This window comes from Notolepis coatsorum (assembly GCF_963971535.1).
Source record: "Notolepis coatsorum genome assembly, chromosome: 8".
Taxonomy (NCBI): domain Eukaryota; kingdom Metazoa; phylum Chordata; class Actinopteri; order Aulopiformes; family Paralepididae; genus Notolepis; species Notolepis coatsorum.
In genome coordinates, this window is record NC_140172.1 from 39,810,508 (window position 1) to 39,878,597 (window position 68,090).

General features: G+C 44.5%; 1 pseudogene across 1 annotated transcript; it reads right to left on the reverse strand.

Annotated features, from left to right (window-relative positions):
• Window positions 1–34,247: 34,247 nt before the first annotated feature.
• LOC311233415 lies at window positions 34,248–47,860 on the reverse strand (annotated as a pseudogene). Its single transcript has 5 exons — window positions 47,851–47,860; window positions 47,647–47,739; window positions 47,108–47,202; window positions 46,272–46,446; window positions 34,248–34,847 (listed from the first exon to the last, which is right to left on the reverse strand). The product of its transcript is annotated as an uncharacterized misc_RNA (transcript).
• Between the last annotated feature and the right edge of the window lie 20,230 nt (window positions 47,861–68,090).

The following is a 68,090-nucleotide window of genomic DNA, read 5'->3' on the forward strand; positions in this document are numbered from 1 at the left end:
GTGAGTGTGGCTCAAAAACAAAGTGAGAGGGCATGTCTCCAAAACATGCTAAACGCTCTATAAATAATATACAAATATCAGGTATATCATTTACTTGATATTGTGTTTGGCAGACCTGAGGTTAAGGGCTTAGTTAAAGTCACTAACTGCCTCTGTATAATCCTTTTTACATAGATACTATATATATCTGTACATACCCCTTACCTATCTTAGTTACGCTGCTAGCCAGTATGACTTACCATAGTGTCCTTCCTTATACCTGTATTACTGTACATAAATAATACTATAACACTTACATCTGATTAGCACTATTACTCAGTAGTACTCATTTATATATTTTATTACCAGTTTAATCACCTGTACATTCTACACTGTATATACTATTGCACTTTACTGTTATTGCACTCTGGTTGGATGCCAAACTTCTTTTCGTTGTACTGTACTTGTGCTGTATGATGACAATACATTTGAATATAATCTGACTTTGTTTCACAAAAGCACACTATATTATCGGTGTAAACAAACATATGTCACACAATTGTACTTAACTTCAAACTTTTAAGTGCTTGTTACTAGGGTACTTTTGGAAAAGCGTTTTCGATATTGTATGCAGTAAAAGACGTCGGTTCCAAAGAAGGTGAAAGTGAAAGTGTTCCTGAATCCTAAGCACGTGTATACGCTTCACTCTGAGTCCCACAGACGGACACAAAGAAACTGAGCTGTTGCTTGTGGGTGCAGATATCAAAATGGGTAAAATCTACCAGGTCACCGTGAACGGATTCAGGGGTGAGAAGATGGTAATTGATTTGTGCAACACAGAAGAGCAGATGAAAAGCATGACAGTACTGCAGCTGAAACAGAGGGTCCTTGAGAGATTGCCTGGGAATGCTGGTAAGCTGTTTATACGTACTTTATTGTAATTTGACGTTGATTGGTCGTGTATACATTTATTATTATTTGTTAATAATGTTTTAATATCAACATTATCTGGCAATCCTCGGCCAATTTTAGCAAATTCAAAGACCCAAGAGATCCCACACTGTTGGGAAACTTATCTCTCCGCGAAAATTAAACGTAACGTGGCCAGAGTATTTCTCTGCTGCGAGCCGGTTCCAGGGTTAGTTTAACTGTTTTGGGACCAGTTTATAAAGCCAGCAACTAACGTTCGTTTAGGTTTCACTTCACATGCATGTCGATGATGCAAAGGCTTTGCAAAGCATGCTAGACGCATCGGCCCTAGATATAATAGCTTCTAAAATGCAAGGTCCACGACCACGACCACGCTGCTCCGTGTCAGGGCCGGACTTGGGAAACAATTCAGGCCGGGAAATATAGTGCGAAAAAACACACAAATGTAAATATCTTCAATATATTAAATGCAAAGTGGATTTTTATGGGGGGGGGGGGGGGTATTAGTTATTACAGGCTAGCATAATGTCAATGATTAGCAACAACACTGATTTCGATGGGATTTTTTTGTTTTTTGTAATGTCAGATTTAACAACAACTCTTTTCAGAAAAGTGGGAGTATTTCATTTTTAATCTGACATTACAAAAAAATAAAAATGGTTATGATCAGGACTGAAGTTGAATAAAAGATGTATGACTGTCTAGACTGCGTTCTCTCTGTCTGTTTACTCTGTACTCTGTCTGTTTTTTATACTTTAGGAGCACTTTTTTTTTTGCTATACAACTTACTGTCACTTTGGTTGACAAGCAGGAGTGCGTTGGTGATTTCAAAGCTGGTTGCACTGTGTTTTAATGACGCCACGTGCATGCATGCTCCCAGGCGCATGTGCGCGCTCCCACGCATGCACATAAATGTTCCCTCGTGTGCGCACAGACTAAAGACAATGCCTAATTGCCTCTAGGAATGGAATGTAACAATTTTTTTTTAACTTACATTTTTATTGACATTTCCAATACTTAAAATGACATCAAACACATAATTCACTGACATGGGTCCCTTGAGTTTCTATGTTATGACTGTGTTCAGCAGCCCAGACCCCCATCCACCCCGAGAAATAGGACTCCCCCATATCCCAGGTCCGCTACTTGCGGAGCTGAGCACCCAGCGACACGGGTCCCTTGAATTAAATTGGGCCAGGCCCAGTACCTAGAGGAGAGGAGAGGGCACTTCCCCTCACCGAGCCAAGCCTTATACCTCCCATGTCGCAAAGAACCCCACCCCACGCACACCGACCCCACAACACACAAGACCCCACTGGGCAAAGCTCAGCCGCTCTGACCCCCATAAGAGAAACCCCTCCCTCCCGCCATCCTCCCCGAGAAACAGAACACCCCCATATCCCAGGTCCACCCCCATATCACAGAGCCGGTTGCTCGTCGTGCAACCCCGTCCCATGAGCAACGCACCCCTGTTGACAAGTGTCATGTCTAAATGTGCTATACAATTAAATTAGATTGATTGATTGATTGATTGATTGATTGTCACAGTGATCTCATGGTTGTTCCCCACATAGGTTATCTAACTATCGCGTCGCCGCAACTAGAAACACTGGCCTGGCCTGCTTCTAAGTTATGTGGCCTGACTGGGGAAAAAATGTATATAATTTCTTTTTCTTTAAAAATTTTTTTTGCACAGGCCAGGCCACAGGGCCTGCTTCGTGTGCATTCATAATTGGACAATTGGAGTAATTTCTGGACATTCAGGTTCCATATTGTAAGGGTGTTGAATTTATAGGCAAATGTGTTGGGGCCAATGCAGAGGGGCAACACTATAGTAAATCTTTTTTTTTTCAAGTAAGAATGAGACACAGGGTTAAAAATCTATTCATATGGGGCGGTCAGGTGGCGTAGCGGAGATTGCGTTCGTCACCAACATCGGAGACGCTGGATTCGCCTGTTTGAATCCAGCTCACAGCTCCGGCGTTGTCACCAGCTTGGCTGGCCGTTCACACTAATACAATTGGCTGTATTAGAGGGTGGGAAAGCTGGCGGGGTGGGTCCGGGTCGTTGTAAACAGCGACTCCTACAGTTCGGTCGGGGCGCCTGCTCAGCGCGGATAGGATCTAAGGGGGGGTAGTGTGATCCTTCCACACGTTACACCCTCTCAGTGAGAGTCCGCGCTGCCAGGTGAAAAGAAGCGGTTGATTGGCTAGACGTGTGTCGGAGGAAGCACGTGATAGCCTCCACTCTCCCAGACCGACTGTGGGGGGTAAGTGCGCAGCGACCAGGAAGGGGATTGGGAATTGGCATAACGACTAACATTGGGATGGGAGAAAAATCGGAGGAAAAAGGAGGGGGAAAAAGATTAAAAAATATATATATATAATAATAAATGAATATGTTCCCTTGACACAAGCTACGTCCATAAACAACAATGCTGAGGCAGATTTGCCCAAAAGGCAGTGTATCGATGCGATGCCTGAAACTAATTCATTGTGTGTGTGTGTGTATGTACATGCATGTATGCATGCACTTCCATGTGTATGTGTGTATGCATGTGTGTGTGTTTGTATGTATGTGTACTGTATGTGCAGGGGACGGTGTGGAGACCTTGAGGCTGATCTTTGCTGACAAGCAGCTGGAAGGAGACTCAACCTTGCTCTCTTCCTATGGAGTCCAGCACCAGTCCATCATCCAGCTGGTGATGAGAATGCCAGGAGGACTGAGCGTTTGAGACGCAGACATACAACCCTTTTGTACTGCCGATACGATTCTGTGTACTAAATTCTCAGTATATAGACAGATACCAAATACAGATCCAGTCCATCGCTTTTACTGAACAGACTTACACAATCAGTTTGGGGTCATTGGACAAGAATTACTGAGATATATATAATCAAGTTTTCTCCATCTAGAAGAATCTCTTACATGCTTCTACGTATTAAACACGCAGCAAATCAGTGCTTTGAGTTCTATAGCATGTTGCACATTTCTTGATATCTGATTTTAGTATTCTTTTTTTTATCTACTTTTTCTCCTATTTTTCTGTATTTTTCTCCCATCCCAATTTAGTCGTTATGCCAATTCCCCCCTCCCCTTCCTGGTTGTTGCGCGCATTTGCCCCCTACTTGCCGGTCTAGGGAGCCCTGAAGTCTATCACATGCTTCCTCCGACACATGTGGAGACAGCCAGCCGCTTCTTTTCACCTGACAGCGCGGACTCTCATTGGTGAAGTGTAACGCGTGGGAGGATCACACTACCTTCACCAGTTCCTTCCCTTGCTGTGCAGGCGCCCTGACCGACCTGTAGGAGTCGCTGTTTACAACGACCAGGATACCACCCACCGGCTTCCCACCCGCTGACACCGCCAATTGTGTCAGTATGACGACCGGCCAAGCCGGAGGCACCGTAGACAGCCGGATTCGATACCAGTGTCTCTCCAGTGGTAGACAGACGCTTAGTCCGCTGCACTACTCGGCCGCCTATCTGATTTTAGTATTGTGTAAATTCTCCGATACCCTACTTTATCCTGGTTTTGGACTTGGTTCCAGATCACACAGCCAATAAATAACTGTTGAAAAAAGGTTCTGTTAATGTTGCCTGTCTGCTTCAATTATTTATGGAGACAGCGTTTACATGTTTGTCCCGCTCTCACAGATGATTGTTCTGTTACTTTGTGCACTGTGTAGTGAAATGTGGCAATAAATCCTTTAATTTTATCCAAAGTGCTTTACAATTTGTTCCTCACATTTTACCCATTCACTCACACATTCACGGCGGAGGCAACCATGCAAGGTGCCAACCTGCTCATCAGGAGCAATTAAGAGTTAAGTGTTTTGCTCAAGGACACTTCGACATGTTGCCCGGGAGGAGCGGGAATCTAACCGGGAACCTCCGGATTACCAGACAACTGCTCTACCTCCCGAACCACTGTTTGTTTCATTGTATGACTGCACAGGATACATCGCTTCTGAGAAGCCACGTGATTTTCAGACTGCACACTATTATACAACTCTGCACACTATAGAACTATTTGCTGTGCACATACAAGAACATGCCGAGTTGAAAACAACCCAACTTGGGAAGTTTGAAAACAAACCGCTCGTAAAAAAAAATAATAATAATAAAGAAAAGGTTGGCTGAGCAGGCCTACATAATAACAAATTCAAAGACATTAACATAATAATTTCAAACTTGCATAGGTTACACCGACACGTCCTTTTGAGTGGATGTACCCTTTTTCTTGTCATAATCTCTCTCTCCCACCCATAGAAGTATTTAAAACCACTGGGGGGTTCTCAGGTGACCCATTTATCACAGTGCTATGATGAAATGTCAAGCTTAATCGAGACTAAAGTCAAACAGAAAGCATGTAAGAATAGAAGAAGAATAGTCTTTATTGTCATTGTAGTACTGTGTACAACAAGATTAAGAACTCAAGTACACAGTTATCAAAATAACAAACGTTATTTTGATAACAAACGTTATTTTCAATCCTTTCTTTCTCCCCAGAGAGCAGTCGCATTTTTTATCTCTCCTCCCTGCCCTCCAAGGCCTCCTCTACCCTCCTCCCTGCAGCCGCCTTTATCTCCGTACACCAGAGCTGTCTTTCTGCTTCTCTCGACGGTGTGGACTCTAACCTGCAATTAATAACGGTGTGGATCCCTATTTACAACTGCCTTACAACTGCCTCCTTGACGGTGTGGACATTCTACCCTTTCTTCAATATTCCTGACTTCCCACTCAGTCAATCAATGGATCAACTAATAAGCTGGAGTTTTGCAGCAGTGGATCGAATCTTCTCTTCAAGGAAACAAAGTGCGACCGAACCATTATGTCCGATAGGGACATTCCAGGCCGGGTTTGCAATTGACAGTTGGAATAATTGGCGATCAATATGCCTATATTCTATTGAGATTGAAGATGTTGAGGATCTATATCTCCTCGTCATCTTCCTGATCGGTTGGGGAGCGATCGCAATTTGGATTTGGATTTGCTGCCTTCAAGTAGTAGCAAGATTGGAAAATGCCCACATTGAATTGACCAAGCGGCTCGCTCAACATTCAGCCGATGAACAATGTAGGGGTCAAGTAATGTTGGGGGTCGCGCAGGACATTAGGACCGCGACAAAGAAGATACAAGATCTGGATTAAATTAAATTAAAGCATTACAGGAATCATTGTAACCTGTTTCAACCCACCCCCCCCCCCCCCGCCACGTACTCAAGTCTGTGGAAGAAAAGAAGGAATGTTTCGAGGTCAATGAAAGAGGCCGAGGAGAAGAAGTCAAGATAAGACCTGGTTTATGACGTCCGTACCCATCGCAACCAGGACGGGACAGTCTCTGACTGTCTGAAGATAAGATGGATGGCCTCCCTCCCCCCCCCCCCCCCCTCCCCATCCTCACGCAAACCTCCCCCCCACGAGCACGACTGGCGACGTGCACGAAAGGAGGGGCAGATCCCTCGACTGCCTCACACGCCCAAAACCCTAAGCCACTACCCTCTCCTTAACTCCCACCCCCCACTCTCCGCCCTCCCTCCCATCCCCCATGCTTCCTGAAGCTCACTGACTTTCGACATAAATGAACATTGCATCAACAAATGTGCTTTGTTTTGTATTAATTTAGGGTTGTGCCATTATTATTATGCAAAGATAATAATTGTGATTAATTCTGTAATGAGTTGTGTGTTTCTAGCATCCTTGACACCCAAGGACAACGATGGAAATAAGTCAAGAGGCTTTTACGTTTCAATCCTTGACAGCAATGTAAGCTGGAGTAATGATCTGTTTATGTTGTGGAGTCTAAATAAAAACCTGAAACCTGAAACCAGGTGCTACACAATATATCACACAAGTACACAGTTATAAGACTAATAACACAAAAGGTTCACTAACTCAGCTAAAAAAAAGTAGCTATCAGTCAGGATATCGATATGATGTATAGGTATGAATCTATTGCACTTTGTAAATAGAGGAATATAAATATATTACACTTAAATACTTATTACACAGTAGTGGGGGAAGAGTAGCAGGGGGTGATGTGTATCAGCGCATGTTAGAGTTCAGGGTGGTTATGGCTCTGGGGAAAGAATATTCTGGCTCTGATGCACCTGTAACGCCTGCTAGATGGCAACAGGTGGAAGCCAGGGTGTGAGCACACTTTGCAATTCAACTTTTATGCCTAAATGATCTGTCACTGTCAAGCCACGGATAGTTCTTCTGACTTTAAAAGACACAAAACGATGCCAGACACAAAGGGAGAGAGAGATGCCTCTCAATTCATGATTAAATCAGTTATGATTCCTGCATAAGGCAGCAATAGAGCTTCAGAGACAGGGAGAGATGATAGGATTCAACTGAGAGATGGATGAGCGCCTGCGCTCGACTAGATTTCTCCCCATGTTATCAAGATGCCTCATCTGTATGCAGCGGCCTAATACTGTTATTCTCACTCAAATAATACAGAACAACTGGTGCTTAATATTGACTCAAAAAGGAAACAACATGTTGCTTATTATACAGAACGGCTGGCAACCTTCCCTCTCCTCCAAATACAGGCAGCCTCCTCTGTACTTTGTGTACGAATGGAACGTCCATCACCTCCTTCGTGTTCAATATCTTTAATGGGTCGCTATCTCTTGGTGTTTCGCTCTATTATAGCCTAGCCATCCTTAATTATGGTTTCACAGTCTGGTCTTTTGCCTTTGTAAGAAGGTTAGAAACCTCAACTTTGTCCGTAAGTGGAAGAGGACGATTCCATTCTAGTGAGTGATGTTTTTCTCCAAAATGCTGTAGTATAAATTGTTGAGGGAAAAAAGAACAGCTGATACTAAATTCTCAGAGGAAAAAGAAACTATAAGCAAAGGTGTTGATAATATCTAAATAATCTGTGAAAATCATGCATTGTGAGTTTTTGTCAGCAATCAATTATTTTGTGAAAATAGGTGTCACTTTTTACCACTGTATAATTGACTATAACATATAACCTCAGATTCAGTGAGAGATTCCCCCAACAAGGATGGCTAGGCGTACAATAGGTGTTGAGGTGGGCAACAATTTGGTAGAGAAACAGTGAGGGAATAATAATAATATTAGATCAATGCTGTATACCATATATATATGTTCTCACCACATATATCTATCCACACCTGTCTGTATTTACCTGCACATAGTCAGCATGGACTGTGCTGAGAAAGGACTTGACCAATCAACACCATCATTGTTAATGGAGGACCCTGATGTAAACAAGACGAAAGTCTTTCTCTGGTCTGCATCCCCTTAACAATTGTAAGTATTGAGCTGTACTGTACCCATTCTGCAATCTGTTAATAAACTTTTCAATCAATCAAGTAGGAAATGAGGCTAGGGGCGCACAATTCTGAATTTACCCATCAAAGTGAGAATCTGAAATAGTTTACTTTTAAAACAGGATTTCAGATATTTTGTAAGTTACATCAATTTGTATGGGGAAACTAACTCCTTGTAGTTAGTTTACACATCTTGAGCTTATAAACATAGCTAAAGTACAACCACTTTATAAATCAAAAGGACAGTGAAAAAAACTGATCCATGCTTTTATTTTAAGACAAGAAAATCGGGGATGCAGCTTTTGCTAATTATGCACCAAAGCTATGGAACACTTTACATATAGACATTAGGGAGGTTAGATAAAGCTATTTCTGATTCTGTTGTATTGTTATTGTCTGTATTGCTTTTACCATTTTTCTTATTCACCGTATTGCTTTTATTCTGTATTTTATGCTAATTTTGTCACTGCGCTGTATTACAATTATGGGTTACAATTATTGTAGGGAAGGTGCTATAAAGTTGATTATATTGTTACTTTGCTGAATTCAAACATGCTGAATCTTAATCATTTTCAGCTATACAATCAGCATCCTGTTACGATTGGGGGGAGAACAGAACCCAGTAAGCAGAAGGATGGAGGAGCCCCAGAACTACCAAATGACAGAGAACGAGACGGTGGTTGCTCTTCACAAAAGGTGGTGTTCTATTTATTTAGAACTGAGAGAGAGCAAGACTAAACGTTAGGTTATGACTATAACCAAGTTCTGTTAGTATAGCGACGCTCGGCATCGCTCTCTGCACTATCTCGCATACGTGCACGCGCACTGAATAAAGACCACAATGTACCTTTAATCCCAATATTTGTCTGACCACACCCCTATCAGCTTACCCATATAAGCAGGGGTGGGGCCACCCACTCTCCTCCTTCCCAAGCTTTCGCCACAAGGCGAGGTCAAAGGCTGCAGCGGCGTCGGATGCCGAGCGTCGCTATACTAACAGAACTTGGTTATAGTCATAACCTAACGTTCTGTATCGTATCGCTCTCGCTCGGCATCGCTCTCTGCACAAGGGAGGCCGAGCGAGAGCCAACGGCCGACAAATACACCCCGCTGACAGCCCCCCACAAACCATCAGAACAGGGAGGGCCGAGCCCCCCCGACCCACCCTAATGGCGGGCACCCCCCCTATTAGGGGCTTCACGGGAGGGCGACGGACCCGACCGTGCGAAGAGGCACTCAAGCAACTCAACGCACAGGGTGAGCAGACCGTGGCTTGACCCCACGACTACACACACGCACAACCCGCATGCCACCCGGGAACGAACGGAGGAACAACCTCGTTACTGCCCCCAGAATCACGGGGTCAAGGGCAAACCCAACCCCGTGGCAAGGCCGTAGCAGCGGAGCACGAAGGAAGACCCAGACCCACCAAAAGGACTGGACTCCCTAGAATGGGGGCCCGGAGAAGTCCATGATGCCAGCATCAAGACCCCACCAGGTGGGCACGTAGTGCCCCGCCCCCCACATCGCCAGCGTATTCGGACAAAGGCCCCTCAGTTACTGCACCTGGTATTCCCAGGCGGAATCCCATCCAAGTACTAACCAGGCCAGAACCTGCTTAGCTTCCGAGATCGGACGAGATCGGGCGTGTTCAGGTTGGTATGGCCGTAAGCCGAGCGGGCCCCGTCCCCCCAATAGTACACCGCCTGGCACACTGACCCTGCAGAACAGGCAGTCAGCATGGCCGTAAGCACACAAAAAAGGTTAACCAACGGAAGCAGGCAGCGCACCGGGGAAAAACCAGGCAACAGGCTGTTAACCCTAGCCTGGAGACTGCGGACGAGACAGGCGCCAGAGGGGACAGCTGAACACAGCCGCCCCGGCGGAAGGAGCGTAAGCTGGCGGTGTTGCATGACCAAGCCTCCATTTAAAAACCCCCACCCAGAGGGGTCGAGGCAGAGAAGGCTGACACGATTGGCAGACGTCATGAACGTGCAGGGGCACCCTCAAACGGTGAACCCGGGAGTTGACACTGCTCCAACACACCAGGGAATCAACCACCTCGGTGTTACCCAATGCGGTGGTTGTTCCTATAACCCCTCAAGAAAAAACTCCAAAACACACCTGCGGGTATACACCGGCTATACCGCAGTACAAGTGTTTCAGTTTCCAAAAAGGGTTAACCCAGGCCTACGGGTCGCAAACATCACTTCGGACCGGGCCTGGCGGTACGGGAAGCACAGGGTCACCAGAGGAGGTAAAAAAACCACCCCCACAGGCCCCTCTTCGCCATGTGTGAGAGAGGAGCGAAAAATAATGGAGAACCAGCCCCTAAGCACACCGTACCTGGTATTCCCCGGCGGTCTCCCAACCAAGTACTAACCAGGACCAACCTGTGTAGCGGCCGAGATCCGACGAGATCGAGCGCGTACAGAATGGCATGGCTGTAAGCCATGACGACAGTGCTGAGTAAAAACATACCCAACCAGGGTCTCCATAGCGCTTAACCCTGTGACACCCAGACCGACCTGGCATTTTTCCCCCTGAAAAAAGCCCAAGTCCCTCAGGGTACCAGAACAGCAGATCTGCATCCCCGGCGGACAACGGGTTCAACTGATCTGGACCAGCGTGACCAGAACCAGTCCCGTGCCCTAACCACGCCGACATGCCTACTCCAGGAGAAGGGCAGATATGCGTGTTGATCTTAACATGAAAAGAAGGCGCCACCCAGACGTTCGGACGAACCGCGCCTGGTGGCCCACCCCAAGGGCGTGAGACCCCACCACATATGTTCAGATCCATCCCGTCATCATCCCCCAGACATGAACGAGAATCCGTCGACAACCCACCCAGGTCATGGGATGTGGTCGTCGGAAGAGGAAAAACCCCCATCTCAGTTGCTTTATAAAAACGCTGTTTCAACCACAAGCAACCAAGGCGTGCCAGTCAATCGCCTGTTTACAGCGAGCTAGCACTATACGTGCGTCGGGACACACCCCCATCAATGAACAGGCTAATTAGACCTGTCATTGAATCCCCAAGGCGCCCAGGGGAACGACAAGAGGGGTGTGACACTCCCTAACTCCAACACTTCTGGAATAGAAAGAAGGAAGCATCAACAGTATGTATCCCAGTCTACACAGCCGGGGTAAAAAAATTTCACATTTTTACATCCCACCACCCTCCCATAGGAAAGAGACGGGGATCCCCAGAGAGACTTCCCACGCGAGCTGTACAGATTGAAAAGAATATATTGCACCTTGAGCCATGTAAAAAACTGGTTTTAGGGCCTCCGGGGAAGAGGCACTGAACCCATACACACTCAATAAACTAATTGAATCGAATATACATACAATAGAAAAGGACCCTTCTAGAGGGTCCACTCACTTTGACAATCTGAGGAGGAAGGCTCTGTACTCTGATGGAGGCTTCCTCACATGGAAGAAGGAGTCCGAACTCACAGAAGGCCTGAATAGGCGCTTGGTGAGGAGGAGCCCTGACCACCCCCCCTGAAAACAGATCCATCACATGGACCTGAACAGCACACGGAAGTCCTACCAACAGAGACGCGCACGGTGACGTACTCTATGGCGGGGGAATTCCTGCGGTGCACACGCCCAATATACCAGGCCGTGGGACCAGGAACTCCCTCCCCCCCCCCCCCCCCCCCTGTAACGTGCCGAACCGCCACGTGATGGGAACCTTGAAGGACAGGGGGTGTACCCCTGACCGACAGAACAATGGGGAGAGGAAAGGTTACCAGTTCACCCCTTTACGACCCCACACCCATGATACGATGTAACGACAAAAAGAGAATATGACACAGTCATAGTCAGCTCTATGAAGCGTTTCACAGCTCCACACAGCGCATGAGCTAACCTGCTATCTGATTTTTACTAAGGAAAAACACAGAATAGAGAGGGCTCTAAGAACCCCGGTCCAACATACACATGTGCTTCTGTGGCCAGTACAACCCAGTTGTAGGTCACATGACACACACAACCCATCATCACCTACAAAAAATGGCAAAAACACTCAACAGAGGAACGCCGTTTTTTTCACAATGAGAGAATACATCATTCTTGATTAGTATCGACCACAGGCCTTGCTAAGCACACATGACAGCAACCAAACCAATTTCCCTTTAGGAAATAAGTTTCTCCAGCAGATTTAGCACAACCTCAGCAATCAAGCTAAGAGTTACATCGTATCCCTACCACACAAAAGACACAATTAATGCACAACATGTCTGACAGGAGGATGAAAAAGTCCCCAGGGAACCGGGGGGGAAACACAATCCTCCTATTTTACCCTCAATACGGCCAGTTAAAACAGGAAAACCTGTTAATGTGTGAACACACTGTTCATTGTCATTACAGTCTGAGAAAGAACATTCTTTTACTCACTTGTCACCAAGCATAGCTTCATAGGTTAGTTACCTTAGTTGTGAGCATATAAACACCATGATGTTTCTCACACAACAACCAGATCCGATTTGCACGGAGAAGCTAACTGCCAGTGACAAAAAACAGCTCACACATAACCCGCAACGTATCCTAAATGCATTGCAACAACACACGTTTTGGGAAAAAACACCGTTATTCACAATACACTTAGCAAAGTAAAACCAGAAGACGTGTTATGAGGTCTGGTCAACCCCGTACCTACCCGGAACGCAGATCAGCGAAGTGCAGTCACAGACACCGTAGGAAACACAGCCGCTCCTGTGTTGTCCGAACTGGGTAGCGTCACCGCCCCAACCCGTACTACAGTCCCCCGTTGATGCAACCTTGCCGTCCAGGCTCAGGGCAGGGTCGACGAAACATCCCCTGTCAAGGATGACGTCGCGGTCAAGAGTGTAAAACATGTTAAAATCAAAGCACGTTCAACAGAATAGCCTAACGACGCACGCGATCAGAAGCGAGCTCACGGCGGCGCGCGAGAAGCTAAGCTACCCCGCGCCAGCCATGGCCCATAGCAGCAAGCTAACGTTACCTAGCGACCACGACATGCTAGCCCCGCAGCTAACAGCTGACTGGCTAATAGTAGGCCCTAAGCAGGCCATGCAGCGATCCAGCAGGCTAACGCAGCAGTTAACAGCTGACTGGCTAACCGTAAGCTATGAACATGTAAACAATGACATAACACTCACCCAGACAGGCCGCCGTTCTGAACCTCTCCTCACTTTTTAAGAGAAAAGAGAAAACAAGATGTCAACACCGCTTCACAACGGTGACTTTACCACATCCGACGGAATCAGCACAGTACCAACTGGCCTGTGTAGCTGACTTTGAACATGAATCTGCCGCTATCGCACATTACATGCACATATCCCCTTGTGAAGGAATACTCTCATTTGGATATGAAAGATGGGGCCTTAACACGGTGACAGAGAGAATCCACTCGTCCAGAACACACAGGGATCACCAGTGTCAATGGTCGCGGCCCACTAGTTAAAACTATAATGGTCTCCAGACCAAGGCCTTCTGTCGCCTAGGTGGCTAAACAAAGGACCCTAGCCTGGGGCCGGTTTCCATAAACTTTGTCAAGTAGCCCCCATAGCACTAACAGACAAGTGGAGCCCGCCAGCAAACACTACTCACCCAACCTGGAACGCACCGCTTCTCACAACAGCGGCATGTCCGACAGTTCAGCTGTGGCCTGACAGGTTTCACCCCAACAAACACAGCAAGGAACTGCAGTTGAGAAGCATGCAGCGGCGTGCTCCCAATACGAAAACCGGTGGAGGGTTTTTAGAATGATCATCATCTTCCAGACACTCCAGTACGAAGACAATATCGCCGTATTTTCTCGAAAATAGTGAGAGAGAAAATAAAGATATGATGTCAACGTATCCTTGTTTCCCAAGCTGCTCCTAAACCTTTCTTCCATCATGGTGTCAAGTGTGGGGATCTACCGAGGCACTTCTTCCTTGTGGTGAAAGCGAGAAGGAGGAGAGTGGGTGGCCCCACCCCTGCTTATATGGGTAAGCTGATAGGGGTGTGGTCAGACAAATATTGGGATTAAAGGTACATTGTGGTCTTTATTCAGTGCGCGTGCACGTATGCGAGATAGTGCAGAGAGCGATGCCGAGCGAGAGCGATACGATACAGAACTACAAATAACAACAGAACATAAACGGTGCAGCAGTGCTGGTACTAGTCAAACAAAACTTGAGAATACAGAAAATAACAGTAAACAACAAAACACTACACTTACTCAGAATGACAACACAGTGAAACATGACGAGGGCAGGAACGGGGAGGAACAGGAAGTATGTCGCCACACAGAACAGAGGAAGACGACATACTTAAATACTATGCTAATTATAAGTGACAACACCTGGTGAAGCCAGTCCAAACATACAGAAACAATAAACCACAAACTAGACTAAACCAATACACAACAATAACAAAGGCAATATCACAAACCACAACCAGACAAGGGGAAGACCATTACACAAGGAAGGGAAAAGGCCAGGACAACAAACATGAAGCAATCAAATCAACAATAACAAAGAAACACAAAATGGTGGCTTGTCTCATCTGGCCCATCTGATGGTGACCACTAGGAGGTAGGAGACCAGGTAGGAGACCACTGTCAGGAGGTAGGAGACCAATGTTAGGAGGGAGGAAATGTTCACTGTTCCTTTCATAACCGGCCCAGCCAGGGCCGGCCCTAGGAACGTTACAGTACCTCCCCTCGAACGGGGGGCTTCCAGACCCCCAAGAATACCGTCCATCCACGGGCGAAGCAGGAGGCCGGAACCCCGGAAAAACCCCAGGGCGAGGACCCGGAGAACTGGGGCCGGAAGGTCGAGGAAAAAACCCAGGAGGGGCATAGCAGCCAGGAGGGGCGAAAACGGGCGCAGACGCCCGGAGAGGGGGGGGGGGGGGGGGGGGGGAGAAACAGGGAACTGGAGAGGGAAGCTAGACCTGGGAGCAGCGGCCCGACGAGGGGGGGTGGGGATGAGGAGCAGAGACCCGGCATTGCAGCCGGACCAGTCGCAGAGGCTGGGCTGGGCGTGGAGACCGGTCCGGTCTCGGCGGCGAGGCATGGCGTAGAGGCTGGGCTGGGCGTGGAAGCCGGAGGGGGAGTGATGACAGCCGGGGCTACACCGAGCGGAACCAGGCACTCTTTCGAAGTTGGTTAACACTATGATCGCCGCGGACGAGTTTTCACGTCATTCCGAGCCATGCTCATTCTGCCGAAGACGCCGTAACTCGTCTTTGATGTCAATATTTCAAAAATCTGTCATCGAAATCATATTTCCTTTCCGGAGCCCTGAGACACACTGCTGATCTCCTCTCAACTCTCTAGCGGTTCAAGAGCGCCATCTGGTGGCCGATCGGCAGATCGCTAACCGGATATTAACCTTTGAACCGGTAGTACTCATCCATATGTGGTCCGGCTACTCGCTATAGCTCCCGCGACTCCATCTTGAAACACTGGATAATAGATCGCTCGCCCTAACTCAATAAACAACGTTATTTGGACGTATATACTATTATACAACCTGGAAATGGATCGGGCATTTCTACATCCCATAATAGAAAAAAATCTGTTCCACGCTCATCTGCCAGCGGCGCGAGGAAGCCACGGTAAGATTCAGCGTTATTTTCGAACGTATTCTATACTAACTGATCTGATGAACATATGACCCACTCTGGATGAATCATCTAACGCTGCCCACGGAATTATAAACGATCCCCCGCCCATCCGGTCAACATCAGATGATGCGTAGAAACTTCTAGAAGTACGTCCAGTTGAAACTTTTTATCTCGCACAGATTCCTACCAAACTGTATTTGATCATCAATATAATGCATTTAGGGCTATAAATCACGTTCTGAAGAAAGCTGCAGAAAACGATAAAAACATACTTATACTTTAGACCATATTTTAGTATGAATATGTGAATGAAAAAGTTTAACGTTGCTACACCCTGAACAATACATATAGGACATTGAATGGGCCATAATAATGGCAATTTAGCAATAGAATTTAAAAAGTTATAGCCCTGCAAAGAAGGGGAACTTCTCCATAGACAAATAGAGCTGGCGAGGGATGGTAAATTATGAATTTAACCCATGGCGATTAAAGTGTTAAGGTTAGAGTTTGTCTTAGAGCAGGGCGATAGAACACCAGCCCTGATTCCAAACTCTAACCTTAACCAACTTCGAAAGATTCGCCTAAGCTTAACCAGTGATAAACTAGGCGTTAGGTAGTTTGCTGCTGTTCGACGCGGAAATGGGCAAAGACACACCTCGTCACGCGATTGGGCGCACATGTCAGTGGCCAATCAGAGAGAGTCAGTCAGTGGCCAATCAGAGAGCGTCTCCGCAAAATGCGGCTACGGAAAGAAATAACACGTCTGAGATCTCAAAAGTCCAATACCGCCGCCTAACACCTTGCGGCCGCTATTGCACTCCATTTTAAACTACACTCATATTCACGACGGTATAAAACGGAAATGTATGGATGGAAAAATTATCAGTTTCTTGCATCTTGACCGGAAGAAACTCAATGACAATCGACTATATTATTAGATCCATAGCTATAATATATAATATAGCTTTAGGCCTGCAAACACAGCCACGTATCCCCATGTTAACCCATTCTCCGCCATTGACGGATTAAGACGTCATTCCTCGCCATGCTTAATCTGCCAATGACGGATTACGCCGTCATCGAGATCAATATTTCAAATTTTCGTCATGGTATTCACATTTCACCCGGAGTCATGACTGGTGCTGTAGATCTCCACTCAACTCTCCAGCGCTTCAATACCGCCACCTGGTGGCCGATCGGCGAGTTGCCAAACCAGAAGTGGGGCCGGAAGTGCTTGGTGTCACCCGTATTCCGTCCGCCACTCGCTATCGCTCGTGGGACTCCATCTGGACACACTGGATAATCGATCCGTTGCCATAACTCGATAAACAACATTATTTGGACGTATATAGTATTATACAACCTGGAAATGGAGCGCATAGATCAACATCCCATAATAGCGATCTTTTTGCTCCAGTATCATTCCCCATCGCTACGAGGAAGCTGCGGTGAGTTTCAGCGTTTTTGATTATTATTATCCATACAAACTGCTATGATCTATATATCACCCATACGACATGAATCATTTAACGTTGACCACCAGCAGATGATGAGTCATGACGTTTAGGACCTTGTACAATTGAAATTTTTAATCTGACGTCAATCGCTATCAAACTGCATTTGATGATCTAATATATGCATAAATGGCTATAACTCACGTTCTATGAAATACTGCAGAAAACGATAAAAACATATTCATACTCTAGACCGTATTTTCGTATGAATGTGTGAATGAAAAAGTATAACGTTCCCACATCCTGAACGATAGATAATTGATGTTGAATGGGCCATAGTAATGTCAATTTAGCAATACAATTTAAAAAGTTATAGCCCTGCAAAGTAGGTGAACATCTCCATAGACAAATAGAGCTGGCAGAGGATGGTATAAGAAGGGTACAATGCCTGGCGAAGAATGGGTTAAAAGGCGCTGGCCTTTCAACAGTAACAGTAAACAGCGCCATCTGGCGCTGAAAGTGTTAATATGTGTCTTTGTTTACGGTTTGATTATCACTGATACAAAGTAAAATAGTGCAGTGCAATAAAATAGTTAGTAAAATAGAATAAAATAATGCAATAGTGCATTGCAATAAAATAGTTATCATCGTATTTTTTCGGGAGGCCGGTAGGGAGTGCATTACAGTAGTCGAGTCGGCTTGAGATAAAGGCATGGATCTGGTTTTCAGCGTCCTTTTGATTTATAAATGGCCGTACTTTAGCTATCTTTCTAAGGTGGAAGAATTATGTTTTTGTCAACTTGTTGATTGTGATTTAAAGCTTAGGTCTGAGTCTACCATAATACCAAGACTTAACTCACTCAAATACAGTTAGCAGCTGGATAGACTACAGATAGAAATTAGCTTCTGCTAAATCTGGTGCAAACATATTTTCATGTAACAATGATTAATTGTCTAAAAAAATATATATATAGATATATATTTATAAAAATCTTCAGGGCTTTTCAGAAAACATTCGGGGCTTGAGCCCAAGTAGCCACCCCATAGCCCCGCCCCCTTTGACCAATGGAAATAAGGGACACCTGTCATCGAGCGTGCGCGCAGCGGTTTTGGGGCGGTTTTTGGGCGAAAATGGGCGCCTTTTGTCACTATTTATTTTTTTTACTTTATTTCCGTTTTAGGGTTAGGGTTAGGGTTATGTTATTTAATTATTTTGGGGAGCCAGCCCCCCAAACTCCTGAAATGCATAGAAATCTATGAAATCTAAATAAAACAATCTATGACATTTATATTCAAAAGAGCTAGCCCCCCAAACCCCTAAAATACATAGAAATCTATGCATTTTGGAACAGTTACTATATATAGCCAAGAAAGCATTTAGTCATACTTAAAGTTTAAAGTGCTTTATTTGCATTTAACATTGTTTAAATAAATTGGCTGAACTATAGCCTCAACTTGAGCATAATACTGTATGCATATAAAGTGCTGTAAAAACAAAACCTGGGAACACTTACTGAAAGAGGACAATAATACAATGAAACACTTGTGTGACCCAAATTAAAAGATTAATAAAAAATAAAGTGCAAAGAAGAGTAGGCTCCTGGCTGCCAGGGCAGGTAAATAGAAATACTGACATCTAGTTAAAAACACAACCAGATAAATAAGATGTAATATCCCATACCGAATCAATCTCAGGAGATGTTTCAGTCATGAACTGTGACACCTGCATGTGCTTGTGTCCTTTGAGTTCTTATATTTCGGGAATATTTTTGTTCTCCTGAGGCATGCTGTCTGAGTAAGCATAATATGTGAATAGAATAGAAGTACTTAACCCAGCAATGAACTAGAACAGGGATGGTTGTAGGTCGGACAGAAGACGGTATCAAGCTGATCCATGACCTCAATGGTGCACATAACCAATGTGGGGGTAGAACAGTCACTGCAATCTTGGCCTCACCCCGAGACGACATCCACCACCTTGGCCAACACTACGAGACAACCACTCAGAGAGATAGGGAGATGGGGACAAGGGTTAGAGTTCCCTGTGTTTGTAGTGGGCGGAATTGGAGCAATAAATACATGTAATAACTTAATAAGCATATATGCATACATGGTCAAGTCAAGTCAAGAGTTTTATTTGTCACGGCATACAAGTATACAATGAAATGCGGGTGGTCTTGCCCGCAACGATGTGCAATACAGTGGTACAACATATAATAGAATCCAATAAAAACAACATTGTGCAATAACAGGTAACAGGTAACATGGTGTGACATCTCGGTATCTGTACATAGTTATTTACAGAGCATATAGGACATGCTAGGTAGCTTTGGTAGTGCAATATACTGTTACTGTTGCTATACTAATTTAAAGTGGCCTTTCCTTTTGGCAATAAGTGTGTGTGAGTGCGGCATGAGTGTGTGCCCGCTCATGTTAAAGTGTTAAAGTGGCTGCTAGTGCACAGCGTGCGTGTCGTGTGTGTGCTCATGTGTGCTTGTGTGTGGATAGTTCAGTGTTCTGTGGCACTCAATGTTCATTGTTCAAGGCTCTGATGGCCTGGGGGAAGAAGCTGAGCCTAAGCCTCTCTGTCCTAGTAGCTGGGGTTCGCAGGCGTCTGCCTGACCTCAGCAGCTGGAACAGGCTGTTATTGGGGTGGTGGGGGTCTTTCATTATTCTGCAGGCTCTGGATTTGGACCTCTTGTTGTATAGAACCTGCAGGGGAGGTAGTGCAATACCCGTGGTACACTCGGCTGAGCGCACCACTCTCTGTAGGGCCTTCTTGTCCTGTGCCGTGCTGTTTCCATACCAGGCAGTGATGTTTCCGGTCAAGATGCTCTCTACAGCTCCTGAGTAGAAGGACTGGAGTATCTTCCCCGATACTCTGAACTTCCTTAACTGTCTCAGGTGGTAGAGGCGCTGCTTTGCCTTCTTTACTACTGTGTCTATGTGTGTTGACCATGTCAGATCCTCTGAGATGTGGACCCCCAGGTACTTAAAGCTGCTCACCCTGTCCACGGTAGCCCCGTTAATCCTCAGTGGTGTGTGTGTCTCCTGCTGTCCTCTCCTATAATCCACGATCAGCTCCTTGGTTTTACCAATGTTCAGGAGCAGGCTGTTGTCCTGGCACCAGCGTTCCAGTACCTCAACCTCCTCCCGGTAGGCCTTCTCGTCGTTGTCCGAGATCAGCCCCACCACCACTGTGTCGTCTGCGAACTTCACTATGGAGTTGGAGCTGAACTTGGCCACACAATCGTGTGTGTAGAGTGAGTACAGCAGGGGGCTCAGAACACAGCCCTGGGGGGACCCGATGCTCGACGATAGAATCAAAGTATATAAGAAAATTGTGAAATTAAGTAGTAAATAGAACTAAGAACTACTGCAAGCGTTGGTATACAAGATGAGATACAAGATGATGGCTCAGGGCCATTTGCCCCGGGTGTTACAATCACAGCCAGGGCCTCCCTCTCACCTACTACTTCCACGCCCTTATATGTCTTCCTGTCGCAGTTTCCACACGCTGCCAGCCAAGTTCTATCTGCACACCTGAGACTCGTCAGGTCATCACCGGCGCTGATATGAGCCCTGTGGTTCCTGCCACTCACCGTCCGAGTGTTGCTACACCTACCTAGGTACGAGGACGTAACCTATACTAGCTACCCTGTCTGTTTCTCTGCATTACCCTAACCCTTGTCTCCCTGTGCCCAGGACTGCCTGCCACTCGGTCTACACTGTCTCCCGAGACACCACCCGCCTGGACGTTCCTGTAGATCACAAAGGAGTGCTCCTGCTCGCACCAGTTGCACATTTCTGTACATTCAAATAACCCTGTCTGCATGGTACCTGTGGAATAAACAACCTAAACCGCTCCATTCTCCTCTCCCTGTGATCTGCTCTTGGGCTCAAGTTAACGCTACCCTAACAGAGGGCAGGAGAACCACTCAGAATAGCTTGAGGCAGAGCAGGTAGACTAGAAACATTTCTCCAATCAATGGTACCCATTCAACCTAACCCCTACACTACAATAGGAAATAATCATAAGGGAACCATTTACAATGTTTATGTTGTCAAGTTGAAGTTAGAAAAGCTCTATTGCCAGTATCAGGGTGTGAAGAGAATTCAGAACCAACCTGCGGTTAAGAAAGTATGTGGGTCATGCAGGCGGAATTAAATCAAAAACATTTACTGTAAAAGAATTCTTTTCATTCTTCTCCTACTGTGTCATCATCATAATCCAGTAGCAATAACCAGTCGGACTGGAAACTAGTTTTCAGTCCCACACAGGAGGTGTGGTTTAAAAGGGCGTGGCATAACATGAATCGGACTATAAATCAAATTTTTTTTGTCCAAACATTACAAAACTTGCAGGACATGTTTCATAACACTGCTGAACTGTGTGTGAGAACTTATTTTACAATCCTAATGATCAATATTTACTTGAAACCCGGTAACCCGCTTGCGGCTATATTTATTATATATTTCTTTCTGGTAGCACAATTTTTTTTAAACTTTTTTGTTGGCTAGTTAATTTGTCAAACATTAAAAAACACAAGCGAAAATGTTTGGGCCGACACAGGTCTTCATCAGGACAAACATAGTAGATACAAACACAGGTGGTATAAATGGAGTTGCAGTCCAATATGGACGCCCACATTGATTCAATGATCCATTAAGGTATCAAAGTATCAGTGCATCTCTGCCTCATACAGAGATACACAGAAAAGAAACAATCTTCAAATCAATCATTTTTACTTTGAAGAGTCGTGTGTGGTCTCCACATTGTGTCCTTCCTTTGAGCCAGGTCATGGTGAGCTCCAAGGTCAGCTCCAAGGCTGCAGTCGTCGGTGCCACTGGGAGTGGGGCTTGGGATCTGGAGTACTCAACAGAAACAAGATCATTTTGGTTTATGCCCTCACATCCACTGTTCCCTTGGGGTTGGTATGGGGTGGTCGGGCTCTTAGCTTGACCAGTTGTTGATTAAAAGGCCCTGATCCGACAGGAACCGCTCTGGGCAGCAACTTTCCCCACGACACTTCATGACAACCATGGCTGCTGTCTGGGCACAGGAAGGGACTGCAATTGCATATTGCAGAGGCAGTTGTTGAGTAGACATTAGTTGAATAGTTTAACTGCAGCCAGTGCAACGAGAGATGGAGCGAAAAAGAAAGAGAGAGTTGAGGAAAAAAGGTCAGACAGACAAGGAGTTGTTCCAGTTGTTCCTGTTCCAGCTCTCACCTGACCCACAGCATCAGTGTGCGCGCCTACGCAGGAGGCTCTCCAGGTGACTTCAGGGGTGAGGAGAGAGTTTGGCTGCTGAGGATAATAATAATAATAATAATAACTTTATTTGTATAGCACTTTTCATACAGGGGATTGCAGTTCAAAGTGCTTTACATCAGTAAGAAATAAGACATAAAATCAGTGTAAAACAAGCAGCAAGAGCAAAGCATAAAGTGGGATACAATTTTGCAGATATATTAATCAAATCATATCAGAACCTCAAGTTCCAAGGATGGTCGTTGTATCAGTTTCAAGTTTCAAGTTTCTTTAATAGTTGTCATACAGAAGTACAGAATACTTTCATACAAAATGCTTCTTACTGTTACGCTCCAGAGACTGTGCTAGACAAGATAGTATCAAATAACATAGTATAGCATGTAATTTAGAAGAAGAAAATGAGGTCACAGTGTTCGGTATAGACATATGTACAATGTTCTGAGTTACCATATAATATACAATACTATGCAGTGTACTAATGTACAGTACTATATAGTGCAAAGCAGAAATGGGATGAGGTACAATTTAGGTACAATTTACAGTAAGGTGTACGAGTTGTAGTGCAATCCTTCATCAATAAATATAAAGTGTGGGGAGTGGGTGCTACAGTGTGTTTGTTTAAAGTGGGTGTGTGCTATAAAGTGTGTGGAGTGGGTGCTACAGTGTGTCTGTTTAAAGTGAGTGTGTGCGTGTGGATGTGTGTGCTATGTGCGTTTGGTGGTTGTTGTTGTGTAGTGTTCATTGTTCATTTAGCAGTCTGATGGCCTGGGGATAGAAGCTTCTTCTGAGTCTTTCTGTGCTCGCCTTGAGACTCCGGTATCGCTTGCCTGACCGCAGCAGTTCAAAGAGGCAGTTGTTCGGGTGACTGGAGTCTTTAATGATTCTCTTAGCCTTGCCCTTGCAACGCTTGTTGTAAATGTTCTGGAGGGTGGGGAGCCCCCCTCCAATTGTGCGTTCGGCTGAACATGTCACTCTTTGTAGTCTGCTTCGGTCTTGTGCAGTGCTATTCCCAAACCAGGAGGTGATGTTGCCAGTCAAGATGCTCTCTATTGTACATGAGTAGAAGTTCTTAAGGATCTTCTGACTGACTTGGAACTTCCTTAGGCGCCTGAGGAAGTAGAGGCGTTGTCGTGCCTTCTTCACAACACTGTCAATGTGTGTGGTCCATGTCAAGTCCTCGGATATGTAGGCTCCGAGGTACTTAAAGCTGTTGACTCTCTCAACCGGTGCCCCGTCGATGCTGAGGGGGCTGTAGTCCTTGACCCCCGACCTCCTGAAGTCCACAATCATCTCCTTTGTTTTGCTGACGTTCAGGGAGAGGCTGTTATCCTGGCACCATCCCGCCAGGACCTTGACCTCTTCCAGGTAGGCCCTCTCGTCGTTGGCAGAGATCAGGCCCACCACCACTGTGTCGTCAGCAAATTTGATGATTGTATTGCTACTCCGCTGAGCCACACAGTCGTGTGTGTACAGGGAGTAGAGGAGGGGACTCAGAACACAGCCCTGGGGGGCCCCTATGTTGAGGGTGATGGATGAGGAGGTGCAGTTGCCTGCTCTCACCACCTGGGGTCTGCCAGTCAGGAAGTCCAAGACCCACTGGCAGAGGTCATAGTTCAAGCCCAGGTCCCTGAGCTTGGCTATGAGTATGGAGGGGACTATGGTATTGAATGCCGAGCTGTAGTCGATGAATAGCATTCTCACATAGTTCCCCTGCCTCTTGTCCAGGTGTGATGCTGCTGTGTGCAGCACATGGGCTATGGCGTCCTCCGTGGACCTGTTGGGGCGGTATGCAAATTGCAGGGGGTCCATGTTGATGGGGAGGGAGGAGCAGATGTAGCTCTTTACTAGCTTCTCAAAGCACTTCATGGCTATGGAGGTGAGAGCTACAGGGCGGTAGTCGTTGAGGCAAGCAGACTTGGATTTTTTGGGTACAAGGATAATAGTGGACTTCTTCAGGCAGGTGGGGATGACAGCCTGTTCTAAGGACAGGTTAAATATGTCAGTGAATACCGGGGCTAGTTGGTCGGCACAGACTTTTAGGACGCGGCCGGGGATGCCGTCCGGCCCAGCTGCCTTCCTGATATTCACTTTTTTAAAGGTCCGCCTCACCTCATGCTCTGTTACCCTGAACACTGAGTCTCCATCAGCAGCAGACCCCCCCCCCCCCCCCCCCCCCCCATTGCCGTGGCTTGTGGGCTGGTGTTGTTATTACCAGCATCAAACCTCGCATAGAAGGTATTGAGGTCATTTGCTAAGGAGATGTCACTGTTCAGTTTGAGGGAGGCGCCTTTGTAGTCTGTCATCGTTTTGAGCCCCTGCCACATAGCTCTAGAGTCAGCTTGTTCAAACTGGAGTTCAATTTTATCCCTGTAGCGCCGTTTGGCCTCTGTCACTGTCCTCCTTACGTTGTATCGCGCCACCTTGTGGTCATTCATGTTGCCTGCCACTAGGCCGTCGTTGTATGCTTTGGTGCGCTCTCTCAGAGCTTCACGGACGGATTTGTCTACCCAGGGTTTTTGATTTGGGTAAACTCTCATTTTGGTAGTGGGGATTGTTTCTTCCACCAAAGTACAAACATAGTCCAGCACTGTCTCCGTGTAGACATTAATGTTATCTGTGTCGCGGAACACGTTCCAGTCTGTGCAGTCAAACGCAGCCTGGAGCGTCTCCTCTGACGTCAAATCCCATTTCTGCACCTCTCGCGAGACTACAGGAGTGCTTTTGATTCTCTGTTTGTACTTTGGTGAAAGGAAAATGGACGTGTGATCTGATTTACCAAAGCCACTATCAGAATGAGCCTTGTAGCCACCCTTAAATTGCGTGTAACAGTGATCTAGGATGTTACCGCCTCTGGTGTTGCAAGTCACATGCTGATAGAAGTCAGGTAATACCTTTCTCAGATTGGCGCTATTGAAATCACCCAGCACTAAAATGGCGGCGTTAACGTTCGCCGCTTGTATTCTATTTACCTCGTCGTGGAGTCTGGAGAGCGCGACGTTGTTACTGGCTTGCGGTGGAATATACACTCCGATCAGGACGATCGCCGTTAACTCCCTCGGGAGGAAGAAAGGACGACACTTGATGGTTATATATTCCAGGTCTGGGCAGCAGTGGTTGGATAATTCCTTCACGTTAGTTGGATCGCTCCAATTGTTGTTAAACATGAAGGCGATACCTCCTCCTCGCTCCAATTGTTGTTAAACATGAAGGCGATACCTCCTCCACGTTGTTTGCCGGACTCTGCTGATCTGTCCTTGCGGTGGATGAAGAAGTGTTCGGCCGGTTGGATTGCGTGGTCTGGGACGTCCGGCGTCAGCCACGTCTCGGTGAAGCAGAGAACGTTGCAGTCTCTAACGTCTCTTTGGTATTGAATCCTTGCTCGGATATCGTCCAGTTTATTTACTATCAGACTGTGACCATGAGTAAGGAACCTTTTCTTAATCGATTGAATTGAGCTCCAACACGTGCACCAACTGTTACTGGTACCATGAACATTGAGAACTAAAACCCAGTTTTTATTTTATTTTTTATTTTATTTTATTTCAGTGTTTGATTCAACATGAGGTGTGTGTTTGAATAAATAAATATACATAGTGTTGAAAATGTAAAGTGACTATACGTGATCTGTCCATTTTTTATTCTCTGGGAATTTAGGTGAAGCCTGTCATCAGTAGAACTGTAATTCATTTGTTCTGTTATTTCTCTGATTAACATTATTCAGAGTGGGGGCAAATATTTTTTATTGCATGGGAGATTGTGTTCATTATACAGTACAGCTTCATATTTGCATCCCAGTAGCTACCTTAGTGACCATAGTGAGAACCTATAGAGAACAAACCTATAGACCTGTTCGCTGTATACAAAGAGCAAATCAGCAATACCAACTGAGTCACGTGACTATGTTGCCCCATACCTGCGTGAGCTGCTGCGGTAAAAAAAAATATTTTTTTTTTACCGTTGCGCATAAAGACTGCACTTCTAACTGAAAAATGTCAGGATAGAATCAAAATATTAGGTAAAGAGAGAGAGAGATGCCCCGTATTCCTTTGCAGTTTGCATGGCCTCCTCAGCATGCCTCTCCGCGGACCTATATTTACTAGTACAAGTTCACAATGCAAACAAATGCAAAGATGAGTTAGAGAGGTAGTGCAAATCTTTTACTAATAAATAGATACAATATGGTGTAGTGTTAAAAAGTGTTTAAAGTGAATGTTAAAGGTGAGTGTTATTGCATACACATGGAATATGTATCTCGATACGATAGAGAGCACACATTGTGAAAACAAAGAACAATTTACCGCCTAATAGAGGCCTTGCACAGAGTGTTTAGAATGCCCATTTCTCCTTGTTAGGGACCAAGCAGTGAGGAAACAGGAGTTGTAGATGAAAACTGGGTTTTTATTTACCCACAAGGTGCAAAACCATTGCAAACCAAGAATTTGATAACTAGGCCTATAGATGGGTTTCTCGTCCACGTCAGACTCAGCAAGGAGGCCAAAAGAAACGTAATAATCCTGGTCAGAACAATGGGGCAGACTATAGAGCAGTGGTTCTCAAACTGTGGTACGCGTACCACTAGTGGTAATTGGTGGTACTGCTGGTGGTACTTTAAAAAAAAGAATAAAAGAAATATTAAAAAAAAATATTATACTTTCTTTTTTTTTGCAGTCAGGCCACTGAACTTAGAAGCAGGCCAGGCCAGTGTTTCTAGTTGCGGCGGTGCGATAGTTAGATAACCTAAGTGGGGAACAACCAGGAGATCACTGTGACAGAGATTAATGCAGTCTAAACAGTCATACATCTTTTATTCAACTTCAGCCCTGATCATAGCCATTTTTATTTTTAGATTATTTTGTAATGTCAGATAAAAAAGGAAATACTCCCACTTTTCTGAAAAGAGTTTGTGTTAAATCTGACATTACAAAAAAGCCATCAAAATCTGTGTTGTTGCTAATCATTGACACATGCCTAATCCCCCCAGAAAAAATTACTTTGCATTTGATATATTGAAGATATTTAACTTTTTGTGTGTTTTTTTTAACAATAATTTGTGATGCCATCACACAAACTGGCATTTAAAGGGTAAACATTCAAAAATGTATTGAATATGTGTTTTCTTTTCTTTTTTACAATAATTTGTGATGCTCATCACAAACACTGGAATTTAAAGGGTAAAAATTCAAAAATTCCTGCAGGAAATTGAGTCTTTGTTTTTTTTTGTTTTTTTTTAAATCTTTTTCCCCCTCCTTTTTCCTCCGATTTTCTCCCATCCCAATGTTAGTCGTTATGCCAATTCCCAATCCCCTTCCTGGTCGCTGCGCACTTACCCCCCACAGTCGGTCTGGGAGAGTGGAGGCTATCACGTGCTTCCTCCGACACACGTCTAGCCAATCAACCGCTTCTTTTCACCTGGCAGCGCGGACTTTCACTGAGAGGGCGTAGCGTGTGGAAGGATCACACTATCCCACTTAGATCCTATCCGCGCTTAGCAGGCGCCCCGACCGAACCGGACCCACCCCGCCAGCTTCTCCCACCCTCTAATACTGCCAATTGTATTAGTGTGAACGGCCAGCCAAGCTGGTGACAACCCCGGAGCTGTGAGCTGGATTCGAACAGGCGAATCCTAGCGTCTCCGGGGTTGGTGACGAACGCAATCTCCGCTACGCCACCTAACCGCCCCTGAAATTAAGTCTTTGTAACAAAATAATTGTGTGTGTGTGTGTGTGTGTGTGTGTGTGTGTGTGTGTGTGTGTGCGTGCGTGCGTGAGAGAATGAAGGACAATTGCTTGCTGTGTGAGAGAGAGAGAGAGAGAGAGAGAGAGAGAGAGAGAGAGAGAGAGAGAGAGAGAGAGAGAGAGAGAGAGAGAGAGAGAGAGAGAAGAGAGAGAGAATTAAGTACATGTTCTCAATGCCCCTTGCATTGTATGAGTTGTGTGGAAGCGTTTGCTAGTTCTAGTGCTACCCCTTTGTACATTGTGGCTGTGTCTGACAAAAGTTAACAATAAATAATGGTATTAGGAATACATTTGCCTCCTGCGTGAACTGTGCATAGCTGAATAGAATTAACGCCGGTCATATGGTGGTACTTGGAGAGCCAGCTACGTTCTCAGGTGGTACTTGGTGTAAAAAGTTTGAGAACCACTGCTATAGAGGATACTTTGTAGGACATGACCTCGAGAACATTTGAACCTGTTTGGGGAGTGATTTCACACAGACACAACCAGGTATGAGGAAGATATGGATGGTGGTTTACCATTGTATCTTTGTTCCTGGATTGTAGCCAGCTCTTCATACCAACTCTTACATAACACACCACACACACACACACACACACACACACACACACACACACACGCACACACACACACACACACACACACACACACACACACGCACACATATATATTTTATGCATAGCGTGGGTGGTGATGATGATGATGATGATAGAAACCGCTGTGGCACATACAGTTGAATGCTGGTATTACACTCACTGAGGGACACGAAGAAGTCAAGTCCGATGGGACTTGGGAATCTCAAATACAAATCGGGATTGGAATAAAAAATGCATTTATATTAAACAATACAGAATATACAGCACTTCTTCTGGTCTTTAGGGTAAGCACTTAATCCCTCCCCCCTGAACATTTATGGAGATGTATGGGCCTTTTAAGTCAGTGATAAAAGTGTCTTTCAAGGATAAGTGAGCTTCTCCACTGATTATTATAGTTCAATATTTTATCACCAAAACCCCCCAAAAAGCATAAAAAGGGGGCCCTCCCGCCCAAAAAGGGCCCCCAGAAATCGGGTTTGCGCAATGCACGCGCTTGCTTCACACGCACACAGGCCTAGTGCCCTTTTCAGCCTTTGAGCACAGTCTGCCCCTCTAAAGTCCTGTGCACGTCCTTGCTGTGCTGTCTGAGATCAGTCAGTCCACCATGCGCCACAGAAAACACACGCCTACATACTTTGCAGTTTGCTTTGTAAACATCTGCACTGACGCTATCAAGCCAGTGGTTTGCCTCTTCCCACTCGGGTCTGTATTTCTGGAAGCGTTTTGTCTTTTTAGGACGCGGTGGAGTCACAGTGTCTGCTGTAGACATTTTCAAAGCGTCTTCGAAAAGAAATCACGCAGCGCACAGACAGAGGCACAGAACTCTTCTTAGCAACGTGAAAGCGCTAATTCTCATTGGTCGTGAGCTGCTGAGCGCACGCCCATCATACCAGAGTTGCCAAGTATGTTTATTTACAGCAACTTTGACACAATTTTGCTTGTTTTTGTAGGTCGGCTGGTTCATTTCTCTCACTAAACTGGCAACCTTAAAATACGGGACAAAGGGCGTCCCGTATCAGTTCAATATGGAACACGTCTTTTAGTTTCCAATTACGGGACGATTCCGTATTTTAAGGGACGGGTGGCAACCCTACATATAACGTTACACAGCTATAGATAGTCTCCAGTTAATCTGGTATCATTACAACCCAAAACACGGTAAAATTAGCAATAACAGTAATGTTAGTACTAGTACTGGCTAACTAGGCCTAGCTACTAGCCAAAACCTTTGTGCCTAACTAATACTCATAGACTTGGTCACTTTCGGTAGCATGCTTGAACGGTAATGATTTATGTGTCGTGTCGTGTCGTGTGGCTTATTTATTAATAGAGGTTACCACATATTTTTACAAGGTTAGAGATTAACCGATTATAGAAATTAGTAGCTAAATTGCAACTTGCGGTGGCTAGCTAGCTAGCTAGCTAGGTAACGAGTCCCAGCTAGCCACTAGCTGATGACTACCTGTACGTAGCTACAGACTAGCTGTGAAGAGCTAGCTAATTTAGTTCCACAACGTTCACAGTGCATGGTTAACACGACGCTATAGGCACAATGGATGGGTTGAGATATAAATACTGTGCTAACGAAACGAGATCTTACCTTGAGTCAGTGAAGACTATTCCGTGAAGAGGGTTTGTTGACCGTGAACATGAACATGACCGTCTGACTGACTGGAGTAGACAAAAGGCATGTACGATAGTTCCCAGTGGGGGAGGGGTGTATCGAGCCCAGCTCTCTGCGTTGCTACCGGCTTGGCCGGCCGTCATACTAACACAATTGGCAGTGTTAGAGAGTGGGAAAGCCGGTGGGTGGGGATTGGCCGTTGTGGACAACGACTCCTACAGGTCGGTTGGGTGACGCCGGTGCGGCGGAAACAGGAAGTAGCGGGGGCAGCGTGAGCCTCCCACGCGTTACTCCGCGTTATTTTTTTCCGTAGCCGCATTTCTGGCAGACGCTCTCTGATTGGCCACTGACTGACGCTCTCTGATTGGCCACTGACGCGTTTGCCCAATCGCATGACGAGCTGTGTCTGTCCATTTCCGCGTCAAACAGCCTGCAAACTACCTGGCGTTCTATCACCATGCTCTAAGACAAACTCTAACCTTAACCAACTTCGAAAGAGTGCCTAAGTTTAACCAGTGTAGAAACAGGCGTCGGCCAATCAGAGAGCGTCTTGCCAGAAATGCGGCTATGGAAAAAAATAACGCTGTTACTCCTCGCCACGTTCGAGCTGCTGCGGTGAAAAGATGCGACAGGCTGCCTCCTCGTGTACCGGAGGGGACACGTGATGCAAGGCTTCTATCCTCACTACAGCCGACCAGTGGGAGGCATAGTCTAGCAACGTTCAAGACAGGGGAGGGAAGAATGGGATAATACGAAATTGGGATGGGAGAAAAATAGAAAATAAGGAGAAAAAGTGGATAAAAAAAAAAACTCACTCTTCATTTTCTTGCTTGGTGTTTTATAATTCAGATGTATTTGTTTGTTATCATTATTCTGTCATACTTCAAATTCAAAGTAGCAACCTATTGAAAATGCATATAGAGTATGAGGTTTCCCATATAGCTGGATCTTTACTGTTAATATATTGTGTAAGGGTGGCCAAGCATAGGAGGAAGAAGGAAGGAGGAACAATTGTAAAGCATTTTGGATAAAAGCGCTATATAAATGCAGCCATTTACCATTTATTTACCATTTACATGAAATGCAAATGTGTAAGTGCAAACCTCTTAACTCTAGAGGGCCCAGCCTAGCCCTGTGAAATGTTGAATTAAATAGGTGTACAATATTAGGAAATTCATTCTCGCAAAATGGCATGACAAGTGACTAGGACTGGCGGCTCCTCGCCACTGAGAGTTTGAGCTGCTGCGGTGAAAAGATGCGACAGGCTGCCTCCTCGTGTACCGGAGGGGACACGTGATGCAAGGCTTCTATCCTCACTACAGCCGACCAGTGGGAGGCATAGTCTAACAACGTTCAAGACAGGGGAGGGAAGAATTGGAATTACGAAATTGGGATGGGAGAAAAATTGAAAATGGGGAGAAAAAGTGGATACAAAAAAAATATTGGATTGCGACTCTGTATCGTGACTCGTGAGATACTCATTATTAAATGACATCCCACATAATAACCCACATCCCTATTATAGTGACTTTCATAGGTGTTGTGCTACAGTATCAAGTTACCCAGTTCCATGTGTAACCAGTGGTGCAGTCCAGGGGCGTATCTAGACCCAGCACTTCAGTAGGGCACAGAAGGGCACCAAAAACTATGAAGCGGGAGCGCGCAGCGCGACCGCGGAAAAAATTTGGCCGGTTTGTGGGTGAAAATGGGTGGATTTTGTAACTATCTTTTTTTAACTTTATTTCGGTTTTAGGGTTAGGTTAGGGTTATGTTATTTAATTATTTTGGGGAGCCAGCCCCCCAAACTCCTGAAATGCATAGAAATCTATGAAATAAATAAAACAATCTGACATTTATATTAAAAAGAGCTAGCCACCCAAACCCCTAAAATACATAGAAATCTATGCATTTTGGAACAGTTACTATATATATAGTCAATAAAGCATTTAGTCATACTTAAAGTTTAAAGTGCTTTACTTGCATTGAACATTGCATTGCACATTGAACATTGAGGAGACATCATTAGAAAGCACAATGTATGTTTCCATAGTTACGCAGATGACACACAATTGTACATCTCCGCTGAACCAAATGATCACACAGCTATAAACTCCATTTCCGCCTGTCTCTTAGCAATAAACAAATGGATGACGAACAACTTCCTAAAATTAAATGAGGGCAAAACTGAAATCCTACTAGTCGGTCCTATAACAAAAAGAGAAATGTTACAGAGCAATATGGGGCAACTTACTCCTTGGATCAAACCCGAAGTTACAAGTAAGTAACCTACACTGGCTTCTGGTAACATTTAGAATTGATTTCAAGGTCCTCCTCCTTATATACAAAGTATAAACATTGTGATCATCTACTACTGGTCTATTGAAGGTTCCAAGCCACAGTCTAAAGAAAATCAGGGATGCAGCCTTTGCTAACTATGCACCAAAGTTATGGAACACACTACCTATGGACATTAGGGAAGCTAGATCTCTTAATATTTTCAGAAATAAGCTAAAAACGTACCTCTTCACCATAGCCTTCTAATACACCCCGCTGTTGATTGTACTGTAGCACTATTTTACTCTGGCCATTCTATTGCATAATTTTACTATCTATTCTACTATTCTATTATTGCACTGTATTATTGGTGTGCAAACCAATCAACTTACAAAAAAGAGCCTGTTGGAGGATTTCAACAAGATAAATGCAGTGCAAAATATTTCACTAATATTTCAAAGCGAAGTAAAAAATATTATAATAATTATTTGATCATGTTAAATGATCATTTGATCATGTTAAAAAAAAGGGAAAATAAAAAACATTTGTTAAAAAAAAAAAAAAAAAAAAAAAAATTTATCACTGGGGCACAGATGATCATCAGTAGGGCACGTGCCCTAGTGATAGTGGTCTAAATACGCCGATGGTGCAGTCGTAATATGGGAACTGCATGGTAACACGCCACGCCACGTGCATGCGCGCGCGCGGGTACGTGCATGCGCACAGAACTGATTTATACACACACACGCACGCACACACACACGCACACACACACACACACACACAAGCGCATATACGCAAGTGCAATCTTTCTATCATACAAGCTCTTCTTGCTCTCTATTTGTGTGAATGTGCGCGTGGAAAGCTGGCGCGCAGCACAGACGCTTGATTCAATATCATAAGCAGGTAGACCCCATCACGAATTCCGAGCCACATTAGTATTCACCTCCACTGCCTGTGTCACACAGAATGAAGGGGGAGATGCATTCAGATAGCCAACACCCAGACACTTAGTCTACCTGCGCTTTTTGTTATGTAAAACGGTGGCCGGGTACTTAGTCACAACGAATGGATACAGCGCATTTTTGTGTGCGCGTACACGCGAGTACACATCCGTGCGCGATCGCGCGTACTTCTGCCTCAGTGATCTGGTAACACGGCGTGTAACCGGGTGTGACCACGACTGCACCACTGTGTGTAACTCAACTCCCTTCAGCCCAACCCTTCATGTTATAGGCTACAAAGAAAATACCCATTCAGAATTAATTAAATTTGAACTTTATTAGTCAGAACAGTGATTTAAATTGTGTTTCTTTCTGCAGAAATAAGCTAAATGTTTTACATGATCATCACAAATACCATCAATACAGTATCGTTATGGACCGAGAAAATACAAAGGAGAAATATGACTATATTGAAGAAGCATTCTAGAGTTACACTAATTCGCAATAAGTGTGCATTATGGTGTGTTTGTATGTGTTGACTTGTCGTACAGAACTTGTAAGTAACTTTTGATAAAAGCGTCAGCTAAATGACAAAATGTTAATTAAATGTATGTCCGTGCATGTGTGTATGTGTGTGTGTGCTTTCTTTAAGGTATCTTGCTTTTACTTTCTATGCCATACAGGAATAGAAGTTTGTACTGGAGCCACACCAGCACTGCATGCTCTGAAATATGAAGCGTCTATCTTAGAGCACATCCCGATGAGCTTCAGACATACAAAGCAGAACTCCACCTGACAGCTGTGACAGATGACGTTCTTGCATCCTGTTCCCTTGTGCTCCTGTCTCTGACCGCAGGTGGGACAGGCTCGGAGGGAGGGGCACTTGACCCCCCCACATCAAGAAAGGAGATGATCATGGCGTTCTTCAGAGTCTCCAGGTCATGGTTGATGCAGCCGTCGTTGTCGCAACGGTCAGACCGTGGACCTGGACCATTCCATGGCTTCAGACACTGCCAGCTGAACTCGTAGCTTCGCTTCTTGTCTGCTGTGCACACGGTGCACTGGACACTCAGGTTGGCGAGGTCCTCTCTCTCCAGAAGGGTTTTGCATCCTGGACACTGTTAGGGAAACGGGTATGGAGAAACGATAGGGATCAGAAAAGGACGTTTAGAATGTTTGTTGTCAAGTTAGAAAGTGTCTATTCTTTTTTTGATATTTTTTTGGCATTTTTATTGCTTTATTGGACAGACCCGGCAGAGAGGAATGATGGGAGAAGATATAGAGGGGGAGGACATGCGGCAAAGGTCACGGGTCCGGGAGTCGAACCCGGGACGTCCGTGTTGCACTTTTGTTGTTCTTTTATATCACTAGAACTCCCTCCACCAACCACATCACTCCTGTTCTCCACCAACTTCACTGGCTGCCTGTTAAGTCACACACTGACTACAAAGTATTACTACTCACCTTCAATGCCCTCCATAACCTAGCCCCTCCTTATCTCACAGAACTTCTCCAGTCCTACACTCAGATCCTCCTCTTCCTTCCAACTTGTCACTCCCCCTTCCCGTCTGACTACCATGGGATCCAGAGCCTTCTCCCGCTGTGCCCTCAGCCTCTGCAGTGGTGCGTTGGTGATTTCATACCTGGTTGCACTGTATTTTAATGACGCCACGTGCACGCGCGCGTGCACACGCTCCCGCGCATGCGCATAAATGTTCCCTCGCGTGCGCACAGAAAAAAGACTGTGTCGTATATTTCTAAATGAAAACATGAATAAATGCAAGTGAAATGTACAAGGAAAATGATTTGAAAGACAAAATGCTGATTGATAGAAAGGCTATTTAGAACACCATGTGAAGGTATTTCTGAGACCCTAGGCTTGAGGCAGGTTGACTCCCCAGAAACAGATGGCTGACCTTAAGACAATAAAACTGACCCCTACCCTAAGTAAGGACTTTCAAGTTACGACATGGCAGAGTGGTCAGGGGACAGAGTGAATCGGACAGTAAAAAGAGCCGCTCAGATAGATGAGTCAGCAGCACTCAAGTGAGGCCAAATGTTCAAAATGCATCAAGGATATAGAGAAAACTAATAAAGTTACATGTAGGCATAACTCTTAGTCACAATAAAGAATAGAAACTCTTAAATACTAGAAGGTAAAACTATACAAATATTTGTCACATTATTTAATCAGTAAATAAAGTGTTCTATTAAAGGACGGATATATAGGGTTTGTTGTCTGGGCTGTCTGAAAGTAGTCTGTTTCCTAGTTACACTATGTAAACATTTTGTCACAAGCATGATGATGTATTACTCAGTGAAAAACTACCCTCTCATTAAGTAATGATTAAAGTGTCAGCAGATTCAAACTGTGAAAACCGTTGTCAGAGGACCCAAACGGTTGTGTCAGCGAAACATGTGGTCACAGGACACCAGCAGACATGTTTCTGCTGGAATGTGACAAAAATAAGGCAGATCATGGACGTGAATAGGCAGGCAGGGTCTCCCCCTCCCTCTCGCTCGCTGTCTCCCCCTCCCCCTCTCTCTCTCTCTCTCTTGCTCTGATAAAAAGGGCTGATGGCGACAGAAAGAGACGCGACTCACACCAGAAGGAACCTGGAGAGACACGCCACACACACCGGCTGAGCGAAGGAACCTGGAGATGAGCGCTCCTTGCTTGAGCGCTGAACCTCCACCGACGGAGAGAGAATCATCAAACAGAACTCGAGAGCCGAGCATGACACTCAGAGGAGACGGAGAAGGATCCCTGAAAAGCCGATGACACAGAGAGCCAATTGAGACCAGATGGCCGAGCCGAGGCTCATAGCAGACTCCACCGAGGGTAGATGAAAACCAAGCGCTCCCAAACCTCCCAGGATCCGAAAGCAGGTTGTCTTGACAACCAGACCAGCGAACCACTAAGAGAGGACTCGGTGTTGTCATGGGAAACCCGAGAGACAACAACACCACCACCGGAGAAACGGCTCTGATCGGCCCTAGCTGATCAGATCATGGACAACAGCCACATGAAAGAGACGATTAGATTGAATGAAAGAGACAATTAGATTGACGATGTACTGGTTGATTCCTAAGCTGTTTTATTAATAAACAACCGCCGCCCGTTGATTTTGACCATATCGTCAGTCTCCTCTTACTTGAAACCGAACATCTGAGAAAAATACCTAACCAATGCAGAGGAAAAGGGTAATAGAAAACTATACGATCAATGAACTTAGATAGAGATAAATGAAGAAAGAAAGACACTTCAATTGGTCCGTGACCCGTGCTGCATTCGGCCAGTACCGGTTGAAGACGACAACAGCCACTTCTCAAGGACACGGAGAAGTTCTCTCCCCCTCATCGAAGCTCTCTACGACTGAAAACTGAAGGATCGTCACCATTTCGACCGGGGCCAGTGGGACTAGGTAAGTAGTACTAATGTGTTTAAAATTGGTAAATGGTCGGAGCAGTCTCGCATTTTGGGGTTGCTATTGCATTAGGTAGAAATGAGTTGTAAATGGACCAGGATAATGTTGGTGTTGGAGGAGTACCGGGGTCCAGGTTTCACAACCTGGCTCTGGTCTCAGCCACACACCGGCGTTGCACTTAGGAAGCGTATAGGGATGTTCAGTTAGGATACCTATAGTTGGTACAAGGCCAAGTGAGGAGAGGAAATAGATGTCTGTATTTAGTTATATCAGCTTAGGGGATAGGCTAGGGATTAGGTAAATTATTTGAGGAGACCGGCGTAGGAGCAGTAGAACGGAGATTGGTCACAGATAGCGGGAAGTGGGACTGTGCGTGACGTGGTGGTTCATAAGAAGGGTAAAGAGGAGTAGTCAGATCTTAAAGAGTAGAAAAAGAGTACCGTGGTGAAGTTCAGGGGTAGCCTGGTTCCGCGAAGAGAAACAGAGAACAGGGAGATGAGAAGAAGTTAGGGTTCGGGCTAGAATGCTGTAGAAACCACACTTAGAATCGGTGCGACGGAGTAATGGACTTTGGAAGACGTTCCATAAGCGAATTACCAATTCTAATCCGACGTCATTTAGGCTCAGATTGGCTAAGGTCGATATCTGGAGAACATCAGCCGCGTGGAGGAATGAGGGAATGTAGAGGAAATCAAGCCGACAGGGGGCTCTACGGGTAGCGGGGACACGGTCGAACACACGATTTGGCCATATGATACTCCGATACAAGCCAACAAAGGGCGCTACTAAAGCTCTTCACGGGCCACTATACATGAATGGAGTGGGTTTCTCAGGGGTATAGCAAGTCGGACTCAGTAGATATATGAAGCACTTTGGAAGTAAATACTGCACGGGGGATTAGAACATAGGAGGATATTGTGTGAAAAGAGCAAGCAAATGCGTTTAGGATAAATGTGTGCTAATGAATGGTATGCTTATGAATGGGACATTGTTTTGCTAAGTATATGTGTTTAAATGGATGAATGTTAGGAGCTCTGAGTGAATGCCAAGATATTTTTTGTATTATTATGAACCAGGTGGCCAAGGCTGCAGCGGGGAGAAACCACACCCCTGTCCTGCCAGCATTAGCTGAGCGCGACGGGACTAGCGTGTGGACGCTGTGTTGCGTTTTCGAGTGAATTGAATGAATGGCATGTGTGATGGAACCTAGATGTTGTGAAGTGTGCGTTTTCATAACGGTGGTGTGGAAGTCTAAAAGTAATGTAGTAAAGATCAAAGAAAACGGGGATTTTGAACTGGTGACGTCATTGGGAGCGTCGGAGCTTGGGGTGCGTTTAAAATACTGTGTATTTCGGTCAGGCGGGGCCAAGCGGGAGAGCATACTAGAATAAGGATAATAATATATGTTCTGTGAACGGGGGCTTAAATAGGATTAAAGTTAAACGTTGCGATGTGTTGTGCCGCTCAGATCAGCAGGAGACTGGGCCGTTTAGGAGGAGTGATGTTGGATGCTGAGCTAAGCTAATAGGAGCTAGCAGCACTGAGCTAACGAAGCTAAGATGCTAAGCTACCTGTGCTAACAATATAGCATGATTGAACTCTCTGGGAATCTCGCGTGTTGCTACTGTTGCTGGCGCGGGATCTTAGAGAGGCGGAGGACAGGGACTTCCGGTGTAGAGGATTCTGGGAATTGTAGTTTTGTGGTTTGAGGTAGAACGTCAAGTTGACGTCTTGGGGTGGTTTACGTAATGACGCACTTGCGGGGGAGGCGTGGGCGCCTCCTACAGGAAGTGGTGAGTGTTGTGGTGCGTTGGTGGTGATGGACAAGACGTTCCAGCGGAGGGCGCTGTTGCCTCTTTTATAGTTTCACCTTTACAGGTGGAACGAGGTGCAGTAAGCAATGGAGAACAGTTGTGGTTATAATAGGTTTTGAGTAGCGGACATCTGTGGGGATTTGTAAATTCTTTATATTAGGTTTTTTCTGTTGTTGATGATGGGTGTGTTTACTGGTTTGATTATAGGTCTGTATTTGTTATGGGCCAGGGGTAATGGCGCTGGTGGGATAGTATGGGATAGATGTGTGAGTTTGTTTGTGACTTTGGTTGCGTGAAACCCCCCCCCCCCCCCCCCTTTTTTCCTCTGTCTCTTCCTCCCTCGTTCACACTCTCCCCTTCCTCCTTCCCTCCCTCCCTCCTTGTCCCTCCCTCCCTCCCTCCCTCCCTCCCTCCCTCCCTCTCTCTCTCTCTCCCTCTCTCTCTCCCTCCCTCCCTCCCTCCTTCCCTCCCTCCCTCCCTCCCTCCTCCACCCCCGCCCCCCTCCGCTCCATCCCTGTCTCCCAGCTTAACTTTGTGAGATGACAGGTGCACAAAGGGAGTTTTGTTTAGGATGGATTGCCTGATTGATTGATTGATTGAAAATTTTTATTATCAGATTGTAGAATGGGTACGATACGGTACAGCTCAATACACACAATTGTTAAGGGGATGCAGACCGGAGAAAGACTTTCGTCTTGTTTACATCAGGGTCCCCCATTTTCAATTCATCGTGGGCGTGGAGTATTGGTTATATTAGAATTGGTTATATTGGTTATATTAGAATAATGTTACTTGCTAGAATAGGATTACGTAGGATAAATAGAATATTCATGGTCATTCTTTTGGTCTGATTAAAGTTAAGGTTGATTTAGACGGTTTTGGTAATAGTTAATGTTGCATTGTGTGCCCCCCCCCCCCCCCCCTTCCTCCCCTTAGTCCCTGTATCCCTGTATCCCTCCCTCCTTTTTTCTTTTCCCTTCCCTGTCTCTCCTTGTATTTCGCCATCCCTAGATTGCGGCGTATGTTGTGGGCATTTGGTTTGTAGGTTTATTTGTACTGCGTTGTTATTGTGTATGTGAAGTAGGTACCGGATGGGCGTTGGCCTGTCTAGGTGCTGGTGGTGGTAGGATGATTTGTGATATTCCTTGGTGGGAAGCTTGGGGTGTTTTCGTTCGGATTCGCGACTGGAGGAAAACGCTTTGGGCTGTAGGATGACGGTTCTTTGTGTATTCAAGGATCTGAAGGATATTGCGGTGGCATGGTGCGGGTGTCCGTGAATTTATTAACGTGGCCAGCTGTACTATGTGTCGGTCAGGGTTTTAGTGATCTAAGTTGCTAAAGGTTTATTGTTTTCCCTGATCGGTGGTTGGTAGCAGTAGCAACACTGATTAATTTTTATTAAGTGTTGTGGGGGGTACAAGTGTGTGTATAAGGAGTGAATGAAGTTGATGTTGTATGAGGAATGTGAAGCAAAAGCGAATAATACATTTAGTCGATACGCTAATCGGGCATTTAAAAGTAAGAAATAAGGTTAGGATGAACAGATTCATCAAGCAAAGAGAGGTTGGAACGGATGGAAGACCAGGTTTACAAAGGATTATTAGACAATGGATAGGAAGGGGATTAATGATTATATTTCCCAGGAAATCAGGTGGAGAGAGCACACAGGGGATTGGAAACCTCCAGTGTTCCTGTTGAAGGAACGGACAAAAAACAAGATAAGCTGTATCGTTATTTTTTCAAACAAATCACACTGTGTCTCTCTAAATATTTTAGTATAGTGTTGCCCGACATTTCCAATGCATAACGAATAGTGGAAATAAATAGGGAAATGCCACTGTATTAAGTCTGGATGTTTCTGCTTTCTTTCTGTACAGGTGCTCGGCCGGACAGGAGCTCTAACGACTTCCATAACCATCTAGGGAAAACGGCTGTAAATGAGCCTTGGTATAAGTATGAATGATAAGCCAGTTATCAATCCTTGTCTGCACAGTAAAATTTTGACAGTGTGAGTGTTTTAACTCAAGTAAGTGGAAATAGTGAAAGACAGAGGAATTTGTTTTTTCAAACGGTGATTACAAGAGTGTGTTGAAAGTGGAATGAATGACAGTAACATAGGAAGTTCACCTTAGAGGAAAATTGATAGGAACAACTGAAGCGTTAAATGCAATAACAATAGAATAACAACAATAACGATATGGAGGAGGGCCTTAGTGATCGGGCCATTGGGGGGAGAAGGCCGAGAGCCTCTGCAGACATTTCCCAGATAGACGTTACCAGTGATGATGATCTGATTGATTGGGACTTCTCTCATGTGACCAGTACGACAGAAGGACTTGAGATGTTGACTTTGATTCCGATACAGGGGAGTGAACCAGTGACAACGGTGTTACTCCAACCAGAACCGATTCAAGCTGGAGTGTCCATTGCAGGCGACTGCGGTTTAACCAAGGGGCAGAAAAAGAGACTGAGGTTACAGCCGTCCCACGAAGTCCACTCTGGCCGGATGGCTGGAACTGAGACCGACAGCAGGTATGGAATACACGAACAGTTTCTACAGCCCACCCGTTTCCCAGGTCCACCCTGCCCTCAGCACCAGAGCCAAGATGAGAGGCGGAGCCCAACGATGGGAAGTCAAACCGCCAGTGCTGAGATGGGGGAAGAGGCAGCATACTATAGACAACAGAGAGCGTTTGTGACAGCGTTCGAACAACACGAGGCAGTTCATCGAGATCTGATGAAGACACAGCTGGAGATCGGTCAAGCCGCACACGAGACTCAGAGATTGGAACGAGAACTGGCAAGAAAGGCTGCGCTACTAGAAGCGACAGCTGTTGAGATCATGCTTCGGGCGTCTGACCTAGGCCGCTGTGATCAAAGAATGCCCTGTGCTCCGTTGCCCGGACAGGGAACTGGGCCGCGACAGGGTGAACAGAACCGCAGGAGGGGTGAGTTTCCAGGCCCCTCCCAACAAGAGAAGGCCCGAGGAGAGGCAGCAGAAAAGGACAGGTATGCCCCTCTCTCCTCCAGGCAACAGGACATGCGACCAGAGGACAGGAGAGGGGTGGACCTGGCGAGGACGGTGGGAGGCCAGCCGAGAGACTGTGGGAGTCGTGGTAAACTGGGTAAACTGGAACCCCTGGGATGGCCGGCGTCGGCTGTGTGCTGGAATTGTGGGGAGGTTGGCCATTTCGCTCGGTCATGTTACAAAGGGTGGCGGACTCAGCGAACGTCCAGTAAGAAGCGAGAGTCCAAACAGGGTTGCTGGGAATGTGGAGAGTTGGGACATTTTCAGAGGGGGTGTCTGCATAGGTCATAGGTTAATTAAGAGCAAAGCGGAAATGCACAAACAAAGCCTTTTGGGTGCTCGAGTAAATAGAGTTATTGATAAATTAAAATGGAAAATGAGACTGATTAGAATAAGGATAGGGATGAGGATACATAGATAAGGTTTGATTAGGTGTGCAAGTTACTAAAATGGTTTGGAAGACTAACCAGGGTAAGTTGGGGCTATAGAGGGATGAAGTAACTGGGAAAATTGCATGGATTAATCTAAACTAACAAAATGTATGGTTTTAGACAGGAACAATGGAACATATGATATTAGACAGAGTTAGAAACAAAGGACTATTTATAGTAGTGATTACAATACTTGATCAAAGGGTGGTCAAAGTTGAATAAAAAAAAAAAAAAAAAATATATATATGTATATATATATATATAAAAGAACAACAACAATATTATTATTTCATTACTTATTTTATTTCTTTTTGGATTTTTAATTTTGCTGTCTTAGTTTTGCGGGGGTATTTATGCCTCTAGATGATTGTTAAGTTCTGTTTGATGGGTGTGTAGCATGTAGGCACTCACAGTTTTTTTGTTTATTTTTAATTTTCTTTGTTTTTGGTTGACTATACTTTTTTTTTAGGAACTGGCTGGCTGGGGGAGTTCTCTCGCCGGTCGGGGATAGCAGGTGGTGGTGACACAGCGAGACTGGTAGGAGGTCTGATATAAATGAGCTGGAAACTGGGAATGGACGGGAGCTGGTTCATGGTTTGTTTTCCGCTCATTAAGACTCCAGATGTAGGATCTGGAGGGTTGTGTCACTTTTTGGGTTATGATGAGTGTTGGGGAAACATATTTCTCTGTCTATAAGAAAGCTCTGTAGGTTTTTGGTCGCAAATTGGCCAGTTAGTGTTCGTGTAGAGTGCAGACATGTGAATTTGATGATTGACTTATGGAAGACTCTGCACCGGCTTGTTGAAAGCTGGCGGAGTGTGTGTGATGTGTGTTTAAAGGGACTGTGGTTTGTTGACCATGCACATAGGTTCTGTTGGTGATTGGCCTCGTTTAGAGCTGACTGTCCGGACCGAGGAGCTGTCGGGAAACAAGGTATTTGAAAGTGAAATAATGGTTATTCCACTGTCAAGGGTGGAGGTAGTTGTGTTGATCTTGAGATATTGAATCTAGTAAAACAGTACAGCACAAAAAGAAATGAGACGAAGGTGATTTGATTGAATGCTAACGTAGGAAGCTGTGAAATACATAGATAATTGATTTGGAGAAAAATGTATTGTCAAAATGCAGAACAGTAGAGAATGTATCTGCGAAAATAAATGTTTCCAATCTATTGTGTGTTTGTAAATAATAATCCAAAATGCAAAAAAGGACAGAGGGAAAATCGTTTCCTTCTGTGGAAAATCGGAGCAGTACCAGAGACCTGCATACAACGAAGAAGAGGCGGTGATTAGCACAAAATACAACAAGAAGAAACAAAACGGTCAAAAACGAGTTAGCAGTAAAGGCCTCAGGAGGTTTAAACAGGGATAACTGACAGGGATGAAAGCGAAGAATAATTGAGGCCTCAGTGGTCTTTTCAAAGGAGAAGAGATGATTTATGTTGCTTGTTTGAATTTCCCTCAAATGTTTAGAGAGTTAATCTTTTAGTGGTGTGATGTATTAATCTTTTCTTGCAGAGTCCATTACACAAAATAGACATTTAAGCTAATTACACGGATAAAAAATAGTCTAAACAACAAAGCTATTATTGAAAGAGTGTTTCTTGTAAAAACAGGAACAGCTTTCTTAGACTGGATGTCATAATAATAACTGATAATGTGTATAAACTGTGAAAGGAGGGAAAGGTAGGTGAAATGATGATTTTGTAACTGTACAGATGGAAAGGGGTTGTAGTTTGATTTGGGTAAATTTTGGATTTTTTTGAAATTTTGAAAAATATTAGCGAAAATTATGGTTATGATTTTTAACATGTTTAATTTAGAAAATTAATGTTGTGTAGTGGGTTATTAAACCCCCTAAGGGTGGATTGTCGTATATTTCTAAATGAAAACATGAATAAATGCAAGTGAAATGTACAAGGAAAATGATTTGAAAGACAAAATGCTGATTGATAGAAAGGCTATTTAGAACACCATGTGAAGGTATTTCTGAGACCCTAGGCTTGAGGCAGGTTGACTCCCCAGAAACAGATGGCTGACCTTAAGACAATAAAACTGACCCCTACCCTAAGTAAGGACTTTCAAGTTACGACATGGCAGAGTGGTCAGGGGACAGAGTGAATCGGACAGTAAAAAGAGCCGCTCAGATAGATGAGTCAGCAGCACTCAAGTGAGGCCAAATGTTCAAAATGCATCAAGGATATAGAGAAAACTAATAAAGTTACATGTAGGCATAACTCTTAGTCACAATAAAGAATAGAAACTCTTAAATACTAGAAGGTAAAACTATACAAATATTTGTCACATTATTTAATCAGTAAATAAAGTGTTCTATTAAAGGACGGATATATAGGGTTTGTTGTCTGGGCTGTCTGAAAGTAGTCTGTTTCCTAGTTACACTATGTAAACATTTTGTCACAAGCATGATGATGTATTACTCAGTGAAAAACTACCCTCTCATTAAGTAATGATTAAAGTGTCAGCAGATTCAAACTATGAAAACCGTTGTCAGAGGACCCAAACGGTTGTGTCAGCGAAACATGTGGTCACAGGACACCAGCAGACATGTTTCTGCTGGAATGTGACAAAAATAAGGCAGATCATGGACGTGAATAGGCAGGCAGGGTCTCCCCCTCCCTCTCGCTCGCTGTCTCCCCCTCCCCCTCTCTCTCTCTCTCTCTTGCTCTGATAAAAAGGGCTGATGGCGACAGAAAGAGACGCGACTCACACCAGAAGGAACCTGGAGAGACACGCCACACACACCGGCTGAGCGAAGGAACCTGGAGATGAGCGCTCCTTGCTTGAGCGCTGAACCTCCACCGACGGAGAGAGAATCATCAAACAGAACTCGAGAGCCGAGCATGACACTCAGAGGAGACGGAGAAGGATCCCTGAAAAGCCGATGACACAGAGAGCCAATTGAGACCAGATGGCCGAGCCGAGGCTCATAGCAGACTCCACCGAGGGTAGATGAAAACCAAGCGCTCCCAAACCTCCCAGGATCCGAAAGCAGGTTGTCTTGACAACCAGACCAGCGAACCACTAAGAGAGGACTCGGTGTTGTCATGGGAAACCCGAGAGACAACAACACCACCACCGGAGAAACGGCTCTGATCGGCCCTAGCTGATCAGATCATGGACAACAGCCACATGAAAGAGACGATTAGATTGAATGAAAGAGACAATTAGATTGACGATGTACTGGTTGATTCCTAAGCTGTTTTATTAATAAACAACCGCCGCCCGTTGATTTTGACCATATCGTCAGTCTCCTCTTACTTGAAACCGAACATCTGAGAAAAATACCTAACCAATGCAGAGGAAAAGGGTAATAGAAAACTATACGATCAATGAACTTAGATAGAGATAAATGAAGAAAGAAAGACACTTCAACTGCCTAATTGCCTCTATAGGAATGGAATGTAACACATTTCATTCACAAGTTTTGTGTGGGTACAGTCGAGTGCAGCGCATTCCTGTGTGCACGTGCGTGCACATCCGTGCATGTGCGTGTGAGTGCTTCTGCTCACAAACCCGGTTGCACATGACCAACGCACCCCTGCGCCTCTGGAATTTCCTACCACAAGACATCCACGCAATAGACAACCTCCACACCTTTGTTTCCCGTCTCAAAACAAATCTGTTCATTCTGGCATATTCACTTTCATTTCAAGTTTATTATAACTGCTCCCCTATGTGTAACTCTGTAATATTGTGTTTTTACTGTGTGTAATTGTATTTGTTTTTAACCCTGTATGGCGACCTTGGGTGTTTTGAAAGGCGCCTTTAAATAAAATGCATTATTATTATTAATATTATTATTACAATATTAGAATACTCACATCTTTGAATTCACAATATTCCCGCAGCAGCCAGGTGGGCGATCTTTTCTTCAAAGTGCCGCATCTCTTCAGCCGTCAGCACAGCCAGTCTACGCACCTCTTGATAGGGCCACAAGGCATTGCACTTCTGCAGGGTGCCATTCTTCAGTGCAGGGCACAGAAATTTGTACTGGCCCTGGAATTAAATAGATGACAAACAGTACAAATTCAGCAGGCTGGTCATCCCAATGGAGCTAACTGGGTCTTGCTGGGGCCGGGGCGAATAACCACGCCTACCATTGAGTTGATATATTGTAATTGTATATACTTACTATATAGATATATATCTGCACTGCACACCTTTTAGAACTGTATATAGTCATCTTGCTGTTATTTTATTTTATGCTATTTTTATTTTCGTTTATTTATATTATATTGGATGCTGCTATGGTCGAGGAACCACAACGAAGTGAATTTCACTATTTTTTTGCTGTAAGGTATTGAATGACGTGACAATAAAGGAATCTGAATATATAATTACCATGTCTCAGTTGTTAAATTATCTGAAAGCAACAACATAAGGAGTGTGGTAAATGGTAATTTGGGGGAAAGTGATCGTCATAAATGAGGTAAAAGCTCTGGCTAGCACTTGTTGACCCAGTTCATGGAATGATTAAAGACCATCACTGTAAACACACAGATTAGCATTTCGTCTTCATAAGAGAAAGGCATATTGAACAATATACAGTATGAATTCGTACCAAGTGGAGAACATTGGTGCTTGAACATTATCATAACACAATGTTGACGTTGCTTTTAGAATGTGATCTCGAAAGGAGGTGATGGAAGAAAGGTACCTGGTCCACCACGCTGCGACACCACCCTGTGAGAGATTCTGGGGTGACAGCATGCCCGCAGGACATCTCTGCTCTTAGAGAAATGTCTCCATCTTCTGGAGCTGGGGTGCACAACATTCAGAATCAGAATCAGAAAGGTCTTTATTGCCAAGTAAGTTAGCTACCTTACACATACAAGGAATTTGATTTGGTCATTTGGTGCGACATTATCGGGTAGAATAAAATAAAAGGTAGAATGAGATCAAATGGAATATAAACGAAATTAAAATAGAATTACAATATAATATAATTATAATTATAATTATAAAATAAAATAGGACAGGGCTGTACAAATAATTGTGCACGATGTGGTCGAGACAACATCAACAACGACAACAGTAATGTCCATCACTTATATCGCAGAATGAGTTAGTTACAAGTTTATTTACGTGACATTGATACAAAAGTATTAGTCTGATGTGTACTTACTGTTACAAGATAACTCTCACGAAATATTGCGTACATCGCACTTTACCAAATAGGTTTTTCATTATACTCACGCAGTGGGTCTAAGTCATCCGGTCTGTTTACAAATTTGAGCGTGGTGTCATCGGGATCATATGCCTTCTCCCCGCCTTGTATTTTGTTTAAATCTAAACCGACACGTTACCGCTTTAGGGCGGGAGGCGGCCGGGAGCCAGGTCCACCCCTCAGGATGTTTTTTGCTACCTTTTTTTCATTCTTATTTCCTTGTTATCCCATACCTTGGGCCATCACGAGTTGATAATGACCACCCCCAAATCAACGCCGTTTGCGTCTATATTAATCCCAGCCGAAGAGTGCAAGAGCGCTTCCGCATTTTGCCCTGATTGGCCCCGGTAACGCGCTCCAAATGCGCATTTTCTTTTCCCCCGCTCAGACGCCGAAATGGTCATACATGTATATTATCGCGACGTGGACCAGATTCACTCGCAACGCCATAACGTTATTTCCCTGTACATTGCAAAGTTAACACAAAGCAGAGCTGTCAACTGTACTTTACATATTATCCAAACGAGGACCACATAAGTTCACATAACGCCATAACACGCCATAACGTTATTTCCCTGTACATTGTAACGTTAACACAACGCAGCTGTCAACTGTACTTTACATATTATCCAAACGAGGACCACATAACGCCATAACACGCCATAACGTTATTTCCCTGTACATTGTAACATTAACACAACGCAGCTGTCAACTGTACTTTACATGATTATTATCCAAACGAGGACCACATAACGCCAGCCCATAACACGCCATAACGTTATTTCCCTGTACATTGTAACGTTAACACAACGCAGCTGTCAACTGTACTTTACATATTATCCAAAAACGAGGACCACATAACGCCATAGTTATTTCGCTGTACATTGTAACGTTACATATTATCCAAACGAGGACCACATAACCGCATCGCTGCTTCAGCATAATTGTTTGTGTTATTTCCGGGTGAGACCTTGCCCTGGTAACTGAGTGCCCAGCACTCTCTGCGACTGTAGAGGCGCTCAATGTACCACAGGTACTTTTCATACCTGCAATTGATCAAATAAGGAAACAAACACAGAAGATGCACATTGAGCTGTACTGTACTGTACCCATTCTGCAATCTGTTAATAAACTTTTCAATCAATCAATCAAATACATGGATGTAATGACAGCAAGAAGAGGTAGACACATATATGAAGTATGCAAACATCGCCTGCTGCATCCATCGCGTATATATATATTATAATATATATACCGTATTAGCGCTTTAATATGGCGTGTTCTGTGATTAATGTGATTGACCAGCGTTAATGTGATTGACCAGCGTTGCGACCAGCGTTGCTAATATGAACCAAAGGCTTTAATATGGCGCGTTCTGGCATCTGTGATTTACCGTGTTGAATGGGGTGTCTGAACCAAGCGAGGACCTCATGCGCATGCGCGGCAAGCACCTGGGCGAAGGAAAAGGAAATGCGCATTGCTTACAGGCGAATGGCGAAGATGCGGAAGCGCTCTTGCACTCTTCGGCTGGGATTAATATAGACGCGCCCTGCGTGGCCTCAGGGGCCAAAAAACCCTCCTTTTGGGAAAAGCTTCTGGCGAAATTATGTAATTGCAAATATGAGGGTACTGCAACTGCATAAAGGGTCAGATAAGTCTGAAACTTTGCATGGTGTATCCTGACACATAGGGGAAAAGTATGACAAATTGTCATCAAAAGTGATAGTTTTCAAGTATTTTATTATACATGTTGCTGCTTCACATGGATATAAAAACTGCCCACATTTATAAGCTTCAATTTAAGTCCAAGATTACCTTTCTATCTAGAATATTACACCTGCTATGACCAACGTTCTCCATTGTACCTCAAATCGAGAAAATAGAACATTTCTTCTCTTTTTTTTCTCCCTTATTTTTTATATCTAAAAAATATATTAAACATGAGTTGAGACTTAAGTAATGTAATGCTATACTATCTGGAGTTAATTACATGAAAAGTGAACAATGTTACGCCCCCTGGTGGACCGGGGTATCACAGTGCAACATAAAACAGATTGAGCAAAGGAGGGTTCAGTCACAGAAAACCCGGTAACCAAATATGAAATGTATTGAAGAACAAAGTCCAGGCAACACAATGAACAAAATGACTATGTGGTGTTATGTTAATGTAGTGCGCTATACGCGTAGTGTACGGGCCACCGTACGAGGGTTGAGGGGAGTTCGAGAGGAACCTATGATGGACACCCGTGTAACGTTAGCGAGGCTAAGCTAATAAAGATACTTACAACCAAAGCAGAGGACTCACGTATTTGTTACCGTGCAAAGTAACACGACATGGTGTCAGAAGTCCTGCTAGAGTTGTGTATGAGTTCGGTCGGACGTTAAGGTGCCATTTGGGACTCGTTGATGACGAAGAAAAACAGAAGGAGAAAGAAAAAGATGGTGGATAACGCTAATAACGCTGTGGCTCCGGTAGCGGCAGCGGTTTCAAGTGCTACGTTTAGCATCCAGCCTCCCGAGTCCTTCGACTTCTCAAAGCCGCAAGAGTGGGCCAAGTGGATACGCAGGTTCGAAAGATTTCGCCTGGCAAGTAACCTAAATGCTAGCTCTGAAGAGAATCAAGTCAACACGCTAATATATTGTATGGGCGATGAGGCGGACGATATTTTACGTGGATTGAATCTGGCTGTTGATCTACGACGTACGTACCAAGGTGTGCGGGATGGATTGCAAGGTTTCTTCGTGGTCAAGAAGAACGTGATATATGAACGAGCCAAGTTTAACATGCGCAAACAGGGAGAAGGTGAAACAGTCGACTCCTTTGTGACGTCATTGTATGCGCTGGCGGAGCATTGTACATACGGAGTGTTGCATAATGAACTTATACGTGACAGGCTTGTCGTCGGTCTGATGGATAAGCGGCTGTCAGAACGCATGCAGCTGGACCCAGACTTAACCTTGGAGAGGGCATTGAACATGGCGAGGCAGAGTGAGGAGGTGAAACGACAGCAATCCTCTCTGCGAGGGGATGCCAGGACAGAGGCAAGTGATATTAAATCGGTGGACAGGGTGTTTAAGAGCAGTAGCAAGAACTATGCTAAAAACAGCCCCCAACAGGCTAACAGCTACACAGCCAAACCACTCAGTACCCAGTACTCGAGGGGGAGAAGTGTCCAGTGTCATAAATGTGGCAGTTCTCAGCTCCACCCACAGCGCAATTGCCCTGCTAACGAGGTGAAGTGCCATTCATGTGGGAAGATGGGCCATTATAAACGTGTGTGTAAATCTTCCAAAAATGTACATGAGGTTGAAGAAGACTATTCCTGCTCCTGTGATGGGGAGGAGGAGCACATGTTCTTGGGCAGCATCACAACTGATGGGGAGCCATGGATGGTCGACATAGACATCAATGGCAGACGTGTGCCATTCAAAATAGACACTGGCGCTGATGTTACTGTGATGCCTCACACTGTATTCAGAGAGATATACAAACACAAGGATCCACCTACCCTGCAGAAAGCAACAAAACCACTGATGGGACCTGGGAGGAGTCCACTAGATGTTGTGGGCGTCGCCAAGCTGTTGCTGAGAGGAGAGAGAGAGGTGTTGGAGGATGTGTATGTCGCTCGACACCTACACTCAGCGTTGCTGGGGAGACCTTGCTATCAGCAAGATGGAGCTTGTGGCACGTCTAGACAGTATAACGATGGAGACGCTCAAGACGACCTACCCAAAGATATGCAGTGGTCTCGGGGAGATGAAACAGCCGTATGCAATCAGACTGAAACCGGGGGCTCAACCATTCTCACTGAAGACGCCCAGAAGGATTCCATTGCCACTGATGGACAAAGTCAAGCAAGAACTGTCCCGCATGGAAAGCCTCGGGGTGATCAGCCGGATCGAAGAGCCAACCGACTGGTGCGCTGGCATGGTAGTAGTCCCTAAGAAGAAGACAGAGGAGGTACGCATATGTGTCGATCTCACAAACCTCAATGAGTCAGTGTGCCGGGAGAAATACACCCTACCAACAGTCGAGGAAACACTGGGAATGCTGGCCGGAGCCAGGATATTCAGCAAGTTAGACGCGAACATGGGATTTTGGCAAATACCCCTGACTGAGGAGTTGTCAAAGTATACAACTTTCATCACGCCGTTTGGTCGTTACCACTTCAATCGCCTCCGCCCCAGAACACTTCCAAAACAGAATGGTGACTGAGGTCACAGAGGGGCTGGAGGGTGTCGTCTGCCACATGGATGATGTGCTGGTGTGGGGCCGATCACAGGAGGAGCATGACGCTCGTCTGCATGTCGTGCTGGGGAGGATCGAGAAAGCAGGAATCACCCTGAACACAGGCAAGTGCGACCTGTCAAAGGAAGAGGTGACCTTTCTAGGCCATGTGATCTCCAGCAGTGGCATTAACCCCGACCAGAGTAAGACGGATGCCGTGAGGAGGATGGAGGAGCCGACAAATGTCAGTGAGCTGAGAAGCTTTCTCGGCATGGTAAACCAGCTGGGGAAGTTTATCCCGCGGCTGGCGGAGAGAGACAAGGCCCTGCGAGACCTTCTGTCAAAGAAGAACTGCTGGCTGTGGGGCATCGAGCAGGCCAGAGCCTTTCAAGATTTAAAAGATGCACTAATATCTCCACCAGTGTTGGCCATGTACGATAACCACAGGGAGTGCAAGGTCTCAGCGGATGCGTCGTCGTACGGCTTGGGGAGTGTGCTTCTCCAAGAATGGGATGGAGTGTGGAGACCAGTAGCCTATGTGTCGCGGTCTCTCACACAGACTGAGCAGAGATACGCACAGGTTGAGAAGGAGGCCCTGGGCTTGACCTGGGCTTGCGAGAGGTTTAGAAATGTTCTCATCGGCAGACACTTCCAGCTGGAGACGGACCACAAGCCTCTCCTGAGTCTCCTGGGGTCTCAGGCGTTGGATGATCTCCCTCCACGGATTCTGCGCTTCCGGATGCGCCTGATGCGCTATTCCTATTCCATTGCACATGTGCCAGGGAAGAGCCTGTGGACTGCTGATACGCTCTCACGTGCTCCTGTGAAAAGGAGAGAGACACCAGAGGAGGAGGAGTTATTTGAGAATACAAATATCTATGTGGACATGGTAATAGAGAACCTGCCAGCGAGCACTGCCTACCTGGACGAGCTGAGAGAGCAGTTGGAGGGGGACAGTGTGTGCGCACAGGTGAAGCAGCGGTGTGCAGAGGGATGGCCACCACACAACAGTGAACCGGCTCTCAGGCTGTACTGGGCGGAACAGGCGTCACTCACAGTAGAGGATGGACTGTTGCTGAGGGGAAGCAGGCTTGTAATCCCTTCAACAATGAGAAACGACGTGCTTGCCAGGCTGCATGAAGGCCACCAGGGGGTGGTAAAGTGCAGGGAGCGAGCACGGCAGTCTGTATGGTGGCCCGGGCTCAGCCAGCAGCTGAATGAGCTGGTCCTCAACTGCCGAACATGCAGCAAAGAGAGAGAGAACCAAAGGGAGCCCCTGATGCCATCTCAATACCCGGGGCGACCGTGGCAGAAGTTGGGAGCAGACCTGTTCATGCTGGAGAGCAAGACTTACCTGCTGGTCGTGGATTATGCATCAAGGTACGTGGAGATCGCTCTGCTGACTCCCACAAAATCAACAGACGTCATCCACCACTTGAAGTCAATCTTCGCACGCCATGGTATCCCGGAGGAACTGGTGACGGATAACGGGCCGCAATTCTCCGGAATGGCCTTTGCAGCGTTTGCGACATCATATGGGTTTCGCCATGTCACAAGCAGCCCGAGATATCCCCAGAGTAATGGGGAGGCAGAACGTGCTGTCAAGACAATAAAAGGCCTCCTGAAAAAGGCAGCCGACCCATACCGTGCTCTGCTGGCATACAGAGCCACCCCGTTGCATAACGGATACAGTCCAGCCCAGCTTCTTATGGGGAGGAGACTCCGCACAACGGTGCCAACGCTTCCTGCTCTACTGGTCCCTACTCTTCCTGACAGTAGGGCGGTGGTTCAGAAGGAAGAGGAGAATGAGAGATGCACAAAGCTACAACCGGCGTCATCGTACGCGAAGTCTCGACAGGCTCACTCCAGGAAAGGAGGTGTGGGTCACAGATCAAAGTGCAACTGGAGTTGTGGTCAGCAGTCACCCCACTCCACGTTCGTACATCATAGATGGACCCCATGGAACATTAAGGCGAAACCGTCGCCATCTCGTCCCCATGGAGCCCTCACCGGAGCAGAGTGCAGCAGAACCTACGGAGCAGGAGGTCCTGGAACCACCAGCTACTCCCAGAACCAGGTCTGGGAGATGTGTGGTGAAACCAACTAGGTTGGACTTGTAAGAGACAGTAGAGAGAGAGAGAGTAAAGAAAAGTGACATTCATGCGATAGAATGAAAGAGAGTATGGTTAAGCTAGACAGTATATTTATATATATATATTCGTTTAGATATAATGTTCGAAGGAAAGCAATTGCTATGTTTAATATAGCCTATGTTTATTGTGTTAAAGAAATTGTTTAGATCAGTTCAGATCGGAACAGACCTTTTAGATATAGAGGCAGAATAATCCTCTAAGGTCTGGGGAATCAATGGCAGTCTACCCATTGATTCTAGAAAGGGAGATGTGGTGTTATGTTAATGTAGTGCGCTATACGCGTAGTGTACGGGCCACCGTACGAGGGTTGAGGGGAGTTCGAGAGGAACCTATGATGGACACCCGTGTAACGTTAGCGAGGCTAAGCTAATAAAGATACTTACAACCAAAGCAGAGGACTCACGTATTTGTTACCGTGCAAAGTAACACGACAGACTAGTGTGCAGTCTGTTATCAAGAAGTAAATAGAATCAACATAACTAAACTGTAGATAGATATTCTAGCCAAATGGAGAAAATAAAATACAGCTCAAACTAAAAATAGAATACATTTCTTTGGTTCTTAGACCCCTTTTGCTGCTTACTCTATTTGCTGTGATCCATTAGCTGACTATAAAACTATGATAATTTTTATTATAATTTTAATCATCATTTTCCTCCTCCTCTTCCTCCTTCTCCTCCTCATCATCATCCATATTTGTATGGGTTTCATCTGCTAAGTCATCTTCATCCGTTTCTTCTTCTGCCAAGACATCGACGAGGGCTTTGGGGATGACGTCACCCTCAAACCACAGTGGTTCTAGCTTGCCAGTCTCTGTGTTAATGTGAATCCATGGTCGAGAGGGGATGGGATCTCCGGGTAGTGCTCATGAGCCCTCTTCCAGACACATGCCTGGAAGTTGACTCTTCTCATGTGCTGTAAGAGGACCCTCTTGCAAGGTGGGAAGGTGGAGAGGTCAACGGAGATACCCTGTCGAAGCTCAAGGCTTGAGCCACACATCTTGACTTTAATCTCTCTTGCCTCATCAACCTTCTTGATTCGACGACTGAAACCATAGAGGCGACAGGTGAACTCTTCTACACCACTGAGAATCCACTCATCAAGCTCCCAAGAGTTCCCCACTTCAGCAAAGATCTGGATAAACTTTTCTGATTAAGAATCTTCATCTGTTGCATTTTCCCTTTGCCTTTGAATGCTGATGTGCAGTCAGCACCAATGAATGACCAGTATGATGAATTGAAAATGGGGGACCCTGATGTAAACAAGACGAAAGTCTTTCTCTGGTCTGCATCCCCTTAACAATTGTATGTATTGAGCTGTACTGTATTGTACCCATTCTGCAATCTGTTAATAAAGTTTTCAATCAATCAATCAATCAAATGCGTGCAAGGCCAGGAGAGCTGAAATGTGTTCCTCTGAGTAATCTTCAGCCAGCTGGTTGATGTTGATCAGTCTATCTCCCATGTCAAAGAGGATGTTGACAGTTGATGACTTGGCATAATACAGGAGGATGAAGAAAATGTCAGAGTCTTTTGCTCTGACTCTGACTGTTGTGATGTGAGGCCTTTTGGTTTGGATATACTGCATGTAAATGATTACCCTCACATCCGTTTCTTAATGTTTTGAACAGATCTCAGGTAGAAGCTCTTTAGACATCACTCCAGCATTGCATGCTTGGCCAGCCTCTACAAAAATAACAGGCCTTCGGAGGATGTCTTTCATCATATCTTCAGAGCTCCAGTGATCCAGAAGTAAATGAATGAGGGCCTTCTTTTTTTCATCATTTGTGAGAAAACCATTCCAATCAGTGGGCCGATGAACATTTAGCCCCTTCACCATAAAACGTTCACCACAACCTCTGCGATCCCTCTCAGCTGATTTTGGTGAATGAAGACGGTCAAGGTCAGTGTCTGCTGAATAGTTTCAGCTGCAGCCGGTAGACTTTTGAAGGTGCGCTCTGATATATTCTTCATTGTTCGTGGCACATCACGCATGTAGAATGAGGAGTTTCCATCTTGAATGAGAGCACATTGGCTTGGGGAAGGAAGTTGGGCATTCTCAGCATCTTTGATCATGTAGTTGTAGTTAATTTAGTTTGCTTTGTTGGTTTTTGCGGAAAAAACTATTGATTGTTGAGATGGAGTATGGCGTCAGAGTCAAGGGATAGGTCATTAGGTCAGAGATGCTTATTTGTTGACTTGAGTTGTTGTGATTTGACAAAGATCTGAAAGATGAACCCACTTGTGGCCTTGTACTGGATCACTTTCTGGTTTGATGCCACAAGCTTCCTTTTAGGTGTGGTAAATGACATTGTCTTGAATCTGTTCCTCTTGATAGGTTCAAAGAAAAGGACTTTTTTTGTCTGAAGTCGATCACAGATGAACTTCTTTTTGAGTTTAGCCATTTTTCAGGGCATTCAGCACATCATTGCGCACCTCTTCTGGCATAGCTGCTCCTGAAGTCAAACTTGTCAAGGGCTGAGAAGTATCAAGCTGAAATGGGTTGATAAACTCTGTTTGCTGGACTTGCTTCTCAGACAGAGTGATTTCACGTGTTCTTAGATCTCGTTGCTGCTTCTCTGTATGTTCACCTCGGTCGCTTGTCATTTTCCACATCTCTTCTACATACTCTCCTTTGGCATGGGCAGTCAGGATATGACGTTGGCTGGCTTCATAGTTACTGGTGATTCCACAGATCCCTGCAGAATATGTTCCAGACCCTGAGTTTGACTTGAGCCATTTCATAGCAGTCTCTTCTATTGTTTTGTCAGTGTGGCAGCGGTTGGCTGGGATATGTGATCTGGATACATTGATTGCTCCAGCACGCAAACGTTTCTCAGATCCTGGATGTGTTTCCTCAATGTGTTCAAGATAGTATCCCAAGTATGTGAGGCATCTAGCATAGTTCTGCTGGTCTGAGCAGAAGAAAAGGTATGACATGTTGTTTAGGGTGGCTTTGTATCCTTCATAGTCATTCATTTTGATTGCCTTATTCATTGACAGGACGAGCCAGGTGCAGTCCATGTATTCCATCCAAAACTGTCCAGTTTCTCCCAGCTTCTCTGAATGCATGATATTCTGCCATGTGGTGAGATACATCTTCTGATGAGAGCACTTCAGCGAGAGTAGATTCATTCAGAGTGAGATTTTCCAAAAATGCAGTCCATTCTGCAGAGAGTGGTTCATGAGTTTCCAGATACTTGTCATAGAGGAGTCTCTCTAGAGCTTCCAGCATGGATTTGTGTGTGTTCATCGCTCTGTCCCAGTTCTTATGTGCTTGTGTGTGGAGAGATCAGTGTTCAGTGTTCTGATGGCCTGGGGGAAGAAGCTGAGTCTGAGTCTCTCTGTTCTTGCTGCATGTATGCAGAGGCGGTTGCCTGACTGCAGCAGCTTGAACAGGCTTATGTGACAATATACATTCATTTAGATCCAATGTTTCACATTTCATTGACATCTAACCTCAGACACGGACTAATATCCCAGACTGGGGGCGGTGGCTGATTCCTCTTTGAAGCACTCTGGCAAGGTATCCAGGCATCTTGTCGTCTCTTTGACTGATTGATTGATTGATTGAAAACTTTATTAACAGATTGCAGAATGGGTACAATACAGTACAGCTCAATACACACAATTGTTAAGGGGATGCAGACCAGAGAAAGACTTTCGTCTTGTTTACATCAGGGTCCCCCATTTCATGACACCTTGACTATACAGTAGCATTGCAACCATCAGAAAGTCAGTATATTCATTACAACAGCAAAATATTGTACACACACACACCATAATTTATATCCCACTTCTGCTCCCACTTCTACTCTCACTAGCTACAGTAGCTACATTGGGCTGGCTATATTAGCTGACAATCTAAAAGCTAACTTAATGTTATCACTCTAGAAGTAGAGTTTCCACCTTTCATGTAAAAAAGATATTGGACACTCAATCTCTTCCCACAGTCAGAATAATAGATCAACTTACCCAAAATTGTCTTTGCTGAATAACTTCAGGTGGGATGTGACATGAAACAGGGTTAGGGTTTTGGTTGGTTGGTGTGTGTAACCCGGTCAGCACTGCTTTATGTTGCACTGTGATACCCCAGTCCACCAGGGGGCGTAACATTGTTCACTTTTCATGTAATTAACTTCAGATAGTATAGCCTTACATTACTTAAGTCTCAACTCTTGTTTAATATATTTTTTAGATATAAAAAGGGAGAAAAAAAAGAAGAAATAAGGGTAATGCTTGAATGTTATTTTCTCGATTTGAGGTACAATGGATAACTTTGGTCATAGCAGGTGTACTATTCTAGAAAGAAAGGTCATCTTGGACTTAAATTGAAGCTTATAAATGTGGGCAGTTTTTATATCCATGTGAGGCAGCAACATGTATAATACAATACTTGAAAATTATCACTTTTGATGACAATTTGTCAGGCGGACAGAAATTCTTTTTGTATTCTGAGGGTGATATTTGACAATAGAAAGGTAGTAGAAAGGCCCAGAGTATTATTCTGATACTTTTCCCCTATGTGTCAGGATACACCATGCAAAGTTTCAGACTTATTTGACCATTTATGCAGTTGCAGTACCCTCATATTTGCAATTACATAATTTCGCCAGAAGCTTTTCCCAAAAAGAGGGTTTTTTGGCCCCTGAGGCCAGACGGGGCTGATTTGGGGGTGGTCATTATCAACTCGTTATGGCCCAAGATATGGGATAACTGGAAATAATAATGAAAAAAAGGTAGCAAAAAACATCCTGAGGGGTGGACCTGGCTCCCGGCCTACTTCTTCTCACCCAGAGACTCAGGACAGTGTGAGAGGAGACGATGGTGGAGAACAAGTTTTTCTTTCAGCTTCGCCACTTTCACTTCTCCCATGTCCCTAGCAGAAGCAGAAGTCACGTGGTTTACACCATAGATATCACATGTGTTTATATCTATGGTTTACACTCTCCAACATGTATTAGCCAAATGTACACATATCCACCCAAATACTTGTGTGTCCAATTTATCTTGTACTTAAGGTTGGTTGTTTATGTGGTTAGTTAGCAAGTTAGGGGATCAGAGCCATTTATTAAGCCATGTATAACCAAGGAGGAGTTTGTGCACCTGTTCTCTAGTCAAACGTAACCAGGGGATTTCCAGAGACAGTAAAATACAATATATAATAGCATTTCAAACAAAATTAAAAACATCAAAACCATGACTTTAGCTATACAATAATGTATAGAATACGGCACAGTTCATAATGTACAGCAACATTTTTACTGAATAATCTCCACTCAGGAAAACTGGTTCATGAATAGTTTAAGCTTGATACAACTTATTTAATCGACTCACAGTAGTCAGAGGTCTTTGGCGTTTACTGTGCCTCACTGCATCACTGAGCACAGAGTAACAGTTACCATCTTCCTGGACTCTTACTATTGAAACAGCACTGTGCAATATTACACCTACTGTAGACTTCAGTATATTTGTACTGTATTTATTTACTGTATATTTTATTCCATTTTCATTCTATTTTATTCTATTCTTATCTTAGGCAATTTGATTTGTTTTGTTATTCTTATTCGTGACCTGTTCTGTCTAAATGTTTAATGTTGAGCGATTTGCAGTGTCAAATTTCCCTCTGGATAATAAAAGTATTTCTATTATATTCTATTCTATAAGAACATCGTGCTCTGTCCCTTCCTTTAGAGGGCCTCTGTGTTTCAAGTTTCAATTTCAAGTTTCTTTATTAGTTGTCATAGTAAAATACAGAATACTTTTCCATGAAATGCTTTTTTCTGTATATGAGCTCATGGGAGTGTAGTTGATGTGTTGTTGTGTCATTGTCGTTGAGCATCCTGATGGCCTGGGGATAGAAGCTCCTTCTGAGTCTCTCTGTACTGGCCATGAGACTCCGGTATCGCTTGCCTGACCGCAGCAGTTCAAAGAGGCAGTTGTTTGGGTGGCTAGATTCTTTGATTATTCTCTTAGCCTTGCCCCTGCAACGCTTGTTGTAAAAGTCCTGAAGAGTGGGAAGCCCACCTCCAATTGTGCGTTCGGCTGAACGGGCAACTCTCTGTAGTCTGCTACGGTCTTGTGCTTTGCTATTCCCAAAACAGGAGGTGATGTTACCAGTCAGGATGCTCTCTATTGTGCATGAGTAGAAGTTTGTTATTTGAACCGAAGAGAATGGACTCTGTTTTGCCCATGTGTAATGATAGTTTGTTAGAGTCCAGTCTCTTCGGTTCAAATAACAAACTCAGCAAGACCGACGGCTTCTCAGTTGCAGTGGGTGACAATATTGTCACAAGGAAAGACGAAATTACCTACCTGGGTTCCATCCTAGAGGCAAATCTTTCCTGTGACAAAATGGCATCCAATGTAATAAAAAAAGTCAACCAACGAACTAGATTCTTGTACCGGATCTCCTCTCTGGTAAACAAGAATACCCTGAAGACTCTGGCAGGAGCACTCATTCAAGGGTACTACGACTATGCGTGCACCTCATGGTACCAAAGCACCTCAAAGGCGCTTAAAAAAAATTACAAACATCACAAAACAAACTGGTCAGACTACTACTTGACCTTACCCCCAGAACCCACCTCACCCCTGCCCACTTTGACAACCTAGGATGGCTTAGAGTAGACGACAGAGTACAGCAACTTGCAATGGGCCTGGTCTACAAGATACACTATACGACTAAGGTACCCATGTACATGTCAAAATACTTCCCAAAGGTCAGTGAATACCACAACCACTACACCAGAGGAAGCTCAACAAATCATGTTAAACCCAGATTCGGCTCAAACAAGGGACTAAACACGTTTAGCAATTATGCTACATCAATGTGGAACGCCCTACCCAAAGCTGTAAAGGAATGTGAATCCCTACCCACATTCAAAACCGCTCTTAAAGAGCACCTACGGGAGGCTGCAATTCTAAACTGGCCACCGTAAATGCCCAAAACCCCCACCACCTCCTAATAGACAGTCTCCTCCCCACCGCATGTATATATTCCCTCCCCACCGTATGTATATTTCTCTCCCACCCACCCACCCCCTCCTAATGTACAGTCCCCTCCCCATCATATGTATATACTCTGTCAGGATCTAGGGGTAACACTAACAGTACTGTATATTTGAATACCGTTTATGTCACAAATGTATCAGTACTAAATACCTATATGTCCCTATGCCATAAATGTCATGTATGTTGTGTATGTCATAAATGTCTATATGAATTGAAAATGGGGGACCCTGATGGAAACAAGACAAACGTCTTTCTCAGGTCTGCATCCCCTTAACAATTGTGTATATTGAGCCGTACTGTATTGTACCCATTCTGCAATCTGTTAAATAAAGTTTTCAATCATTCATTCATTCATTCATTCATTCATCAGCGAGCCATATGCAGATTTTTCCTAGTTCCGAGCTGAGGGTTTTTTCAACCTGTAACTTGTTCTTGTCAGAGACCAGCAGGGCTGAGTCGTCCGCAAACAGGAACAAGTTGCAGTCACAAGCTGACGACATGTCATTTGCATAAATTAGGAACAGTAGCGGTCCTAGTATGCTTCCTTGTGGAACACCACAGCTCACTGTGAGGGGGGGGGGGATAGGGTACCGTTTACCTCCACCATCTGTTCCCTCCCCTCAAGGTAGGATTGCATCCAGCTCACTGATAGACTATCAAAACCAATTGCTTTTAGCTTGTCAATCAGAATGGAGTGATTGACAGTGTCGAAGGCCTTTTGTAGGTCCAGCATGACCATGCCGCAGTATTTGCCCGCGTCCACCTCTTGTTTGATGTGGTCGTTCAAATAGAGAAGGCATGTGTCAGTGGAGTGGGATGTTCTGAAGCCAGATTGGAATTCGTAGATTAGATTTTTTTCCGCTAGGTACTTTTCGACCTGTTCGTAGACTATTTTTTCCATGACTTTCGAGATGGAGGTGAGAATAGAAACAGGGCGGTAGTTGCCTGGGTCTAATTTGCTGCCCTTTTTGTGCAGAGGGGTCACCCTCGCAATTTTGAAGTCCTTGGGGACGTGTCCCTGTTTTATGGAGAGGTTTATTATGTGTGTGATGACTGGGGTGATGGCGGCTGCTGAGTCTCTGAGGAGTGAGAGTGAACATTAGAGACACAGTACAGTGAGAGTGAACATTAGATCCACAGTAGTACAGTGAGAGTGAACATTAGAGACACAGTACAGTGAGAGTGAACATTAGATCCACAGTACAGTGAGAGTGAACATTAGAGACACAGTACAGTGAGAGTGAACATTAGAGACACAGTACAGTGAGAGTGAACATTAGAGACACAGTACAGTGAGAGTGAACAGCAGGCTACGTAGCCTGGCTACGGAACTGCTTGTGAGTGAGTCAACGCATTTTTCACCAGGAGGGCAGGGCGCAGGGTGGCTGGCCCGCATAGGAAGCTGTCTGAGCTCAAAGTTAGCCACCTAGCTGGCTGTATCGATCAGCTATCACTACACACTTTATGTATTCAGATGCGATTTAAGATTTTTCTGTTATTAATTTAGCTCGTTCGACTTCAATCCGCGCCGTTGGTGGTGGTGGGTCCCAAAAAGGAAAATGTCAGAACCGACGGTGGCTGATACCCGCCGGTTGAATTCCAAGCCCCAGGACCTCACGGATGCCTACGGTCCCCCCAGCAATTTTCTTGAAATTGACGTTTATGATCCACAAACTGTTGGAGTTGGACGTAACCGATACACTACTTATGAAGTTCGTATGCGGGTAGGTTGTCAGTTAGTTAGCAACAACAACAACAACACGTAGATAATAAATAACATTAGCTTCGCTAGCTAGCCGTCACTGTCAGGTGTTTATGTCACGGTGTGTCGCTAGCTCGATGTGTTAGCATGTTAGCTCGCCGTGTTAGCATGCTAGCTCGCTGTGTTAGCATGTTAGCTCCCCGTGTTAGCATGTTAGCTCGCTGTGTTAGCATGCTAGCTGAAGCTAACACGGGGCCGCGGCGTGACGCCAGGCAGCGGGGGGAGACGAGAAATCGAGGACCGGGGATTTTTCGCGGCCTAACGTCGTAGTGTTTTTCATCAGGATGATCTTTTGATGTCATAAGCGACGCATGTTGTTTACACGCGTTGGGTTAACCCGTTTGTAAAACAATTTTTCCAGTAGTAGTTTATTATGTGTTGGTTACTTTTAATATGATTCAACTGTTCTCCATAAAAATTATACAATTAGAAGTTTTGGATGTGGGTGAGAGGGAGCGAGAGAGACATGGAGATTTGTGAGTGAGTCAATAACGTTACTACTGACACAGCAACTAGACCGCTATCACTTCCAGGAGTGTAACGCTCATGTAACTTCGTCCTCAAAACAACCCGTTTGATTAGTCTTGGCTAGAGGAAATACATATTTTGTCAAACTGAACTGCATCTTTCTCTCGCGAGAGTCTGACACGCATAGGTCTAATGTTATATATTTAAGAACATCACTATGAATTGAAAATGGGGGACCCTGATGTAAACAAGACATTCAAACGTCTTTCTCTGGTCTACATCCCCTTAACAATTGTGTGTATTGAGCCGTACTGTATTGTACCCATTCTGCAATCTGTTAAATAAAGTATTCATTCATTCAGTTCCCCATTGCTGTTAGGTGCATCATTATCAGACCTGACTGTGGCAAAATAAATTAACACCATTTCTATGTAAACTAGCGTTAAAGGGGCACTTCACAAAAAAACGATGCTTGTTTATTTTTGCACATAATCTCACACACATCCCAAAACTGTTTTGCACACATCGATGTAGTTTGCCTATATTCACTAGTCTCACTAGTTATTGAGAGTAACTTCATTTGAATATGGCCACCAGTGATGTCATCAGGGACATTGAATTGTGTTCTTTGCAGCACTATGCAATGGTGTAGACTGTAGATGAAGAAATATTATAGGAACTGCTATCTTATGATTTCATTGAGCTGTAATTGACACAACACAATGATTCAATGTGCCCGACAAATCTGTTTAGAATTTGTGTGTGAGATTATGTGCAAAATGAATCGCCATAGTTTTTTTTTGTGAAGTGCCCCTTTAACATTAGTTTACATTGAAATGAGGTCAAGAGAATTAGCTAAAGTCAGCTCTGATACTGATACACCTAACAGCAATAGGTATGCATTGCAGTTTGTAGTGTACTGCAGTGCTTCACAGAACACAAGTCCCTACAAAACTATAGAGCCTTCAAATGATAGAACTGGACAGCCAGCAATAGTTATTGTTTACAGATGCAGATGATGAATCAGTAGAGATTTGTGGGGATGTAGGCCTACTCTGTTTAGGCTTGTTTGAAAGAACAAAAGGATGAGCTACCGTTTTAGATAATTGTGTGAAAAGTCCTGTTTTCTTTGATCGACCAAAGAAAACCCTATAGTTTTTGTATTGATATTATATTTCTGTAATTTCTAAATGTCCTGTGAGATGCACATTTTGTACATTGGTTCAGAACGTTATGAGTTTCATAATCCAGTTACATAACATAGCACAAGGCCAATGAAACTCATAACGTTTGATATGCAGATACATTTGACTATCTGCTTACAAAAGGACACTTTACGTATCATGGTTTGTGAAGGCTAAAACATTTGCCCCATTGGATTGTATTAGAGCCTGGCTCAAAGGAAGGACAAAATGTGGAGACCACACATGGCTCTTTAAAGTAAAAATAGAGAGAGGAAGAGCATATATATAATATAAAATATATTAGAGAGAGAGAGAGAGAGAGAGAGAGAGAGAGAGAGAGAGAGAGAGAGAGAGAGAGAGAGAGAGAGAGAGAGAGAGAGAGAGAGAGAGAGAGAGAGAGAGAGAGAGAGAGAGAGAGAGAGAGAGAGAGAGAGAGAGAGAGAGAGAGAGAGAGAGAGAGAGAGAGAGAGAGAGAGAGAGAGAGAGAGAGAGAGAGAGAGAGAGAGAGAGAGAGAGAGAGAGAGAGAGAGATGAGAGAGAGAGAGAGAGAGAGAGAGAGAGAGAGAGAGAGAGAGAGAGAGAGAGAGAGAGAGAGAGAGAGAGAGAGAGAGAGAGAGAGAATTCCCAATGAGCCACTTCCCAGCATCCAACTAAAGAGATCATTGGTCTTGAGGTCATCACACTGATGAGAGGATACAGTGCTAAATTTCTGAACACTGAAGTGATAAAACTATGGCCTATACTAGTCAACATCACGGCAGACGATGTTTATATACAAAAAAAGTAGTGATGCACCGATGTGAAAATTGTGGCCGATACCGATAACCGTTATTAATATTGCTGTTCTGGCCGATACCGATATTTACCGATGTCGATATCTCTGTATGGAAAACACCTTTTTATGATAATCAAATAAAGAGCTATTTTCCAAAACACATAATCTTTTTTACTTTTGCAACTTATTTTCAGAAATGACTGATATTTTGAAACTATTTAAGGCCAAAACATGTAAAAAGAAAAAGATATATAATTTTCTTTTTATTATTATTATTATATTTTTTTAATATATCGGCCCATATCGACCCTATCTTGATATCGGACCGATACCGATGTGTAAAAAATACGGCCATATCGGCCGATATTATATCGGCGGCCGATATATCGTGCATCACTAAAAAGCGGTCCTTTATCCAATGAACTTGAGAAAGGACATGTCCTAACAGCACAGTGGCCATACGACTGTTGGTCTAGTGACCATGCAATTTGGTATCTTAGTTGACTGAAAGCTTTTTGTTTTTATGAAAATCGACCAAAGGCACTTGTTTTAACATTCACAGCAATGTAAATGTGTAGATGGAGTAATGTTTCCTGTGTGTGACTGAGGTGATACTTGATAGCAGCCTGAACCATGGCACTATTATGATAAATAGTGTAATAGTAAATGGCTACAGTAGTACTATCTACTAACTTTTATCCAAAGCGCTTTACATTTTGTTCCTCATATTTTACCCATTCACATACTGACGGCGGAGGCCAACCATGCAAGGTGCCAACCTGCTCGTCAGGAGCAATTAGAGGTTAAGTGTCTTGCTCAAGGACACTTCGACAGGCTGCCCGGGAGGAGCGGGAATCAAACCGGGAACCTCCGGATTACCAGACGACTGCTCTACCTCCCGAGCCACTGTCGCCCCTCAAGCTGTCACAAGCCTCACAACAAATATTACCCCAAATAGCGAGATGGTGGCATTATAGTCAAATGTAAGTGAAGGTCTGTCTTGTTTTTGTGCCTCCTCCATATAGACAAATCTTCCTATTTTCAAGCTGAAGGATTCCTGTGTGAGAAGAAGATACAGCGACTTTGAGTGGCTAAAGAATGAGCTGGAAAGAGACAGTAAGGTAAGTGAAAGATGAAGGCATGTTTCAGAGTAATAAGTTGACTAGGTATTGAAAATGAATAGCTATCATGATCTGATATTGGACACCCTAAAAGCTTGGTGTTTCATGTATAAACCCACCCCTAACCTTAAAGGGGCACTTCACCAAAAAACAATGCAGAGTTATTTTGCACATAATCTCTCGCACATCCAAAATCTCTAAACAGTTTGCACACATTCATTTTAGTTTGACAGTTATCAAGAGTAAATTAGTTTGAATATGGCCACCAGTGATGTCATCAGGGATGTTGAATCCTTGTGTTGTGTTAACCTCTTATCCATCAGTCAAAAAATGGGGCTAGTTTTGCATAACACGCCTGACTATTGCATACCCAAAGTAATTTGCAATTTATTCTTGGACCATTTATAGCACATGCATGAGTCTGGTCTCTTTTGAAAGGAAACATTCTGAACTTACTTCCACAACAGAATCACTCTTGAGTGCTAATGTAATAGAGTTACAGAGGTTTGAACACACTGAAATAAAAGTTTAGTTTTTGTTTACTTGTTGCCAAATTTTTTGGTCAAGTGCCCCTTTAACCTCATTGGGCCTCACACCCCACCTTAACAGCCCATTGGATGGGGTACATGATATGCCAAGTTTTTAGTGAAGGTCTGTCCTCGACTAAAGAAATTCTTAGCTAATAGCCATAGACTTATCGATTTGCTGACAAATCCATATAATTGTTTCCCCACATGCTTTCATGCGGAAGGTTCTCTTTTATCCCTTTTACACCGGCCAGGCTCTGTGCTGGAGCCGGTTCCCGAACGTAATCTCGCACCGGCCGGCGCGTTCAGACCGGGATTAATTGGTTCAGAACGTGACAAATCGGTGCTCAGCTGCCACAGAAAAGTTGGTTTTCCCCTGCGAACCGTGACATCATCAGTGGGCGTGTGATATTCTAGGCTGTGAAGACAAGTAAACGGGGGAAAGTAGCGAGTCAGCGCACGAGCGCACACACAAAAGAATACACGCACACACACACGCTGTATACGTTTGAAATGAATCGTTCCAGCAAAGTAGGCTTCTATTATTCCAATGACTTTTTTAATGGGTATCATAGTAGTAAGTCCTACTGTAGAACATGACATATTAGCATGACATCTGATTTATTATAATATATTTTATATATTATAAATAATATTATTTATAATACTGGACGACAAGCGCAATTGACACTTGAAAAGTGTAAATGATGGATTAGTCAGTAGCATTTCATGACAGCCCCGTTTAGCTCAACTGGTTAGTGTACTGCCTGTGGAGCATATGGTCCCAGGTTCAAATCTTGGTTATTTTCTCTTTTTTTTGTAACGTTAATTCATTTATCCTAAGATATTCCTTTATTGATCCCCTTGGGGAAATTCAGGCATCATAGCAGCATGGGGGATGGGGGGGGGGGGGGTACAGTTAGTAAAAACTACACAAGCAGTGTAAACAAATAAATCAATATAATTTACTATCTAACTAACTGAAATATACAGTATCACAGTATTCACATAAGGTGCAGTATGCATAAGGTAGTGTTATTGTCCTTTTTGGGACACCAGAGTGGATAAATATTAACGTTACAAAAAAAAAAAATTACCAAGATTTGAACTTGGGACCATATGCTCCACAGCCAGCATACTAACCAGTTGAGCTAAACGGGCCGTCATGAATTGCTACTGACTAATCTTTTAAGTGCCAATTGCCGTTGTCGTCCAGTATTGGCATTAATAAATCAGATGTCT